Below are 72089 nucleotides of genomic sequence, written 5' to 3' on the forward strand. Positions count from 1 at the left end.
AGGGAAATGCAATCTAGATGGAGCTACTATAAGGTGGGTGCAAAACTGGTAGGAAAACCATTCCCAGAGAGTAGTTATCAATTGTTCACAATCATGCTGGAAGGATATAAGAAGTGGGGTGCTGCAGGGATCAGTTCTGGGTTCTGTTCTGTTCAATGTCTTCATCAATGATTTAGATAATGGCATAAAGAGTACACTTATAAAGTTTGCGGACGATACCAAGCTGGGAGGGATTGCAAATGCTTTGGAAGATAAGATTAAAATTCAAAATGAGCTGGACAAATAGAAGAAATGGTCTGAAGTAAATAAGATGAAATTCAATAAGGACAAATGCAAAGTACTCGATTTAGGAAGGAACAATCAGTTGCACACATACAAAATGGGAAATGACTGCCTATGAAGGAGTACTGCAGAAAGGGATCTGGGGGTCATAGTGTACCAGAAGCTAAATAGGAGTCAACAGTGTACTGCTGCTGCAAAAAAGCAAACATCGTTCTGGGATGTATTAGCAGGAGTGCTGTAAGCAAGCATGAGAACTAATTCTTCTGCTCAGCTCTGCGCTGATTACGCCTCAACTGTAGTGTGTCCAGTTCAGGAAAGATGTGGACAAATTGGAGAAAGTCCAGAGCAAAGCAACAAAAATGATTATATGTCTAGAAAACATGACCTATAAGGGAATATTTTAAAAAATTGGGTTTGTTTAGTCTGGAGAAGAGAAGACTGAGAGGGGACATGATAACAGTTTTCAAGAACATAAAAGGTTGTTACAAGGAGGAGGGAGAAAAATTGTTCTTCTTAACCTCTGAGGATAGGACAAGAAGCAATGGGCTTAAATTGAAGCAAGGGAGGTTTAGGCTGAACATTAGGAAAAACTTCCTGTCAGGGTGGTTAAGCACTGGAATAAATTGCCTAGGAAGGTTGTGGAATCTCCATCACTGGAGATTTTTAAGAGTAGGTTAGACCTGTTAGGAATTGTCTAGATAATACTTAGTCCTTCCATGAGTGCAGGGGACTGGAGTAGATGACCTCTCAAGGTTTTAGAACATACAGAGCATTCAGATAGTTGAAGCCTTCTACCACTTCTAGTGTGGTTAACAGAACTGGAATTTCCCCATAAAATGACTCTTCTACTGTGGCTTCCTGATCTCCTTGAGAGGAGTGCCTCTGTATGCATCTGCATGTACAACCTCAGAGTTAAGGATCTCTCTATCCAATACAGATCTCTTCCAGCCTTTCCAAAGACTAGAGGCCTGGTCTACACTACGCGTTTATACTGAATTTAGCAGCGTTAAACCGAATTAACCCTGCACCCGTCCACACAACGAAGTCCTTTATTTCGATATAAAGGGCTCTTAATATCGATATCTGTACTCCTCCCCGACGAGGGGAGTAGCGCTCAAATCGGTATTGCCATTTCGGATTAGGGTTAGTGTGGCCACAATTCGACGGTATTGGCCTCTGGGAGCTATCCCACAGTGCATCATTGTGACCGTTCTAGACAGCAATCTGGAGTCGGATGCACTGGCCAGGTAGACAGGAAAAGCCCCGCAAAATTTTGAATTTCATTTCCTGTTTGCCCAGCATGGAGAGCTGATCAGCACAGGTGACCACACAGAGCTCATCAGCACAGGTAACTATGCAGTCTGAGAATCGAAAAAGAGCTCCAGCATGGACCACACGGGAGGTACTGGATCTGATCGCTATATGGGGAGAGGATTCCATGCTAACATAACTCCGTTCCAAAAGATGAAATGAAAAAACATTTGAAAAATTTCCAAGGCCATGATGCAGAGAGGCCACAGCAGGGACTCAGTACAGTGCCGTGTGAAAGTTAAGGAGCTCAGACAAGCCTACCAGAAAACCAAAGACGCAAACAGAAGGTCTGGGGCAGGGCCGCAAACATGCTGCTTCTACGCTGAGCTGCATGAAATTCTAGGGGGGTCCGCCACCACTACCCCACCCCTGTCCGTGGATTCCGAGGTGGGGGTAATCTTAACCATGCCTGAGGATTCTGCAGAAGGGGAAGATGAGGAGGAGGGAGAGGAGGACGAGCTTGCAGAGAGCACACAGCACTCCATTCTCCCCAAAAGCCAGGAGCTTTTTCTCACCCTGATGGAATTACCCTCCCAGCCCTCCCAAGCCACTATCACACACAATGAAGCCATGGAAGGGACCTCTGGTGAGTGTACCTTTGTAAATATAAAACATGGTTTAAAAGCAAGCGTTTTTTAATGATTAATTTGCCCTGAGGACTTGGGATGCATTCGCAGCCAGTACAGTTACTGGAAAAGTCTGTTAATATGTCTGGGGATGGAGCAGAAATCCTCCAGGGACATCTCCATGAAGCTGTCCTGGAGGTACTCCAAAAGCCTTTGCAGAAGGTTTCTGGGCAGGGCAGCCTTATTCCGTCCTCCATGGTAGGACACTTGACCATGCCATGCATGTAGCAAGTAATCTGGTATCACTGCATGACAAAGCCTAGCAGCGTATGGTCCCGGTGTTTGCTGGCATTCAAGCAACATCCGTTCTTTATTTCGCTGTGTTATCCTCAGGAGAGTGATATCATTCATTGTAACCTGGTTGAAATACAGGAATTTAATTAAGGGGACAGAGATGGCCATTCCTACTGGGCTGTTTGCCTGTGGCCTAAAAGAAATCCTTCCCTGCAGTTAGCTAAGCAGAAGGATGGGGGGGGGTGATTGGCGCTGAGTTTTTTCGCGTTTGGCTAGCAGTGATCTTCCATGATACTAGCCACGCGATGGGGGGGAGGGGTAAAGTGATCATCCCAGAGAATTGGATGGGGGGGTGGTTTCTGCTGCTGTATGTTAACAGGAAAGCAGCAGCACTCAACGGGCTTTGCTTGCTATTTGGGAAAGGAGGGTGCTGGATATATGAAGGCTGCAGAAGCCAAAAGACAATGGCTTACCATGGCCGCATACAAGCCGAATTCTGCTGCCCAGACCTGCGCCTGTGATCTCTAACACCAAAGCCGCAGGCACTCAATATTAAGAAGCAAAATGCGACCTTGTAGTGAAATCACATGTGCTATATAAGGTGAATAGTGTTGTTCACCGTGAAAGAGTATAACCATTGTTCTGTAAAATGTATCTTTTAAAATACTTCTCTCCCTTTTTTCCCCTCCCTCCTGCAGCTGCAAATTTTTCAAGTCTCCCTCCTCCGTCCTGAAGGCTATCTCAGATAAGGCGGCGGAAAAAAAAGACATGAGACTAAATGTTCTCGGAAATCATGGAAGTGACCCGCAATGAAAGAGCTCATCTGAATGAGTGGAAGGACGTGGTATCAAAGTACAGGAAAGATGCTAGTGACCATAAGGACAGGAGGGACAAATATGAGGACAGGCGGGACGAACGTGAGGAGAGGAGAGACGCTCGAGATGAGAGGTGGTGGCAGGAAGATCTGAGGTGTCAGGATGCAACTCTGGGCATGCTGCGTGATCAAACTGACATGCTCCGGTGTCTGGTGGAGCTTCAGGAACAGCAGCAGGATAACAGGGTGCCGCTGCAGCCCTGTATAACCACTCTCCCCCCTCACCATGTTCCTTAGCCTCCTCACCCACCAGACGAGTAACGCGTGGGGGGAGGCTCCGTGCACCCGCCCATTCCACCCCAGTGGACAGCCCAACCAAAAGGCTGCCATTATTTTGAAATTTTTTTAGTGACCTTTTCCTTCCTTCCTATCCTCTTCCCAAACCCCATCCGGGCTACCTAGTCAGTTCTCTCCCTCTTTTTATAATTAATTAATAAAGAATACATGATTTTTAAACAGGAGTGACTTTATTTCCTTAGAAAGCCAGCGGAAATCGAAAGGGGAGGGTGGGTGGCTTACAGGGAATGAGTCAATCAAGGGGGGCTGGGTTTCATCAAAGAGAAACAAACACAGCAGTCACACCGTACCCTGGCCCGTGATGAAACTCGTTTTCAAAGCTTCTCTGATGCGCACTGCTTCCTGGTGTGCTCTTCTAATCGCCCTGGTGTCTGGCTGCGCGTAATCAGTGGCCAGGTGATTTGCCTCAGCCTCCCACCCCACCATAAACATCTCCCCCTTACTCTCACAGAGATTGTGGAGCACACAGAAAGCAACAATAACAAAGGGGGTATTGGTTTGGCTGAGGTCTGAGCGAGTCAGTAATGTGCAGCGTGCCTTTAAACGGCCAAATACACATTCTACCACCATTCTGCACTTGCTCAGACTGTAGTTAAACAACTCCTGACTACTGTCCAGGCTGCCTGTGTATAGCTTCATGAGCCATGGCATCAAGGGGTAGGCTGGGTCCCCCAGGATAACTACAGGCATTTCAACATCCCCAACTGTTATTTTCTGGTCTGGGAAGTAATTCCCTTGCTGCAGCCATTTAAACAGAATAGTGTTCCTGAAGACGCGAGCGTCATGAACACTTCCCGGCCATCCCACATGGATGTTGGTGAAACATCCCTTGTGATCCACCAGTGCTTGAAGCACCATGGAAAAGTATCCCTTGAGGTTTATGTACTGGGTGCCCTGGTGCTCCGGTGCCAAGATAGGGATATGGGTTCCATCTATCGCCCCACCACAGTTAGGGAATCCCATTGCAGCAAAGCCATCCACTATGACCTGCACATTTCCCAGAGTCACTACCTTTCGTAGCAGCAGCTCAGTGATTGCTTTGGCTACTTGCATCACAGCAGCCCCCACAGTAGATTTTCCAACTCCAAATTGATTCCCGACTGATCGGTAGTTGTCTGGCGTTGCAAGCTTCCAGAGGGCTATCGCCACTCGCTTCTCAACTGTGAGGGCTGCTCTCATCTTGGTATTCTGGTGTTTCAAGGCAGGGGAAAGCAAGTCACAAAGTTCCATGAAAGTGCCCTTACACATGCGAAAGTTTCGCAGCCCCTGGGAATCGTCCAACACCTGCAACACTATGCGGTCCCACCAGTCTGTGCTTGTTTCCCGGGCCCAAAATCGGCGTTCAATGGCTAGAACCTGCCCCATTACCAGCATGATCTCCAAAACTCTGCAAGACTTCATTGCCCGCATGCCAGCACACAGGTATACAGGAAGACTTACAGGTAAAACACATCCATCTGCAGACAATTGTCATGGTTAATGGGAGTCATCAAGATTCCAAACCACCATTAATGGCCCACACTTTGCAAAATTACAATAGGCCCTCAGAGTTATATTTCATATTTCTAGTTTCAGATACAAGAGTGGTACATTTATACAAATAGGATAATCACACTCAGTAGATTATAAGCTTTGTAATAATACCTTACAAGAGACCTTCTGCATGAAGCATATTCCAGTTACATTATATTCACTTATTAGCATATTTTTATAAAACCATATAGACTGCAATGTCACAGGTCACATCTGGGAACAGAAATTGTATGGCCGGTCATGAATGCTCACAAAATTTGGGTTGAGGTTTGGGAGGGGGAGGGCTCTGGTTCGGGGTGTGGACTCCAGGGTGGGACCAGAAATGAGGAGTTCAAGATGCGGGAGGGGGCTCCGGGCTGGGGCGGGGTGTGTGTGTGAGCGCTCTGGCTGGGGGTGCGGGCTCTGGGGTGGGGATGGGAATGAGAGGTTTGGGGTCCAGGAAGGTGGTCCAGGCTGGGAGCAAGGGGTTTGGAGGGTGGGAGAGGGATCAGGGCTGGGGCAGGGGCATGGGGGGAGGCTCAGGGGTAAAGGCTCCGGCTGGCACTTACCATGGTCCTCCCGTTACTCTGAGTCCCAATCCAGGAATCCTATGAACAGCAGCCATGTACTGCTTCCCTTAATAGTTGCTGCTGCACGCTCTGGGACCTGGTACTCGTTATATACCTTGCACTGTTCTAGGTACACTGTCAATTGGCTATTCATGCCTGTTCAGTAGATTCACTCCCTGGCTCATCTCATGCCTATATACTCAGGTGTGAAACATGTATCCATTCATGATATCAGCTCTCAAATTTGCTGTGATTACTGCTCAGTCCCCTTATAACAAATGAAGTGGGGGGCTCCCTTTTATGGACACCCAGCCAGCCAGTTACCTATAAAATTCCTGTTAGTAGCTGTTCTCTACTTGCTTTACCTGTAAAAGGTTAAAAAAGTCCATAGGTAAAAGGAAGGGAGTGGACACCTGACCAAAAGAGCCAATTGGAAGACTAGAACTTTTTAAAATAGGGACAAAACTTCCCCCTTTGTCTGGCTGGTTATTCTCCGAGAGAAGGGGCAGGGTTGGAATGATGCTGTAAAACCTTGTGCCAGGTATGAAAATCATCAGCTCATACCTAAAAACTACTCATTTGAAACCTCAGATATGTAAGTAGATCAAGAAATGTCTAGAAAGATGCAATTAGGTTTATCTCTTTTATTTCTGTATGGCTTGTGGACTTCTCTGTGCTAACCCCAGGTGTTTTTGTTTTGCTTGTAACCTTTAAGATGGACCTCAAGAGAGCTATCTTGATGCTTAATTTTTGTAATTGTTTTTTTTTAATCTAGCAAAAAGCCTAAGTTCCAAATGTATTTCCTTTCTTTTTGTTTTCATAAAATTTAACATTTTTTAAGAACCAGGTTGGATTTTTGTGTCCTAATTGGTTTGTGCATGTTGTTTAATTAGCTGGTGGAAACAGATGATTTCCTTTGTTTTCTTTCTCAGCTCTTCCCTGGGTTCTCAAAAGGGTTTTTGGCACTTGGTTGGTGGCAGCATCTACCCAATCAAGGTCAGAAAAAAAGCTGTAACCTTGGGAGTTTAATACCAGCCTGGAGTGGCCAGTATTAATTTTTAGAATCCTTGTGGGCCTCACCTTCTGCATTCAAAGTGCCAGCATGGGGAATCAGCCTTGACACCCCTTTAAACAAAATTTCATCTTGCATACAGAGCTCATCCCTCATCTGGTAATATATGGTGACCTCCTCTGAGACTTGCTTCCTGGAGTAGGAACTGTTATTACTATTGATAGCACTATGATCTGTCTTATGTTGGATTTCCTGGAGCCTTTCATCTGAAATGTGAAGGTATTGTAGTACATTGGTAAACTATCTCCTGTTCCATAGATCCACTGGTGGTGTGCTCTGGAAGGTATGTCTTACTCAGTGTATCTGCTACCAGTAGTGACTTTCCTGGTCAGTAACTTATGTTCATAATACAGTGCTAGATTCTCAGTAACATGTATTATGGTTGCATGGGTGCACTCAGCAGTGGCTTAATCATGATGCTTTCTAATGGCTTGAGTCCAGACTGCATATCCACTTAATACTCAAAGATGAATTGGTGGAATCATTCCATACCAAAGAGCACTGCCAGTAGATCTTTTTCTACCTATATCCTCTTTTTGTGTCTGTCAGTCACTGGAATTCCTTCACATCCTTTGGTCTGGACATTTTTTAATGACTCTCAGTTTCTCATAGTTCTAGCCAGAGTCCATCAGAAATCAAGAGATGTCTGTAGGGAACCTCAGTTCTTCTCAGCTTCAGCTTGTTGTCATTCAGCCTAACATTCCACTTCTGGCACCTGTTTAAGGAGTTGTCGTCACAGCTTGGTATCCTGATTCTGGATTGCTTCTTTCTTGACCTTCCCTACAGTACTACAGTATGTCATCAGCAATAATGTCCTAAGCTACTGGGAGTCCCTCTAGTGCCTGGCTTACACTGGAACATTTCTGGGGCCGAGCTGCTGTGCCTAGGCATTTGTAGCCATTGGTACCTGTCAAAAGGTGTGGAAGGTTGTCAGGTGGTCGGATGGCTCATCTAGCTCAATATGCCATAACCCATTCTTGACATCACATACAATGAACACTTTTTCCCTGGATAAATCAGGTAATATGTCCACAAACATTGGTGATGGGTTGTGATTTCTTTTCAATGCTCTGTTAAGGCTGCTGTGAATTCTGTGCTATTTTCAACAGGTGCAATGATTATTCATCTTTTCAAGTTGCCCTCTAGGTGTCCATCTCCTTGAAATATGTTCTTACACTCTGTTAGAATCCTGGATAGGGCCCTCTAGCAGGGTGGTTACCTGCTCCTGCCTTTCAGGGCTCGAAACAGCCCAGGAGAGGGCTGTGGCTGGGGCAAGAAGCCTGGGCTGATTGGGGAAAGTAGGCTCAGCTGTGGCCATGCCCCAATCAGGCCCAGCTGGCCCCTATAAAAGGCTGTGAGCCAGAGGCCCAGGGAGTCTCCCTCTGCCTGTAGAGGGAGATGAGCCTGGCTGCAGGGAGCTAGACACAGGGTACCTGAGTGGAGCAGGGCTGGGGAAAGGCTGAGGAGCTCCTGCCTGGAAAGCCCCAGGTTGCAGCCTAGCATAAGGCCAAGAGGTACTGGAGGTTGCAGGGCGCAGCCCAGGGGTAGGCAAAGGCAGCAGGTCCAAACCCCTTTGCCTATGATGAGTGGCTGATACTGCAGTCTGCCCCAGTGAACGGAGGCTAGATGGAGACTGGGCAGTAGCCAAAACTGAGGCAAAGTGGGGATAGTGGGTTGGGGGTTCCCCAAGGAGGGGAGACCCAGATTGGTAGGGTACTGCCAGGGGGCAGCACCCCAGTTAAAAGGGCACTGGGGTCCAGGGAGGGACAAGGGGGGCCAAGAGGCAAGGCAGATCACGGGCCTGCAGAGGGCGCTCCAGAGCTGGGACAAGCTAATTCCCGGAGCAGACCAGCAGGAGGCACCGCAGAGGTGAGTCCACTCTTCTACAGGCCCATGGTGACTGTTCATCTTACTCTCTTGCATTGAGGATAGTCTAGTGTTGCACTGTGAACTCGTGGCTTGCACTGCCTTGTAGACCAGAGTGTGATGTGCTCCTGTGTGTCATCTACAATAAACTCCAAGTCTTTGGTTTCTTATTGACAGCCTGCATTTGCCCAGTAGCCTCAGAATGGTTTTGTTGTGTATCACATTTCTCCAGTCTAATATTGCCGCTTATCAAAATTGTTGGGATTATACTGCAGCTAGCTCCACAATCCAGCTAGAATTGAATTGGTCATTGATCTAAGAGCATAGTGCAAGTGTGGCAGTTGCATGACTGTCAGACTTTTTCCGCAGTGTGTGTATATGGAGAGTGTTTGTATCTGCTAAAGTCAAACTGCAGGTATAATTTTCATTAGAATTTCTGCATCATCCCACCACTCTAGTCCAAATGTTGCAGATTGTGTGGATGGTTTTATCCAGTTGAATAGAAAATTATATTCAGCTAAAACAAATGGTTGACTTTTCAAGCCTTTAACTAAAATTGATATATTTAGTTATAAAACATGGTGTCACTTTTTCCTCATGAAGAATTTTTATTTAGTTCTACAAAATTTGAGTTTCCCATGGACTACAAGTGTGATAAATATACAATGTCCTCATATACAGTACATCTATGAATTGTATCCAGCTATAATTCTAGTAGTCTTAATACCTTTGTTTCACTTTTGAATATGTTTTATACTACCACTTTTGTCTTATAGCTTTGTTGTTTCAAAAATAGAACTAATTTATGTTACATAATGATAACAGACTGATATAACTTGGAAAATTGTTAAGCACCTGCTGTTTTACTTATTTATCAAATAAGGAACTGCTGTTTAATGGCTTGCTGTCCAAAGGATTATAGTTTCCTATCTCTTTACAAGCAAAGACCAGTAGCCATTTGTCTCCAGAAGACAGGGGAATTATAAATTCCTGGCTCTGCGCCTAGTGTTGGTGAATGAATGACTACTAAATATATTACAGCTGAACTCTGAAATCTAGTGTACATTATTTAGCAACAGCTATAGGGCTCTGTGTCACGGTATCTGGCAGTGGCTACACAGAGAAAAACTTCCAAATCATTATTTTTTCTAAAGTGATGACCCCCTTGGGAGTATATTGGAAAGAATTCTGTCTGAGTAATGGGTATTAGGGGTTTTGGTACCATTCCCACCCAGATTTTAAGAAAAATATACGTGAATGACCTTGCATACCTTACTGTTTTGCAAATGGAACTAGACGTTGAGAAGTTCTTCAGAGAATCTTCAAAATGCAATAAATGACTTTGATGACTTTGTAGTTACTATACTTTTAATCTTTGTCTTAATATTTTTATATGTATTAAAAAGATTTGTTTGCAGGTTTGAAAATATTCAAAAAACAAAGGCATTCAGGAAGGTAATATAAAGAATTCAGCATTATCATCAGTTCAAAATTTAGTTTTATTAGTCAAATTATCAGGCTGAGTGTTACATGGAGTTCACAGTTTGTGCCTTCTGTCAAATGGGAGTCTTCACTTTTGTATTTCTGATGGAAATGTTTGTGCCTAAAAGATTGAATACTGTAGGTCTCATTATACTTTGAAGTACTTCCTGTCTGTGTCACTTCTGGACAATCACTAATAAAACACCTCCGTTGCAGTCACATGCAGCTGCCAGCTCTCTGTGCTCTCTGCTGTGGCCTGAACCATAATGTGAAATATGGTCAGAACTGCATCCCAGCTCTAGGAGAAAACAAAGGGTAAGGAAGAAAGAGTACGTGAGTGTTAGTAGTGAGTGTTTGTTCTCAGGGCCGGCTCCAGAGCCCAGCAGGGCAAGCACCTGCCTGGGGCGGCCCTTTCCCGGGGGGGCGGCAGGCTGGGCCGGCGGACCTGCCGCAGTCATGCCTGCGGGAGGTCCACCGGAGCCCCGGGAGCAGCGGACCTGCCGCAGGCATGACTGCGGAGGGGACGCTCGGCCGGCGGCTCCAGTGGACCTCCCGCAGGCATGACTGCGGACGGTTCGCTGGTCCCGCGGCTCGGCTGGACCTCCCGCAGGCATAACTGCGGCAGCTCAACCGGAGCCGCCGGACCTGCGAACCGCCCGCAGCTGCGGGAAGTCCAGCCGAGCCGCGCGACCAGCGGACCCTCTGCAGTCATGCCCGCGGGAGGTCCGCTGCTCCCGCGGCTCGGGGGCGCCTCCCGGGCATGACTGCTTGGGGCGGCCAAAAACCTAGAGCCGCCCCTGTTTGTTCTTATTATACATGTACACTGGAGCAGTCCTCAGAACAGGCTATGACATAGAACAGAATCATAGGATTGTTGTAGGAATGGGAGAAAGGAAAGAGACTGTTTTGGAAATTGTCAAAGAAGCCTAAAAAATCAAGGAAAGTTAGTCACATTGCAACTTATAGGTGTAATTTACCCTCACACATTTCCATGTTGCCACGTGTATACTTTCTTTTCTGCCCAGCAAAAACAGCTGTCTATCCCCATTTCTCAGCAAATATTTATTAGCAGAATCCATAAAAAATCCATAAACAAAGTACATTTTATGCCTTTCTTTTTTAAATTTTTGTTTACTAACTAATACCTGAAATTCAGAAATTCCCAATAAACCTCTAAGTCATTAAGGCAAATTGGTTAGGGTCTTTTGTACAAGATTACTGCTCTAGTAGCCTTAAATAAAAAGCTGCAAAAGTGGCAGGAGAAACTCCCAGAGTGGCTATCACATGAAGAGAAAGACAGATAGGAGAGCCTTCAACAAAGGAAGTCATGGTGATAGTGACTGTGAAATGCTCAGGGACTGGGTACATGTCACCTCAGAACAGGATGCGGAGATAAAGTTTCTTAATACCTTAAATGACTAATTCTTGGAGCAGCTGGTCCTGGAACCCACCAGAGGAGAGGCAATTCTTGATTTAGTCCTAAGTGGAGCACAGGATCTGGTCCAAGAGGTGAATATAGACTCATAGACTCATAGACTTTAAGGTCAGAAGGGACCATTATGATCATCTAGTCTGACCTCCTGCACAATGCAGGCCACAGAATCTCACCCACCCACTCCTGTAACAAACCCCTAACCTATGTCTGAGTTACTGAAGTTCTCATATTGTGGTTTGAAGACCTCAAGCTGCAGAAAATCCTCCAGCAAGTGACCTGTGCCCCATGCTGCAGAGGAAGGCGAAAACCCTCCAGGGCCTCTGCCAATCTGCCCTGGAGAAAAATTCCTTCCCGACTCCAAATATGGCGATCAGTTAAACCCTGAGCATGTGGGCAAGACTCACCAGCCAGCACCCAGGAAAGAATTCTCTATATGAACTCAGATCCCAACCCATCTAACATCCCATCACAGACCACTGGGCATACTTACCTGCTGATAATCAAAGATTAATTGCCAAAATTAGGCTATCCCATCATACCATCCCCTCCATAAACATATCAAGCTTAGTCTTAAAGCTAGATACGTCTTTTCCCCCACTACCCGCCTTGGAAGGCTGTTCCAGAACTTCACTCCTCTAATGGTTGGAAACCTTCATTTAATTTCAAGTCTAAACTTCCTAGTGTCCAGTCTATATCCATTTGTTCTTGTGTCCACATTGGTACTAAGCTTAAATAATTCCTCTCCCTCCCTGATATTAATCCCTCTGAGATATTTATAAAGAGCAATCATATCCCCCCTCAACATTCTTTTGGTTAGGCTAAACAAGCCAAGCTCTTTCAGTCTCCTTTCATAAGACAGGTTTTCCATTCCTCGGATCATCCTAGTAGCCCGTCTCTGAACCTGTTCCAGTTTGAATTCATCTTTCTTAAACATGGGAGACCAGAACTGCACACAGTATTCCAGATGAGGTCTCACCAGTGCCTTATATAATGGTACTAACACCTCCTTATCTTTGCTGGAAATACCTTGCCTGATGCATCCTAAAACTGCATTAGCTTTTTTAAAAGCAGCAAAGAATCCTGTGGCACCTTATAGACTAACAGACGTTTTGCAGCATGAGCTTTCGTGGGTGAATGCCCACTTCGTTGGATGCAAGAGTGGAAATTTCCAGGGGCAGGTAAATATAAGCAAGCAAGAAGCAAGATAGAGATAACGAGGTTAGATCAATCAGGGAGGATGAGGCCCTGTTCTGGCAGTTGAGGTGTGAAAACCAAGGGAGGAGAAACTAGTTCTGTAGTTGGCAAGCCATTCACAGTCTTTGTTTAATCCTAAACTGATGGTATCAAATTTGCAAATGAACTGAAGCTCAGCAGTTTCTCTTAGAAGTCTGGTCCTAAAGTTTTTTTGCTGGAGGATGGCCACCTTAACATCTGCTATTGTGTGGCCAGGGAGGTTGAAGTGTTCTCCTACAGGTTTTTGTATATTGCCATTCCTAATATCTGATTTGTGTCCAGCTGATTATCCTTTTCCTTAGAGACTGTCCAGTTTGGCCGATGTACATAGCAGAAGGGCATTGCTGGCATATGATGGCATATATTACATTGGTGGATGTGCAGGTGAATGAACCGGTGATGGTGTGGCTGATCTGGTTAGGTCCTGTGATGGTGTTGCTGGTGTAGATATGTGGGCAGAGTTGGCATCGAGGTTTGTTGCATGGATTGGTTCCTGAGCTAGAGTTACTATGGTGCGGTGTGCAGTTATTGGTGAGAATATGCTTCAGGTTGGCAGGTTGTCTGTGGGCGAGGACTGGCCTGCCACCCAAGGCCTGTGAAAGTGTGGGATCATTGTCCAGGATGGGTTGTAGATCCCTGATGATGCGTTGGAGGGGCTTTAGCTGGGGACTGTATGTGATGGCCAGTGGAGTCCTGTTGGTTTCTTTCTTGGGTTTGTCTTTCAGTAGGAGGCTTCTGGGTACACGTCTGGCTCTGTTGATCTGTTTCCTTATTTCCTCGTGCGGGTACTGTAGTTTTGAGAATGCTTGGTGGAGATTTTCTAGGTGTTGGTCTCTGTCTGCGGGGTTAGAGCAGATACGGTTGTACCTCAGTGCTTGGCTGTAGACAATGGATCTTGTGGTGTGTCCGGGATGGAAGCTGGAGGCATGAAGGTAGGCATAGTGGTCGGTAGGTTTTCGGTATAGCGTGGCGTTAATGTGACCATCACTTATTAGCACCGTGGTGTCTAGGAAGTGGACCTCCCGTGTAGATTGGTCCAGGCTGAGGTTGATGGAGGGGTGGAAGCTGTTGAAATCGTGGTGGAATTTTTCCAGAGTCTCCTTCCCATGGGTCCAGATGATGAAGATGTCATCAATGTAGCGTAGGTAGAGAAGGGGTGTGAGTGGACGGGAGCTGAGGAAGCGTTGTTCCAGGTCGGCCATAAAAATATTGGCATATTGTGGGGCCATGCGGGTGCCCATAGCGGTGCCACTGATCTGGAGATATATATTGTCATCAAATTTGAAATAGTTGTGTGTGAGGATAAAGGCACAAAGCTCAGCAACCAGTTGTGCTGTGGCATCATCAGGGATACTGTTCCTGACAGCTTGTATTCCATCAGTGTGTGGGATGTTTGTGTAGAGAGCCTCTACATCCATGGTGGCTAGGATGGTGTTTTCTGGAAGGTCACCAATGCATTGTAGTTTCCTCAGCAAATCAGTAGTGTCACGGAGATAGCTGGGAGTGCTGGTGGCGTAGGGTCTGAGCAGAGAGTCCACATATCCAGACAGTCCTTCAGTGAGAGTTCCAATGCCCGAGATGATGGGGCATCCAGGATTTCCGGGTTTGTGGATCTTGGGTAGTATGGCTATTATAACTACACCGGTGTGCCGTTGGAAGTATGCCACGCTAATTACAAACCTAGAACTGGGTGCAGGAGAAGAAGACACTCAAAAGGCAGACTTACTTAGAGTGATTGGTTCTAGGGGCTCATGGCAAAGCTAATAATAGAGCACTGAATTAATAAGTCATCTAAATGCTCATATTCCACTAAGATCTCTGGAGGATGTTAAATTGAAGCTATGAAAGTTAAATATTTTTAAATGAGCAGGTCCAGATAACTTCCTTCCAAGAGTTTCAAAGAGCTGGCTGAGAAGCTTGTTGTACTCTTAATACTGATTTTCAATAAGTCTTGGAGAACTGGGGAAGTTCCTGGAGACTGGAAGATAGCTAATACTGTGCCAATTTTTAAAAAAGGTAAATGGGATGGCCTGGGTAATTATAGGCTTGTCAGCTTGGACATCAATCCCAGGCAAGACAATGGAGCAGCTGAAATGGGACTTGATTAATAAAGAATTAAAGGATGGTAATGTAATTAATGTAAATCAACATGGGTTTATGGAAAATAGATCTTGTCAAACTAAGTGGATTTTTTATGAGATTACAAGTTTGGAAGATAAAGATAATAGTGTTGATGTAATATACTTAGACGTCTGTGAGGAGTATGACTTGGTGCTACATGACATTTTGATTAAAGAACTAGAAAGATATAAAATTAACATGGCATATGTTAAATGGATTAAAGATTGACTAATTGATAGGTCTCAAAATGTAACTGTAAACCAGGAATTATTGTTGAGTGGGTCTGCTTTCAGTGGTGTCATGCAACTATCAGTTCTCAGTTCTCCACTATTTAACATTTTTTATCAATGATGTGGGAAAAAACATAAAATCATCACTAATAAAGTGGGTGGCAGGTTGGAACTCGCTCTCCTGCCAAAGGGATCTGTGGATCAGCGTTCAAGACCCCCATTCCTGACAGTAATGCAATCCTGGTGTGTTTAAACAGGGGAATCTTGAGTATTCCCACTGGGTGCTACTGCTACTGAAATACTGTGTCCAGTTCTGGTGCCCACAATTCAGGAAGGATGTTGATAAATTGGAGAGAGTTCAGAGAAGAGCTATGATAGTGATACTCTCAAAGAGCTCAATTAAGGAGCTCAAAGAGCTAATTAATTGATATGTTTGCATAATTGTGGTAGTATTCATACACCCTATTAGGCATTAGATAGATAGATAGATAGATAGATAGATAGATAGATAACAGTGTCACTGTATAATACAACCAGCATGGGTATGTCATAACGGGTCTACTAGGAGAGGTGTTTGCTGAATCCTCATATGTCAATATCAACGTGAGAATCCATCATCACCATGTGAGGCAACACCATTTTAAAATCAGTTTATGTGGTGCTAAAAGAGATCTCTGACTAGGTGTGATCATGTACAATCTAGTTCTTGTGTATATGCTTGCTGCACAGTACTAGACATGTTCTTTCAAATGATGTAAGTAAGTGATGGAAAGAAGAAAGAATTACAGACATCCAGCTATGAAGTGACAAAGATATTCATTTGATACTCTCTATACACATGAGGCAATTTTGATATCAGTCTGAGAAAAAAAATGATAATAAGAATTGACAAAATGATTGATGTGGTCTTTGAGAGAAAGGTCAGAATCAAAGGCTCCAAGGGCTAGGCACTTGCTATGACGATGCAATGGGATTTTAACTGAGGACTATAGAAAAGAGGACAGCTAAACCAATAATTAGAAGTTCATTTTTTCTCCATTCACCTGAATTTGAAAAAAAAGTATTTTTGCAGAGGAGTTAAAGTAGGTTGATAAGGAATGTGTATGTATTTATGAATGATGTGGATGCACATGATGTCACCTACAAGAAGTCTGGAGCCAGAAAAGATCACTAGGTAATCTGATTCATGCTCTCTCTAGACTGAGTTGTTGCTGCTGGGGCCCTTCATCCTGGTTTATGCCAACTGAAAGCCAGTATAAACCAGGCATCACTCTAATCCAAAGTACAGAGCTCTTCAGTCTCAAATACAATGTTCCTAATATTATAAACTAAGATTATAATTTTTCATTCAAGTACTGTAATTTGTTCAGAAATGTTTCTGATGCTGCGTGGAAACTACTTTCTTAATGACCTTTGACAAGTAGGTTGGCGAGTTATGACAGGAAAAATAACACGTCTTTTCTTGGAGATGATAGGGTTCTTAAAGGTTAAGTGGACTGGTACTGTTTGCTACTGTTTGCCTCTCACCAACAGATGCTGGTTCAATAAAAGATATTACCTCACCCATCTTTTCTTGCTACTATTTGAGTCAGACTAGAAGAGTATCAGCAATGCTATAGCATTCAGACAATCTTTAAGGAGCTGTTTTTTATTTGTTTTGTTTTGTGTTTGTGCAAAATGTCAAGTGTAAAGTTGGTATTCGGTAACTTCTATATAACCTCAATCTCTGCAGGAGTTAGTCAGAAGCCAGGCAGTAGTAGTAGAACTAAATGAGGGGGAGCAAAGAAGGGTGACCAATGGGAGATAATTGAGTATGGATATTGGAGATTTTGTTCATACTATACAATAACTAGGGATTTTTTTCAGATACATTTGAGAAATTATCATAGAAGACAAGTGTCTACTGCTCAGGATATAAGAGAAAATAGTTGTACAAAAACAAATTTGCACAGCTGGTGAAACCAATGAAAATCCTAGTTTTGTGGAAAAGCAAAAACCTCCCACCCCTAGGCTCTTATCTTACCCAATTTGCTGTAAGAGAAAGATATGCAATTATCTGGGTGCTTGTCCACATATCTGTTGTAAAATTCATGACTTCTAGTCTATCTGAGAGTTTTCTACTTTGCGACTGTTATACACAGGGCTAGTAGCACCATCTACTACTAAGGTTTGCCAACAATTCCCACTATAAGACCCTGTTTTCAGTTGCTTATAACTTTGAAAAACTTAAAAAAATTCCCAAGCCAGGTGTCTGCCTCAAGCTAATTTTTTTTTAATTTAAGCCAAAATTGTTCAGCCATTTCTGAGAATGAGACTAGGTGAAAATGTGGTGTTTTTCCCATTTTAAAAAATTCTTGCAAACTTTTCCTCTGAATAACTGTACCACCTGTATGTTTTGGAACAGGGATATGAAATTTGGCAGGGCTGTGGCCTTTGTGTCTGGGATGTGCCTTTTCCTTTCCTTGTGATTTTCTCCCCAAATTTAGCTAAATTATCAGCTCTTGAAAAATCTCTGTTTGCACGTGTTCAGTAAAGATTTCTTTGATTTTAACAGCTAACATCTGAGAAGTTTCTGTCCTCAGTGAGCATGGTTGAGCCTCCCACAGCTTCTGTGTGTAACTGGACTGTGGCTACACCAACCCCACAGAGCATTTGAACATGTTCCATCCCCTGACGGCTCCTAGCACTGGGATGGAGCATGGCCAGTTGCTCGGAGCTACAGGGGTACTCAAAAGAGCTTTCCCTAAAATTGCTGCTTCTTGGTTGAAGTGGGGCCAGGCACTGGATCTGAAGGCAATAGTTAGCTTGAATCAGTACACTCAAGCTAGCCTAGCTTTAGTGAGAGTGACTACACTGTGAAACAATGCTCCAGCTACACAGAGCTATTGGATTAGCAGCTGATGAGTTGTTGTAACTCAAACTGCTGCATCCCCACTGCATTACTAGCTGAAGAGTCAGCAGAATTTGATCTTCAGCCCATGACCCCAAAAGGTCACTGCTCAAGCTTAAAGTAACATTTAACTTGAGCTACAGATTTTTGTGTGTGGAAAGGAGTCAAGTTAGTAGCAACGCTTGATTTATAGCTCAAATTAACAATTTAATGAAGACAAGATCTGAAGCCCACCCATCTCCCTAGGCTTCAGAGCCCAAGCTCTAGCTAAAGCCATAATTTCAAAGAGCTATCTACACTCTTTTTTGAGTGCTAGTGTGAGCCTCATTAGCGTGACTTTGCAACCTGAGGTGGGAAGCCTGTTCCCATGGGCTCCAAAATGCTGTTTAGACATGCCATCAATGAGCTCGCCCTCCCCGCTGGCACCTAGGCAATGTGGAGAAGGATCTGATCTGATTAAATGCCGAGGGGATAAAAGCCAGACCAGGCGGGACATAAAGGAGCACCTTACGGCAAGGATTCTGGTGAAACATGGTTTCTGTAAAGGGAAATCGTGTCTTACTAATCTATTAGAGTTCTCTGAAGGGGTCAACAAACATGTGGACAAGGCGGATCCAGTGGACATAGTGTACTTAGATTGGGTCTATTTCTTGTTTTGATCCACTCCATCTATCTTTAACATCTTTAGGCTGGCAGCAGACGGTGCAGTTTGACTGATAGCCATCATAGAATCATAGAATCTCATGGTTGGAAGGGACCTCAGGAGGTCATCTAGTCCAACCCCCTGCTCAAAGCAGGACCAAACCCAACTAAATCATCCCAGCCAGGGCTTTGTCAAGCCTGACCTTAAAAACCTCTAAGGAAGGAGATTCCACTACCTCCCTAGGTAACTCATTCCAGTTCTTCACCACTCTACTAGTGAAAAAGTTTTTCCTAATGTCCAACCTAAACCTCCCCCTCTGCAACTTGAGACCATTACTCCTTGTTCTGTCATCTTCTACCACTGAGAACAGTCTAGATCCATCCTCTTTGGAACCCCCTTTCAGGTAGTTGAAAGCAGCTATCAAATCCCCCCTCATTCTTCTCTTCTGCAGACTAAACAATCCCAGTTCCCTCAGCCTCTCCTCATAAGTCATGTGCTCCAGCCCCCTAATCATTTTTGTTGCCCTTCGCTGGACTCTCTCCAATTTATCCACATCCTTCTTGTAGTGTGGGGCCCAAAACTGGACACAGTACTCCAAATGAGGCCTCACCAGTGCTGAGTAGAGGGGAATGATCACATCCCTTGATCTGCTGGAAATGCCCCTACTTATACAACCCAAAATGCCATTAGCCTTCTTGGCAACAAGGGCACACTGTTGACTCATATTCAGCTTTTCGTCCACCGTAACCCCTAGGTCTTTTTTTGCAGAACTGCTGCCCAGCCATTCGGTCCCTAGTCTGTAGCAGTGCATGGGATTCTTCCGTCCTAAGTGCAGGACTCTGCACTTGTCCTTGTTGAACCTCATCATATTTCTTTTGGCCCAATCCTCTAATTTGTCTAGGTCCCTCTGTATCCTATCCCTACCCTCCAGCGTATCAACCACTCCTCCCAGTTTAGTGTCAAACTTGCTAAGGGTGCAATCCACACCATCCTCCAGATCGTTAATGAAGATATTGAATAAAACCGGCCCCAGCACCGACCCTTGGGGCACTCCACTTGATACCGGCTGCCAACTAGACATGGAGACATTGATCACTACCCGTTGAGCCCGACCATCTAGCCAGTTTTCTATGCACCTTACCATCCATTCATCCAGCCCATACTTCTTTAACTTGCTGGCAAGAATACTGTGGGAGACTGTATCAAAAGCTTTGCTAATCACCAGAAATAGCACATCCACTGCTTTCCCCTCATCCACAGAGCCGGTTATCTCATCATAGAAGGCAATTAGGTTAGTCAGGCATGACTTGCCCTTGGTGAATCCGTGCTGACTGTTCCTGATCACTTTCCCCTCCTTTAAGTGGTTCAGAATTGATTCCTTGAGGACCTGTTCCATGATTTTTCCAGGGACTGAGGTGAGACTGACTGGCCTGTAGTTCCCTGGATCTTCCTTCTTCCCTTTTTTAAAGATGGGCACTACATTAGCTTTTTTCCAGTCGTCCGGGACCTCCCCCGATCGCCATGATTTTTCAAAGATAATGGCCAATGGCTCTGCAATCTCATCGGCCAACTCCTTTAGCACCCTCGGATGCAACGCATCCGGCCCCATGGACTTGTGCTCGTCCAGCTTTCCTAAATAGTCCCGAACTACTTCTTTCTCCACAGAGAGCTGGTCACCTCCTCCCCATACCATGCTGCAGAGTGCAGCTGTCTGGGAGCTGACCTTGTCTGTGAAGACAGAGGCAAAAAAAGCATTGAGTACACTAGCTTTCTCCACATCTTCTGTCACTAGGTTCCCTCCCTCATTCAGCAAGGGGCCCACACTTTCCTTGACTTTCTTCCTGTTGCTAACATACCTAAAGAAACCCTTCTTGTTACTCCTAACATCTCTGGCTAGCTGCAAATCCAAGTGTGATTTGGCCTTCCTAATTTCACACCTGCATGCCTGAGCAATATTTTTATACTCCTCCCTGGTTATTTGTCCAATCTTCCACTTCTTGTAAGCTGTTTTTTTGTGTTTAAGACGAGCAAGGATTTCACTGTTAAGCCAAGCAGGTCGCCTGCCATATTTACTTTTCTTCCTATACATCGGGATGGTTTGTTCCTGCAACCTCAATAAGGTTTCTTTAAAATACAGCCAGCTTTCCTCGACTCCTTTCCCCGTCATGTTATTCTCCCAGGGGACCTTGCCCATCAGTTCCCTGAGGGAGTCAAAGTCTGCTTTTCTGAAGTCCAGGGTCTCTGTTCTACTGCTTTCCTTTTTTCCTTGTGTCAGGATCCTGAACTCGACCATCTCATGGTCACTGCCTCCCAGGTTCCCATTCACTATTGCTTCCTCTACTATTTCTTCCCTGTTTGTGAGCAGCAGGTCAAGAAGAGCTTTTCCCCTAGTTGGTTCCTCCAGCACTTGCACCAGGAAATTGTCCCCTACACTTTCCAGAAACTTCCTGGATTGTCTGTGCACTGCTGTATTGCTCTCCAAGGAGATATCGGGGTGATTAAAGTCACCCATGAGAACCAGGGCCTGTGATCTAGCAACTTCTGTTAGTTGCATCATCTCCTGCTTGCCAGAAGAAGGTACAGTAGGAATTCTGGCCATCATCATTTCCTGGGTGCTCGGCAGAAGATGGGAATGACCTGGCTGAGTGACTCCCATGTCTGCCCAGGCGCCTCTGACCGACCTCACTGAGGTCAGCTAAAAGAGCACCTAGGAGTACGACAACGACGGCTACCAATCGTAATGCACCTGCTGCCAAAAGGCAATGAACTGCTGCTGTGTAGCAATGCAGTCCCACGTCTGCCAGCACCCAGTGGACTTACGGTGACAGTCAGCTGTGCAGGCTCCATGCTTGCTGTGGTATGGTGTCTGCATAGGTAACCCAGGAAAAAAGACACAAAACGATTGTCTGCCATTGCTTTCATGGAGGGAGGGAGGAAGCGGGAGCCTGACGACATGTACCTAGAATCACCCGCAACACTGTTTTTGCCCCATCAGGCATTGGGATCTCAACCCAGAATTCCACTGGGCGACAGAGACTGCAGGAACTGTATGATAGCTACCCACAGCTACCCACAGTGCAATGCTCCGGAAGTCGACACTAGCCTCGGTATTGTGGATGCAGTCCTCCGACGTAATGCACTTAGAGCACTTTGTGTGGAGACACACACAACTGACTGTATAAAAATGATTTCTGAAAAACCGACTTCTATAAATTCAACCTAATTTTGTAGTGTAGACATACCCTTAGGTATCCCCGCCCTTGTTCCAATACCCAGACACTAGACTTAATGATGAATGGTTATTTAAACCCAATTTAATCAAAGTGTTCTTCTAATCCCAAAGGACCAGACACATACCCAGGTCATTATATAACTCGGATCTTACTCAATTATCACACTATTGCCAATCCTTTAGTATCTAGTATCTAAAGGTTTATTTATAATAAAAAAGAAAGAGGTGTGTTGGCTAGACTGGATGTAAACTACCTTGTGGGTGTTAGCACAGGAGCAAACACATTTGAAATACAGGTACATAGTCAATATTCATAACCTCAGATACTAAAATGATACATGAATACAAACAGGATAATCATATTTAGCAAACCGTAACTTTCCATTGCCACCTTACATGACGTACTTTGTACAAGATTTGTTTCAATGGAATAACAGTGGTAGCAGCAATGATCTACATGGTCATATTTTAATCATATGACATCACAGGGCCTTAATCACCATGTCTTTCTCTGGCCCAATAACTCTTCAAGTATTTCAGTTTCAACAGCAGAGCTTGTGAGAGGCCCACCCCACACAAACCCTTTTGATAATGTATCTAGCTAGAATAATCAACGTTTCATTTTAATAATTTTCATTTTTTGTTCTTTTTTCATTTTGACTGAAACAAACAGAACCAATCTAAATCTACATTTTTTTTTGACAAAAAAAAAAGTTTTGTCCAAAAAATTTCACCCAGCTCTAGTAGCAAATGAGGTAGGGGACTGAAAGAAAAGAGGTCTCATGGTTAAGGCGGTTGACTGCTACCTTGAGGAACTATATTTCAACTCTGCTTCTGCCACAGAATTCCTGTGTGCTTCTGGGCAAGTCATTTAAATCAAACTTTTCACACGTGGTCACTAATTGTGTGTTCCTCATTTTCTGGGTGTCTGAGTTGAGACCTTGGGGACTGATTTTCAGAAGTGCTGAGCACTCACAGCTGTAACTGAAGTCAATGGGAGCTGTGCTTTGAACATATAAATTGCTATATAATGCTAAGTATTCTGAAAAATCTGGTTTTAGAGTCTCTAACTAGGTTTCCAAAATTACTGGATACCTATTTTGAATGTAATTTCTCTGCCTCAGCACCTGTAACCTGGTGATGATAATGTAATCCCACAGGGATTTGTGAAGCACTTGTACATTATAGTGATGAATGCCATGGAAAAACTCACAAAGAAATGAATAGATATGTCTTCAAAGCAGGGTTTAAATAGTGTGCAGTAAATAAGTCTAAAGCCACACAGTCAACAATGAGGATAAAACAAAATATTGAATACCTGCCCCTTAATTGAGCACCATCCATCCTCTGCGCTGAATGAGACAGGGGTTCTGTGGAAAAAAAAGTAGGTGATCATGTAATTAAAGTCTGCATCATAATGAATATGCAGAAGGGGGATAAATTAAGCTGCATGATGAACTTTAATACTGGCATTACCTAAATTTTAAGTTCTTGACTTTTTAAACTTAATAATGTTCTTTAAACATATATTTTTGTTTGAAATAAATAAGAGTGTCAACAATGGTAGAGAAGAATTTTCCTCGTAAGAGAAAATATATTTGATTAACAGTTTTAAATAACCCATTTGAAGTCAATATTCTCAATCATGGAATATAATGGTTGAATTTTTTAAGGTACAGGTAATGTAACTGGATGATTTTGGGAAATATTTAGTTTCTCTCTGAAAAACCTTTGGTCTGATCTTCCTGTCATATGTGTACAAGCAAATCTATTGAAGTCTATCAAAAGAACTGCCCTACCTCTCTATGAATAATCAATCTAAAAATATCTTGGAATGAGATTTGTGGTGATGCTATTGCTTACATTTCTCCTTTGATACATATAACTTTCTCAGGGGATGCAAACAATCTTCCATGATTCATCAAAATCAGAATGAAAGTGACAAGCAAGCAGCTGAGCAGTATTGCCCTCAGACAAAGAAGATACTTGTAGTATCTGCAACCAAAAAGATTGTTAAATGCATAAGAGTATATTTGGTGTTTAAATTTCATGAAAACTAATGGGATGTTACTTGCTTGTTTTCACTTATCTAGTAGCCAATGTAGTAGCAAATATTTATATTGTGTATACCCTGGCAACTAAATAACCCATCAGACAAGAAAGAGGCCTTGTGCAATGCAAATGGAGAACTCTAACAGAAAAGAGATAATTTCAAAGCAAGTGGTCATTATGTGTGATGATCAGAAGTCAAAGACTCAAAATGCATTCCTCACTCTCTGTCATCAAAGGAAAAGCCCACATTGGTAGTGACCCTGTCAGCTTGTTTTCTGTGAGAAGAAGCTATAAGTAGGGATTCAAGGAAGAATCCTGCATCTCTGGACTATTTGTACTCTTAAAGGGAAGGGTACCAGATGCAAAGCAGAGATTCCAAGAGACAATCTGGCTATCCTGAAAGACTTTTGTTTTGTATATTACATCACTGCCACCATTTGGAATTTCAAACTGTGACTCACCTGTACATATATTATACCTGCTTTAACCTCTCTATAACTCTCATTTCCTTTTCTTAGCTAATAAACCTTTAGTTAGTTAGTTTACTATAGAATTGGCTCCCAGCATTGTCTTTGGTGTAAGATTTACAGTATGGATTGATCTGGCTGGGGTAAGTGGCTGGTCTTCTGGGACTGAAAACAACCTAAATGGAATGTGATTTTTGGTGTAAGTGACCTTTATCACAAAGTCAGTTTGTCTGGGTGGCAAGATAGACTGAACAGTCCGAGAGGACTGTTTGCGACTCCATGCTAAGACTGGTATAGTGATCAAGGAAGTCACATTTGTCACTTGGCTGGTGAAATCTAATTATAGAACATACCACCAGGTTGGGGTGTCTGTCCTGTTTTCTCACAGTCTGCCCTAAGGTAGGCACTCATGGTCAGGAGCCATTCCAAACAGTGCGACACCGAGGCCAGAAGGGGACCATTCTGACCAGCTAATCTGACCTGTGTAACATAGGCAAAAGGACTTCCCTGAAATAATTCCTAGAGCTTTGTAGGGAAAAAAATCCAATCTTAATTTTAAAAAATGTTAGTGATGGAGATTATGTATAATTGACCCATCCCATCCCCGTCATTATTTACCACTCCACCAATTTTGTATCATCTTAATTTTACCTGCAAAGATTTTATATTTTCTTCCAGATAACAGATAAAGATATTGAATAGCACTGAGCCAAGAGCAGATCCCTGCAAGTCCCCAGTAAGAAACCTCCATTGAATGACAATTCCCCATTTACAATTTTTTGTGATCTATTACTTAACCAATTTTTAATACATTTAATATGAGCTATATTGGTTTTTGTATAGTGCTATTTAAAAAAAATATCAGACTATCATGTGCCTCACAGAAGTTTAAATATATTATGATAACACAGTTACCCTTCTCAACCAAATTTGTGATCACAATCATATAACAAATTATATCAAGTTATAAAAACACCTATTTTCCAGGAAACCATGTTGGTTGTTATTAATTATTCTACCACCTTTTAATTCTTCACTGATTGCCTCCCTTTTCATACCTTCCATTATTTTGCCTAGGATCGATGTTGCGCTAACTGGCCTATATTTACCAAGGCATCACATTTACCTTTTTTCAGTATTGGTACATTAATTTCTTTCCACTCCTTTGAACTTCCCCAGTATTCCAAGAACTGTTAAAAATCAACATTAACTATTCAGAGAACTCATTGGACAATTCTTTTAATAGTCTTGGATGTAAGTTACTCAGTACTGCAGATTTTAAAGTGTTTAACTGAGATGAATTCTTTTTTCTATCTCCCTTTACAGATCTTCTGGGGCCAACTGTTGACAAGGTTGTCCATATTCCTTGGAGCTCTCATTAAGTGCAGGGTGTTCTTGGAATTGGGGCACAAACCTCTAGAATACTTCTCACTATCCATAACGAATCTCAGTGAACCCGCAAATTCTGGGTTGGAATTCCCTGTTTGTTCTGCAGTGGAGCAAATTCCATTCTCCCCTCATCACAATTTGGGGAACTGTAAGAGAGGGAACCTCATGATGTCTTTCTCGTCACACTGTAAAAAAAATGTTCAAGTTGAATGAAACATTTCGAATGTTGACCTGAAACCAATTTCAAAACAAAAAGTTGGAACAATTCATTTTGAAAATGTCAGAACAAAATACATTGATGTTTCCAAATGAATAAATCAATAAATTTAAAAAAATCAGTTTGTGGTTTCTTTCCCTGAAACTATATGCTGAATTCAGAATTAGCTTCAATGTATTTTTTGGTGAAATCTATTTGCCAAAAAAAGTTTCACCCAGCTTTTATGTCTAGTCTTTAGTAATAATAAAATATAACTATAACAGAATATGTAATCATTTATATACTGTGCTCAACTTGGAGCTAACAAATTCCTCTAAAGTGACTGATACTTTAATACTAGTCCTTCTGTTACATGCATTCATTTTAATCATGGATTATCTACTTCGACAAACAAAAAATGTTTCTGTATTATCATTTGCCCTTTCTTCTGTTTAAATTCTTAAGACTATATTCAGATATGGAGAATTGCTTTTTTTATAAATATAGCTATGAACAGCTTTGGAATAAGGATATAATATTAGACTTTTTGTCACAAATTAACAATGTTGAGTGACACATTTCTTCACAATCTTATCAAAATTAGTTGCCAATACTTCTGATTTTTATAAAGACAATATTTCTTAGGAGATTTTGAAGGCTATTTTGTATTTCTTAAGAACTTTAGGTGGGTGTACAGCATGGATTGGCAATCTTTGGCACTTGGCCTGCCAGGGAAAGCCCCTGGTAGGCCGGGCCGATTTGTTTACCTGCCACGTCCACAGGTTCGGCCGATCGCAGTTCCCACTGGCCACGGTTCACCGTCACAAGCCAATGGGGGCTGCGAGAAGGGCAGACTGCACATCTCTCAGCCTGTGCCACTTCCTGCAGCCCCCATTGGCCTGGGATGGCGAACTGTGGCCAGTGGGAGCTGCGATCTGCCAAACCTGCGGACGTGGCAGGTAAACAATCTGGCCCGGCCCACCAGGGGCTTTCCCTGATGGGCCGTGTGGCAAAGGTTGCCGATCCCAGGTGTACAGTATTTGGGCAGTCACAGTGTAAGTTCTTCTGCCAATGCACAGTGATAATGGATGTTGTCAGACAACAATTTTACCCTTTCTTACCCATACCAACTGTTCTCCTGATGTTTCCTCTCACTTCCACAGCCGCTGTTCTGCTTATCTCCTCTCACTCTGGCCATGTCTATACTACAAACTTATGTCAGGTTACATCAGCATTTAGCTGCCGCAGTTAGTACATTGCTTGTGTATGTACATACGTGGCTCCTTGTGTCAGCAGTGCTTGTACTGATGCAGAGTGCAGGGCACAATGGGTAGGTATCCCATTGTGGAACTTTGCTCCCATCCAGCACAGCTTTGGTAATGCATGCGGGGGTCAAAAAGAGTTGTGCAGGGGCGACTGGGAGCATGGGGCCAATTTCCCAGTTTGCAATTGTCTCCATTCCATACTGTTATTTGTATCCCATAATTTTCAAGTCATTTTTTTTTCAAAATTCCATAAACCCACATGGACTTCTTTGCTGTCAGCCATCTCTGACAGAATGGAGCCTGCACAGCTCTGCACTATTGTCATGAGTGTTGCAAGCACAGGGTGCCTGATGCTGGATTCTTTACAGAGCTGCAAGAAGAACCAAATCAGTGGGGCCCATGGGGAACATGACAGTCTGTCCACAATGTTCATCCTCCAGGTCCTGTGTTCATGGTCCGATGCAACACTGGCTTGCAGGATATCATAGAACAGGGGTGGCCAACCTGTGGCTCTGGAGCCACATGCGGCTCTTCAGACATTAATATGAGGCTCCTTGTATAGGCACCAACTCCGGGGCTGGAGCTACAGGCGCCAACTTTCAATGTGCCGGGGGGTGCTCACTGCTCAACCGCTGGTTCTGCCACAGGCCCTGCCCCCACTCCACCCCTTCCCGCCCCCTCCCCTGAGCCTATTGTACCATTGGTCCTCTCCCCTGCTCCCCCAAGCCTCCTGCACGCCATGAAACAGCTGATTGGGAGGTGCAGGGCGGGAGGGGGAGGCGCTGATTGGCGGGGCTGCCGGTGGGCTGGAGGCGCTGGGAGCGGGACGGAGGCGGGACGTATTACTGTACGCTCTTTGGCAATGTACATTAGTAAATTTTGGCTCCTTCTCAGCACAGGTTGGCCACCTCTGTCCTGGAACATGTCATCCCGTTTCCTCATCTTTCTCCTCCTTATCTGGCTCAGTCATTCTGCAAGTATGGCGGGGGAAACCCTGAAGGCTACAGTTGCAGCAGCTGAAAATAAGCACAGAGAAGTACCATTGTCACCACATTCACTACTGAAAGTGTAACTTAAGTGGCTGAAATAATTTCACAGCACAAGCAAATTAATGAAACGTCAAAAATTTGTGGCCTGGTAGTTTGGCAGTGCCATTCCTGCAATTGAAAATGTATCTATGTGCTTACCTGAGGTTCCAGCTGGCCGGACTGCAGTGGAGTCAAAAACAGGTCCTAGCTCATTGCACAGCTGGATCCCCACACTCCTCCGCCTTCTCTTTCTCACTCACCACCTAATCCTCCTTGCTGTTCATGGAAGGGACTTGTGATGTGCAGGCTCCTCAGAGGTATCCATGGTGTGTGTGTTGGGGGTGGTTGTGAGGTCTCCACCAAGGATGGCATGAAGCTCTTTGTAAAAGCATCAGGTCTGTGGCTCAGCACCAGGTTGCTTGTTAAGGTCCCTGGCCTTTTGGTAGGCCTGTCACATCTCTTTGACTTTCATGCAGAACTACTGCTGGTCTCTGTCATAGCACTTCTCCTGCATTCCATAAGCAATCTGCTCATAGATGTTGATGTTTTATGGCTGGATCAGAACTGTGCCTGCATAGCCTCTTTTCCCCACAGGCACAGCAATTATGCCTGATTCTTGCAGAGAGTGCTCAAGGTTGGGGAAACACTTCTTGCATCCTCTTTGCAGCACACCTATATAAAGGCCACTTGCAATTTACCCCTAATATATCACTAATGTTCTTAAATATATAATATTTCATAGACTCTGCAGCCTTCCCCATGCCCTTGTACATAAGATAAAAATGGATTGTTCTGCTGCATTTAGGGACTTCAGCTTCCTGAGAAATGTATACACTTCCATTTAAAATTACAGTATTCCTATTTCATATTGTTATCCAGTAAATAATTGTTCACAGAATCATTAATTAATTCACAGACACTATAAACAAATTTGTCCTATTTAGTGAGGGATTACCATTAAAGGTGAACTGGCAATTATATCTTTATAATAACAATCACAAATTGCTTCCAGAAATAATGTTGTAATAAAGAGTGATCTGCAAAGAATAGGCATTGATATGTAATCAGTATCAGCTTTGAAACCAAAAACAAATATAGGTATTTCCATCATCAACCAGGGATTGAACAAGTGCTTCATTGATAAGAGGGCTAATTATTTGTGCTACACATGAGAACACCTATAGAAGTTTTACATCTACAGTTATTAATCGTGATTTTTGTAGATCACAAGGGAAAGAGTATATTTTGATTTTGTACAGTTTAATCTAATTATTTTAATTGGATTTTCTGCCTGACATATGATTACGTCTTCCAGTCTTCTGAGTAATTGTTCATATAATTTAAAGAGTAATGAATATTGTCTATTAGAACTTTGAAATCAATGTTATTGAACAGGAACTTTATGTAAATACCTATGAAAAAATTGCAAAAACAATTAATAAAATCTAATCTTGATTGGTATATTTTTTTAAAAAAAACTATTCACTACAAATTCAAACAAGCTTCACAAGTCTCACTTAATAACGGATTAATTCACTGAGTTGAATAATGGCTAAGTGGTTGTCTTTATCTCTGGAAGAACATGGACCTTTCCCTACAATATAATTTCATTGATATTTTATATGTGAAATATTTCTGCGTGGAGGATAGATCCATTGATGGCTATTAGCCAAGATGGTCAGGGATGCTACACCATGCTCGGGGTGTCCCTAAGCCTCTGACTGCCAGAAGCTGGGACTATAGGACAGGGGATAGATTGCTTGATAATTCCCCTGTTCTGTTCATTCCATCTGAAGCATCTGGCACTTGCCACAGCTGGAAGACAGGATACCAGGTTAGATGTGGTCATTCTTATGTTCTTATGCTTTCATAGTGATACAGCTAAAATATGTCATTTTATATTCATGTGAATTCAGTATTTCCAACTCTAAGCACTCAAGTATAATCAGTCAGGCCTCTAAATATCATTAGATTGGCTTAAAAGTCATAAGATTTTTTTAAAAAAATAATGAATTGTGGGATCTTGTCATTTGCCTTCTGGTTTCAGAGGCCTGGTCTACACTACGCGTTTAAACCGAATTTAGCAGCGTTAAACCGATTTAACCCTGCACCCGTCCACACAATGAGGCCCTTTATTTCGATATAAAGGGCTCTTTAAACCGATTTCCATACTCCTCCCCAACGAGAGGAGTAGCGCTGAAATCGGTATTGCCATGTCGGATTAGGGTTAGTGTGGCCGCAAATTGACGGTATTTGCCTCCGGGCGGTATCCCACAGTGCACCATTGTGACCATTCTGGAAAGCCATCTGAACTCGGCTGCACTGGCCAGGTAGACAGGAAAAGCCCCGCGAACTTTGGAATTTCATTTCCTGTTTGCCCAGTGTGGAGCTCTGATCAGCACTGGTGGCAATGCAGTCCCAAATCCAAAAAGAGCTCCAGCATGGACCATACGGGAGATACTGGATCTGATCGCTGTATGGGGAGACAAATCTGTTCTATCAGAGCTCCGTTCCAGAAGATGAAATGCCAAAGCATTTGAAAAAATCTCCAGGTTATGATAGACAGAGGCCGCAGCAGGGACTCAGCACAGTGCTGCGTGAGAAGCGTAACGGAAAGCCAAAGAATCAAATGGAGGGAGGGAGGGGGTACTGAGGACTCCAGCTATCCCACAGTCCTCGCAGTCTCCGAAAAGAATTTGCATTCTTGGCTGAGCTCCAAATGCCTGAAGGGTCAAAAACATTTTCCCAGGTGTTTCAGGGTGTATGTCGTCAATTTACACCCTTCATCCCCCCCCCAAAAAGAAAAGGGAAAAAAATCGTTTCTCGCCTTTTTTTCAATGTCACCCTATGTCTACTGCATGCTGCTGGTAGACGGGGTGCTGCAGCACTGAACACCAGCATCCCCTTCCCGGTGGCAGACGGTACAATATGACTGCTATCCATCATCAGCAGCAGCCCGTGAGTGCTCCTGGCTGGCCTCGGTGAGGTCGGCTGGGGGCGCCTGGATAAAAATAGGAATGATTCCCGGCAGATGGTACAAAAGGATTGGTAACCGTCCTCATCATAGCAAACCCCCCCCCTTCTTCATGTCTAAAGAAAAGATTCTGTACTGACTGGACTATCATAGCAGCGGGAGGCTGTGCTCCTCTCCCCCCCACACCCTTTAATGTCCTGCCTGGACTATCATAGCAGCTGGAGGCTGCCTCCCCCTCATTTTATCTCACTAAAAGTCAGTGTTTCTTATTCCTGCATTCTTTATTACTTCATCACACAAATTGGGGGGACACTGCCACGGTAGCCCGGGAGGGTTGGGGGAGGAGGGAAGCAACGGGTGGGGTTGTTGCAGGGGCACCCTCTAGAATGGCATGCAGCCATCATTTCTGCGGGATCTCTGGGGCTCTGACACGGAGCAGCTGTGTTCTCTGGTTCTCTAGTACACTTGCCCCATATTCTAGGCAGGACTGACTCTATTTTTAGACAAAACATAAAGAAGGGAATGACCCAGGGAGTCATTCTCATTTATGTCCATGCACCCCCGGCTGACCTCAGCAAGGCCAGCCAGGAGCACCCATGACAGCAGCAGACGGTACAAAAGGATTGATAACCCTCATCGCCAATTTCCAAATGCAAACGGTGCAAAATGACTGATAACCATCATCTCATCGCCAATTTCCAAAGCAGCAGATGGTGCAATAGGGCTGGTAACCATCTCTGCTACCTTGCAAAGGCAAATGAATGCTGCTGTGTAGCACTGCAGTACCGCATCTGTCAGCAGCATCCAGTACACATACGGTGACAGTGAAAAAAGGCAAAACAGGCTCCATGGTTACCATGCTATGGCGTCTGCCAGGGCAATCCAGGTGAAAAAGGGCGCGAAATGATTGTCTGCCATTGCTTTCACGGAGGAAGGATTGAGTGACGACATTTACCCAGAATCACCCACGACACTGTTTTTGCCCCATCATGCATTGGGATCTCAATCCAGAATTCCAATGGGCGGGGGAGACTGCAGGAACTATGGGATAGCTAAGGGATAGCTACCCACAGTGCAACACTCCGGAAATCGACGCTAGCCTTGGTACATGGACGCACACCGCCGAATTAATGTGCCTAGTGTGGCCGCGTGCACTCGACTTTATACAATCTGTTTTAAAAAACCGGTTTCTGTAAAATCGGAATAATCCCGTAGTGTAGACATACCCAGAGACTTTAGAATACACTTAGTCACATTTTCAAGCTTTTCTTGAGGGCTAGAAACATACCTTTTAAAATATGACAGTTGAGATTCTTATGTAACCATTTGACTCCAGGCAGTGGGGCTTTAAGAGAAACACCAAATACAATGCAGCTCATGATAAAATTGCAAGAGTTGGCAACATTATGTATTCCAAATTAATTCATAACGCTCCCCCCAAAATGCTCTTGCCACCTCCCAAAAATGTTCTTGCTCCCACTGGTCCATTATTTCACAAAGATATAATTAACTAAAAATAACCTAATTCTTTTACTCACTTTAACATCTTTACTCTTAGATTGAAGGATTTGCTTGTCCCACCCTCAATGACTACTTCCAGCCTTGGCCCCCAGTTGCAGCCCACCCACAGCTCTGCACCCGGCCCCACTCCTGGTTCATGACCCTGAAAAATTTGGGGACCACTGGGTTAGCTGGTCTGCAGAAAGGATTCCTCAAGGGTCCCATGCTCTTTCTTCCTTTTCCTATATCTTTAAGGAGGTCCCTTCTGGGTCTCCCTACCCTCCTTTCTTCCCCTCATGTTCCCCAGACTCTGCAGAAGCAGACATTCAGGGGCAACTACTGCACTCTCCTCTGCATCCACTGGAGTAAAGTTTCCTAGGGCTCTGGGCCCACTATCTCTGATCATCAATCCCTTCGGTAGTGTGGTCCAAGTGCTCCAAGCCTCCTTCGGTTCCTGCTTACAGTACATGGGAGAAGTGGCTGCTTTGTAGATGTGAATGTGGCTGGCTTCTCCTCTCCGTGATGACTAGATGAGAGGGAGTGCCTTTGTGCCCTTGGCCTAGGTGAAGCTGAGAGTGGATTGGTGCAGTTGAAAGACTGAGGACTTGGCTACACTCGAAACTCCAAAGCGCTGCCGCGGGAGCGCTCCTGTGGCAGCGCTTTGAAGTGCGAGTGTGGTCGTGGCGCCAGCACTGGGAGAGAGCTCTCCCAGCACTGCAGGTACTCCACCTCCACGTGGGGATTAGCTTACAGCGCTGGGAGCCACGCTGTGGCTGGGGGCAGGGGGCGGCTGTGGGCAGGGGGCGGCTGCGGGTGGCTGTGGGCAGGGGGTGGGGCAGGGGGCGGCTGTGGGCAGGGGGTGGCTGGGGGCAGGGGGTGGCAGAGGGCGGCTGTGGGCAGGGGGTGGCTGTGGGCAGGGGGTGGCTGGGGGCAGGGGGTGGCAGAGGGCGGCTGGGGGCAGGGGGTGGCTGCGGGTGGCTGTGGGCAGGGGTGGGGCAGAGGCTGGCTGGGGGCTGTGGGTGGCTGGGGGCAGGGAGCGGCTGGGGGCAGGGGCTGGCTGGGGGTGGCTGGGGGCAGGGGGTAGCTGGGGGCAGGGGCTGGCTGGGGGCAGGGGGTGGGGCAGGGGCTGGCTGGGGACAGGGGGTGGTGGGGGGGGCAGGGGCTGGCTGGGGGCTGGTGGCTGGGGGCAGGGGGTGGGGCAGGGGCTGGCTGGGGGCAGGGAAGGCGGGGGAGGGGCGCAGACACTCACACGGGGGGGGGGCTGGGAGCAGCCCCCCGGGGACTCACGGGGCAGCAGCAGGAGCCCCAGGGCCAGAGGTCCAAAGAGCAGGAGCAGCAACAGGGCCAGGAGGCAGCTCACATGGCTCTCGCAGCACAGCACAGCGCCCCCCGGCGGCCGGGAGGAGGAATTACAGGCTTCCCAGGCAGAGCCCATCCAAGCTTCCCTCGCAGGGAAGCCAGTTAACAAGCGGTTCTAAAACCGCTTCTAAATTTAACAACGGGTTCGCGCGAACCGGTGCGAACCGGCTCCAGCTCACCCCTGGTCACACCGTACCCTGGCCCGTGATGAAACTCATTTTCAAAGCTTCTCTGATGCGCACCGCTTCCTGGTGTGCTCTTCTAATCGCCCTGGTGTCTGGCTGCGCGTAATCAGCGGCCAGGTGATTTGCCTCAGCCTCCCACCCCGCCATAAAGGTCTCCCCCTTACTCTCACAGAGACTGTGGAGAACACAGCAAGCAGCAATAACAAAGGGGACATTGGTTTGGCTGAGGTCTGAGCGAGTCTGTAATGTGCAGCGCGCCTTTAAACGGCCAAATGCACATTCTACAGCCTGTAGTTGAACAACTCCTGACTACTGTCCAGGCTGCCTGTGTATGGCTTCATGAGCCATGGCATCAAGGGGTAGGCTGGTTCCCCCAGGATAACTACAGGCATTTCAACATCCCCAACTGTCATTTTCTGGTCTGCGAAATAATTCCCTTGCTGCAGCCGTTTAAACAGAGTAGTGTTCCTGAAGACACGAGCGTCATGAACCCTTTCTGGCCATCCCACGTGGATATTGGTGAAACGTCCCTTGTGATCCACCAGTGCTTGCAGCACCATTGAAAAGTACTCCTTGAGGTTTATGTACTGGGTGCCCAGGTGCTCCAGTGCCAAGATAGGGATATGGGTTCCATCTATCACCCCACCACAGTTAGGGAATCCCATTGCAGCAAAGTCATCCACTATGACCTGCACATTTCCCAGAGTCACTACCTTTCGTAGCAGCAGCTTAGTGGCTACTTGCATCACAGCAGCCCCCACAGTAGATTTTCCCACTCCAAATTGATTCCTGACTGACTGGTAGCTGTCTGGCATTGCAAGCTTCCAGAGGGCTATTGCCACTCGCTTCTCAACTGTGAGGGCTGCTCTCATCTTGGTATTCTGGCGTTTCAGGGCAGGGGAAAGCAAGTCACAAAGTTCCATGAAAGTGCCCTTACGCATGCGAAAGTTTCGCAGCCACTGGGAATCGTCCCAAACCTGCAAAAGTATGCGGTCCCACCAGTCTGTGCTTGTTTCCCAGGCCCAAAATCGGCGTTCAATGGCTAGAACCTGCCCCATTACCAGCAACATCTCCAAAGCGCAGGGGCCCGCAGTTTGAGAGAATTCTGTGTCCATGTCCTCATCACTCTCGTCGCCGCACTGCCGTAGCTGCCTCCGCCTCGCCTGGTTTTGCAGGTCCTGATTCAGCATAGACGGCACGATAATGCGCGAGGTTTTTACAAAGTCCATGATTGCTGTCTTGAGCTCAGCAGGGTCCATGCTTGCTGTGCTATGGCATTTGCACAGTTCACCCCGGAAAAAAGGCCCAAAACGGTTGTCTGCTGCTTTCACGGAGGGAGGGGTGAGGCTATACCCAGAACCATCCACAACAATGTTTTTTGCCCCATTAGGCACTGGGATCTCAACCCAGAATTCCAAGGTGCGGGGGAGACTGCGGGAACTATGGGATAGCTATGGGATAACTACCCACAGTGCAACGCTCTGCAAATCGACACCAGCCTCGGTACATGGACGCACACTGCCGAATTAATGTGCTTAGTGTGGCCGCGTGCACTCGATTTTATACACTGTTTTAAAAAACCAGTTTCTGTAAAATCGGTATAATCCCGTAGTGTAGACATACCCTCAGCTAACAGCACTACTGCTCTCAGGAGCCAATCAGAAATCCTGAAAATGAAACATGTGACCTCAAGCAGGTGGTAAAGCCCAATAAATTCACCTTGGAATTCAAAAGTGCACCAGATATATCTGCATTGAAATTTTGGTTGATATCCAGAGAATGGGGAGAAAAAATAAAATGGAGTTCAACTTTTGCATTGTGTATGCAAAAAAACATGCACGGAAAACTACATTTCTGAAAAGCTTCACAAATAGCTCAAAACAGAATAAATGTGTTTTGTTTTTTTAAAATTTGCATCAAAAATTTGCATACTAAAGGAGAAACTGTTGAGAGAAATTATTTAAAAACAACAAAGATTAGTTTAATAATTAAATAGCACATTACAATAATCAATTTAAAATGTTGTAAGATGAATAGTTCTTAGATACTATGGCGCAGGACCCTACACAAAACCCTAAAATAGAAATTTAGTGAAAATATACTGCATAAAATAAATTATGTTCCGAGGACTTTTTTTCCCAAAGTCACTATTCTATTTATTTTTACAAACACCTATTTATATTTGTATTTATATGTAATATGCCTGCCCTAGAGCTGTAATCAAATACAAATGGGAAAATATAATTAATATAGGATTATAAATGCAACTGTAAAATGTATTTCTTTATTTCCACATGATAATTGGTGAGAAAGAAAAGCAAAGGGTATGTATGACAATCCTTGTTTAATTCTGCTTACTTAGTGACTGGCATAATGATAAGTGATGGTAATTTACCTTAAAAACCATAATGAGTAGATCATTACTATAGAGAAATGGGAAGAAAACTTTAATCCCACAGAGGCAGAGCTCCATGGTTGGCTGTGCAATAACCAGACAGAACTCTCAATGAGATTCCCAAGCTTCTGTTCCCTAGATAAAATTTCCTCTCACTCCACTTTTGCAAAGGTAATGAGGAGGTAATGAGGCTTGACTTGAATTTTTTCAGCACTTGATTCCCTTCATTCCCCAGCAGGTTCCCATAGGATAGAGTGAGATGTTGGATTTATATAAAAGCTGTGCTGATAGATAGGTGGAGGAGGTGAGCCATGCTGTTTGGTTTTGGATTCTGCCTGTATGAGAAGGGGTTCAGATAAATGCGAGGTTCTTTCAGCACTGTCAATTTACTCTGATAGTTTCCACAGAATAAGACAATTTGACGACGTGCAGACCATGTCAGGCCTGTTGACTGTTTATTTTGTCACTTTACTGATACTAAACACTGACCTTTCGATGCCACCTTTTCTTCCTCTTTTTTCCATTTTTCACTGGAGTGATACATTCATCTGAGTAAATAATAAAACCCAGAAAGGGAGACAGAAGTGTTGTATTAGATCATTAGCTTAATTTGAGCTGAAAGGTCTTTGTTGTAAGTTGGGGGTGGGAAGGGACCTGGGGACCTTTGCAAAGTATTTTGCTGGCAAGCTTGTTGAGATTTGATTGCCTTTGTTGTGATAATCTGAAATTAATTTGCACTTGAACCCTTCCTTCTTCTGGGCTCAATTTAAACATGGTTATAATTATGCACCCTGCATGAAATTGAGAACAGACACTGATATGACAAGTCTGAATTTTTTAATTCCCCAGGTACTAAAGGCTTTTTTCCCCACTTATCTCACAAGGTAATAAAACAAAATGTTCCAGTGAAGCACATGCTTAAGAGAGAGGTATTTGCCTGAGGGGAAACAGTAATAATCAGTGTATTGCTACACATTTACTCATGTACCTTCTCAGTAGGTCAATCTCTTTCTTTTAAAGTGATGTTAAACTTCTGCTAATATTGGTTGATTTGTACCTGGTACAATATAAAAAAGTAAAAATGGTATGTTTTATTCCATTTTAGCAGCTCCTCATCTAAGAGGCTTTGTCTCAAACATCCATTTTGATAGATATTATTAAAAATGATTAAAGACTACCGCCTAATATCCACAATTGATCTTAGCAGTGCACCTTTCTTGTTCTCAATCTGAGCTGTAATATCCTTATCAGCATTCTTTTAGTTTTAACCCAGATTAGTGTTTTTGGTGAGGAATCTCATTAACTACAGTAAGCCCATCTTCTTTTGTGATTTCCTTTGGAATTGTAATGTACAAAGAGGCCACCAAGGTCATTGCTCAGGGCACAAATTCTTCTTCAAATCATCATTCATCTTAGAGTAACAATCAGAAAGAGACATTTTTAAAGATCTGGAAGAAGCTGTATAGTTTCCCTTAAGTAAAAATAATCTATAAAGAAAAGTATAAATTAGGAGCATAGGAAATTCAGGATGGGAATTCAAGCAGTCAATATTTGATATATATTTCAGGTCTGCATTAGCACTTGTAATTCCTGCCCTCCGACTTCCCAAGCTCACATACTGGGTATGTCTTGATGAACAAAAAGGGGGCATATTTCATTCATGTTAGCTCAGTCGAGTTATTTTAACACAGTTAAAAAGCCCTGTTAAGATGCAGGCTAACATATTGGAAGCTGCCATGTTGTATCTTACAGCCTTCATTTTAACAGGGTTTCTCAAACATGTTAAGCTAACTTGACGGAAACACCCACCTACCCACCCCACCCCACACACATCAAGACAGGGCCACTATTACAGCCATTGCTACCCTACTGTATAATAGTAATATTAAAAACAAGCATTGAACATGTTAGAATAATTCATAGTTCTTTCTCAAACCTCCAATACTGAGGCAAATCAGAGTAAAATTAGGTAATATAAAAGCAACTCATTATGGTTAAATATTGGGGAATTTGACACTTACTTCATGGGATTCAAATAAGCAATTCCTGTTTTAATGAAATATTTTATATTAAATGTTTCTTTTAATGATTATTTATTTAAATATTTGGTAGTTTTTATGTTGGACTTAAGAAAAAAACAATATATTAATTTTAGATCCGGTGATATTAAAAATAACTGGATATGTCTAGTTCCAGCCTACCAACCACAATGTGGTGCCCAGACTAAGTATGACTTTAGGGACAGGGTTGAAGGAGGGCATTACAATTCTACATTCAAACTGATGGTGCTAACATTAAGATTTATTAAAAATATACCCATTGTTGTAACAAATGTGGGTTTCTAACAAATTCAGGTATCATTTTGTTGAAATTAAGGAAAAGGTTCTATGGGAAAACGAGGTTATCACATTGGCAGGCCCTTTCCATTTTTTCAATAAAGCTGTACTGTCAAATGCTATAATATGTTATGAAAATAGACATTGTGCATGTGCCATAACTATTTTTTGGACTAGAAAAGTAAAAATGGTATGTTTCTTGGGACTAGAAAGACCAGTACCAAAAGGCAGTATTTCACACCATTTAGCAATGAGGTATCTGAAATATTGAGTGTAAAAAATCAGTTCAGTAGGTTCCCTGTTGGGTCCATAGACACAGAAACAAAAAGTCATTTCCAGAGAAGTTTTAAATCACTCTGCTAATGCTTTCACTGCTCTTTTGCCACTTCCTTTAGAAATAGTTTTCAAATAGAAGAATGAGTAGGCTCACAGGTCAATAATCTTACTAATACACATAAAACAATGCAATAACTCATGACTAGTAACAAAGAAAGTGCTAATCTGGAGAAATATTTTTAATATATATTTTGGAGCCTAGTAATTGTGTGACACAAGGCAATAATATGATAAGGTAATAATGCAGTTGAATGTAAGAAAGCAATTTGGGATCTAAAAGTTAAAGAATTGTACTGAATTATACATTGGGTAGGGTATGTTGAGAATGGTGTGGCCACACATGGTGTAGCACATTTTCACCCTTTGGTTTATATGTTTTGCTTTCCAGTGTCACATTTTCTTGTGACTTTATCTTCACTCATTCAATCATGCTGTGCACATCACAGTCACTTACTGACAAGCAGCCAGGGCTGAAGCATTCAGAGAAACAACCTTCCACAAACAGAGCAGACAAGTCCTGTTTCTCTTAAGATAAAATCTGCTGATCTCATTATTGATTGTCTGCTTTTGGGGTTTTGTTTCCTGAAAGTTTGATATGGGGCAACAGAGGTGACAAAAGATTGGCACTGGGACCTGAAAATTAAATGGCCAACTATTAGATCAACGTCAAATAGGGTGAGGCTGAAGTGTTTGGCAAAAGCATTAGATACTGTCTTGACTTAATCTTTCTCTCTCCTTTATCTTGAATCTGTTTTGAACCCTCCCAGGCAATTTACAATCCTTGTCATTGATTTTTATCACCTTAATGTGTCCCTATGAAGAATGACTTTTTGAATGATAAATCAGTTTCTCCATTTACATAATTGTGTGCTTCACCTTAATGTGAAAATAGCTATAGAAAGAAAAAAAATACAGTAATTATTTAAATTAATTATTGACCAGAAGGAACCCTTGTGACTTTGAAAGTTAGATTGGATATCCACTTGTGGGGGAGCTCTAATCAAAATACATTCTAAACTTGCTCTTCTATTAAACTGTAAGAAACAAGTTACAGTTACTACGTGTAATTGTAACAGCTGGCAAGTTGGAGAAAATTATCCAGTAAAGCAAGCTTGCTTTTTATTTTAAAGCACTTGGCATGTAATGTGTTTTGCAGATTGCAATTACTCAGATGTTCACATCTGCTGCAGAGGTGTTGGCTATGGAAAGAAATGTGGGGAGGAGAGCAAGAGGGGAATGAAAAAAAACCAGTCGATTTGCAATAATCTTTTTTTCAAAATTGACTCCATACCTAAGGTAGATCCATTACCCTCCACCTTGCTCAATGCCCCAGCTCACTATAGGCACACTTCTGAATCTGTCCAAAATCCTACTCTCTTTTCCTCAACTGGAGACTGGGGAGGACATTCTTCTATCTGGAATTAACAAAATGCATGTGGTAGTATGTGCTACAAACTCTTTAGATTATGCTTGCCCTACAAAAGTTCTAGGTCTTTAAAAATTACAAGAGATAGTAACTATAACAATTGTAAAAGCAGCAAAGAGTCCTGTGGCACCTTATACCTATAGTCTATGCCACAGGACTCTTTGCTGCTTTTACAGATCCAGACTAACACGGCTACCCCTCTTATACTATAACAATTGTGACAGTAACAATTTTTTCCATCTAAGCATCCATAAGTATATTCTAGTAAATTCATTGTTTTAGATGGAATTCTTCTATGAATGTCAGCATGAATTGACAAAATGACCCAAGTGTATCCTAAAGGCTCAAAGCCAGAAGACAAATAACAAGAACCCCAAACGTATAGCTATTTTGAAATCTCTTGATTTCTAAGCCAATTTTAGAACAGGTGATAAAAAATTTTGGGAGGCCTGACTCATGATATTTGTCCATTCGGGGTTAGTAATACAAGTAACCTTGCCTACTACAAGCTTCTCTGTTCCCACTCAGATAAGGCCCTGCCTTGCACTACTCCACGTAAGTCAAATCACCAGTTTCTTCCAGGCCCCTCCGGGTATCTTTGTAGAGAGAAATCCAGCAATTTTCATCCCCTTTCCTGATATTCAAAGTTGGACGGGGGCAGATAACCTTGCTGCATCTTCCACTGAACCTTCAAAGAACCAAGCTGCCAGGTCTGAGCTACCCTCTTTTTATCCATAAAGTATTCTGTGGGAATAGATGCTATCTGTCCTCCTTCACAGGCAGCTAAAAATAACAGTCTTCTCCCTCTTCTAGCCACCTCCAGAGGCCACAAGCCCTTGAATAATTGCAAGGATGGTATGTAGTTCACCTACCAGCTTCAGCAGGTAAACTGAGCTTCCTGCTTTTGTGTGGGGGTGAAGTACTTTGTAATAGAGGTATGAAACCACAAAAGTGATGCAAACAGTTTGAACTTTGCTCCAGTCACCTGAAATGGGTTGGTGTTACAAAATTTTAATACCTTGTCACATGCCTGAGGTAAATATTTACTGATTCTAGCAGCTAATGCTAAAGCTTTTCTCTGGGATCACCCTCCTCTAAAAAGACCAATGTGGAGAAAGTGGCCATTTGTTACCCCACCCTATCTAGCCTTGGAATAAGAGAAATGGATGAAGGTCCCTGGACCCCTTTGCCAAAGACATCAAAAGTGAGTGTGATGAGGCCCTGGAAAGAAATAAGTTTGACAGAGGATGCAGGATCTGAGTAAGAGGAGGGTGGTTTGAGTTCTGTCATTAGGAAGATAAAAAAAACTATGCATGAAGTTTTGCGATTCCAAAGATTCCCACCAAAGCCCATCTCTAGAAAATACATCAGCTGTCCTTATACATAGCAGTTGTGACAAAGTTTTAAAAAATTACATTGTTCAAAGTTGAATTTCAGGGTATTTTGCCACTAGATGTTTCAGATCCACTCTTGTTCCAACAGCAGAAGAAATTGCATGGTACATTAAAATAATACTGGGGATGTTGTATTGGTAACATCTTCAGAGTCTCCTCCTGTGAGATCAGACTTATGGTATACCTCTACCCCGCTATAACACAGTTGTGGGGAGCCAAAAATCCTTACCATGTTATAGTTGAAACCCTGTAGGGGTGGCAGGGCTCCGGTGGTGATTTAAAGAGCTCTGGCCTCCAGCCACTGTGGGGAGCCCCAGGCCCTTTAAATCGCTGGTGGAGCCCCACTGCTGCAGCCCTGGAGTAGGGGTGGCAGGGCTCCAGCAATGATTTAAAGGGCCCGGGGCTCCCCACAGCAGCTGGAGCCCCGGACCCTTTAAAGCACTGCCGGAGCCCTGCTGCTACCTCACTATATGCAAATCCATGTTATATCGGGTCGTGTTATAGTGGGGTAGAGGTGTAATTGTTAATAGTGATGATCAGTGCCCTTTTCTTCAGTATGTCTGAGTATTGTTTGACTGAATCAATCAAATACAAAGGTATCCTTCTTCTATCCTCTCCCAAACTGGTCTCAGATATATAATGAATCAATATAGATATAATTTGTGGACAGAGGGTAAAGGTGGTTGGGATGGAAATACACATAACAACATTTCCCTTTAGTTTTAGCACACATCATCTCTTCCTTTTTCTCTCATTTCTCTTAACAGCTATTGTTTTCCTCTTCTCAAATTTTTTTAGAATTTGTCTTCTCTCCTTAACTGGTCTCTATCACATCATGTAATAACATATATTTCCAAAATCAACATTAGAGCCATGCTTTAATCTTCAGCAGCAGCGCATATGGATTTCTGGCATGGTTACCTATGTGCTCCTCATCTCTATGGGTATTTATAGTTTAGCTGGCATTGTGATGCTTACAGCTTTATATTGTACTGTTGTGTATCACACTGCAGGAGTGGTTTCAAGCCATATATGGTTTACTACAGAATTCAGACAAAATGTAGTGTTATCCAGCACCTTTTACCACCACCACCCCTTCTAGAATACAATTTCCAATCAAAAATTTTAAGACAGCTTTAAGGTCATAATCAGGCAATTAATTTACAATAATTGTATTAGAATGTTGTTATTCAACAAATTAAAAATTTGCCAATCAGCAATTTGCATCAATGGTTTGTTTGTTTGTTCTTTAATTCCTAAATTGCTGAAAGTTTGGAAATGATATGTTAAGGTAACAATATCTACCTGAACTCTGCCCTTTACCTACCCTCCTTTTGCTGGCAAGGAAACTCTACTAGTTGCTACATAAAAGAAATTTAACCCAACTCTGATGTGTATATCAGTTACCATAGTAGGGTTCTTGTTGAATGATATAGCCACCCTCTGTCCATGTTAAATGCAGTGGGATCTTAGACTCAGCTTGTGAGGATGTTGAGCAGGATGTTGAGCAGGGCTGCCCTGCCACTCGCTCCTATCTGCTCCCTTTCCCCCTCGCTTCCCTAGGAAAGGAGCAGGTGGAAGGCGCTCAGGTGGTCTCAGGGGAGAGGGCAGAGTGGGGGAAAGGCCTCAGGGAAGGGGGCAGGGCTAGTGTGGGGCACCCCCACAGCAAAATAAAAAGTCAGCACCTATAACACAGGGTTTCTGGGTTAATAGTAATCAGAAACTTATAGCTAAAGGCTGTGTAAGGTTTGTGCTGTTACTTTAAAAGAGCATTTCAAGAGTTTGACTATTTAAATTTTATGGATGATGATGCAAAGTCATGCATCCCTGATTTCGACATCAATGGTTTCCATCCCTAACTCTGAATTTCCTGACATTTGTTTTTGTAATAACTAAAATATTCGGTTGGCCATTGCAGTGGCACCAAACAGTCACTCCTTCTCATGCTCTTTACCTACTCTAGAATGCCCCCTATGCTGAGAGTCCTCTGCTGAAGGCTCACACACCCAGAAAGGACCTTTTCCACTGGGAACATTCCTGGTTAGGAAGCAGGGCATTTTGCAGACCTTTGCACTGGAATCAATGAATCTCCTTCTAAGACTGAATCTAATTACTTAGGCCTTAATATAGCCATATTATTTCGAGGCAAAAGAAGAATTACAATTGTAAAGTCCGAACATTTATCTTTTTCAGCTCACATCAAGCAAAACACATTTCAAAAGAAAGAAATGGGTAGGATTGAAGGAGAATCTACAGAACACTCAACAAGTTTAGACCTAGTTCACTGGGAAATTCTGCCTTCCAGCACCTTTATTAATGTTTTTATTCTTCCTTCCTTCCTCCCATGTTTACTTTCTAAGAGCTAAATTCTGCCTTTTACTTGCAGCTCATGCTGAAGCCTATGGGAACCCACATATTCACCCAAGGGCAGGTTTTAACTGTTGAAAAATGGGATAGTTCTAAATGAATACATTGTTTGCTTTATTGTCTTTGTGCTAAATGGATTTTTAATATAAATGTTGGATCAGATTTTTTTGAGTATTAAAAATATTTTCTGCTACTTGTTAACTACAATTACAGGATTCAATCCTGCAAACACTTACATATGTGCTTAAGTTTACATATATGAATAGACCCATTGAGTTAATAAGCTAAGCATGTATGTGAGTCACTGCAGGATCAGGATGTTACACATAGGAGTAACTATGCATTTGAAATGTCCCTGAGTTGACTGGGATTATACAAGTAAGTAAAATTACATGTGTAAGTGTTTGTAGGATTTGGCTTAATTTATAGGCATGTTGTAAATGCCAAAAGTATAAGTGGGTTAAAATATATCTTATAAGTTGATAGAAGGAAGGTCAAGGGCTGGATATTAGTAGCCTTAGTCACTCTGAGAGCTATCTGACACCACAAGCAGCCCCACTGATTTATATAGGAATCCTCATAGTGTAAGACTATTCAATGCAATACGAGTATCACAGTTTGACCCCATGTCATGAATAAATTCAAAATAGACAGTATATTGAAATAAATTCAGATTAGTTTGTTTTGAAAAATAGTCCACTGTGATGGAATTATATCTATCTATCTATCTATCTATCTATCTATCTATCTATCTATCTATCTATCTAAAGGCTTTATCTACCTCCCCCCACCAACTCTGAGGCCTATTACTATTGTCCCCCTTCAGAGAGATTTTCTACTGTCCCCATTCTTCAGCATGGATTCTGCTTAAGGGGCCCATACAGTCATTTGTGTCAGAATCTGAAAGTTATGATATAACATGAGAGCTGAGATATTCTTTTCTATTTGTCATTATACTTCATACAATATTTATTCCACTGTTTTGTTTTATTATACTCAGAATATATTTTATATGAAATATACTCTGCATATTTCATTGAACAGAAATCTATTTTTTTCCTATATTATATTAACTAGACACTCAGTTCTGCTGCCGTTGCTCAGGATGTGTAGTACCTTGCCACTCAAGGAGTAAAGTGCTACTTAACATGAGGAGGGGAGTCTGAATCATGTGTTGGGTTTATTACATACAGAGTGTTTGGTGATGCATAGTGATGAAAGTGACCTAAGTTTGGAGATGAGATTAGAACTTCTGTTAACTGAGTCTAAAAAAGAGTCTACACTCTCCAACTTCCGACAAACAAGCTGCACTTTGAAGAATTTGCTTGTAATAGCAAATCATACTGATTTCAGTGTAATCTTGCTTCTTTGGCCATTGCATATTATTCTAACATAATCTGATATGAGTGCAAATATATCCTGATGGCAAAATATAGACTTAGGTGATTATTATAAATAAGACAAAGCAGCATATCATGATTTGCAATGGAATATAGGAAAGTACTTTTTAGGAAAAGTGTTCTTTCCATTAGCTTTAGCAAGGATAAAACAGCAAATATACCATCTTGGGTCAGTAGATGAAGCATCAGGGATGGGTCAACTGACATGCAGTAGCATATCATGTAGTATAGCACTTTTTGATAGCTGAAGAAATTATTCATTGTCACTGAAGAAATTGCTGGCACTCTTTTTTTCCTAAATGCTGTTTCTCACATTATTTCAGTATTTACCCTTCTGGTCCTGACTAAAACCAGGCAGTGCAGACATATGAAAAGATGAAAAGATAATGAAAAAACCCCCCACCTTTTTCAGAAATAGATTAGAGTTTTGTGCAAATGATTAGGTTGTTTCCTATTTTATCTGAACTGGTGCAAACTTCCTTATTTTGAACGTTACCTTCCATTTCTGCAGCTCCACTGGCTCTTGAGCTTTCATAAACTTGAATTACATATAGCTTCAATATCATTACTAATGTTTTGTTAGATTTTCTGTTCATTTATATGAAACTTACTGTATTCTAATCCTTGATTAATTGCTGGTGCATCTTGTATTTGACATGTTAAAAAACAAACAAACAAACAGCAAGTAAGTTTTGCAAGAGAAGAGCATTGTGGAACCAAAACTCCTTGTAGAGGCACAGAAGTCAGGGCCTTTGAAGGTCCTCAGGAAATGTGGCAGTGAAAGTGAATAGGGCAATAGGGCAGTAGAAGTCTATCTATTGAATTCAATAGGTCTTTGCGTAGGATCTAGATGGGTAAGTAAAGGGGATGTAAGGAAGCAGAGGAAGTGTAGTCTGGGGAAGAGGTGAAATCATCAAATGAGAACAAAAAAGCCTGATTTGATCTGCCTGTAAAGCAGAGCAAACACAGACAAATCCAGCTTCGAAAGCTACAAATGACCCCAACAGCACTAAAATAAGACAAACCTAGTACACAATAAGGAGATGAGGCAAATAGTGGTAATAGTGTGAAAAGGAAATTCCACAGTGCAAGGCATAGCAATACATTACCATCTGCCAATGTGCAAGTTTGTTTTGCACTGGCTCCTGTTGTGCTGCTTCACACACAGCATATGTGGTCAGGAGGCAGAAAAGAATAGAGCAGATTAACCATTCCTGATTTCTGCTGTGCTTCTGCTGACTGCTACTGAAAGCTACTTACTGGAAGTTGTGATGGTTTCTTTATCTCTCAGCCTCACCACGATAGCTTTACTGCAAATTTGTTCAAGATTTTTCCTAATGGCATCAGTGAATAATACCTAATACACATCTCCTACTTGTATTGCCTGTCTATGGATTTTTGACACTTAACTGTACATTGTGATTTCATCGAAGAGGGAAAATAATACCCATTAGATGTAATGTTTCACTGGTAAAGAGTCAGTTTTCTTTATCCATCTGCAAACTATTTTGGATTGTAGATCCAGCAGCTTGTGCAATAAAGGCATATAATAATTATGTCACATGTCCCTGGAAATTAGACCTGTTTCATAGGGATATAAGTCAGTTTGAATGTGGTCCTTGGTATTCTTCACTGGTCTGTACCAGTTCATTAGTATTTAAATTTATGTTAATTTCATCAAGGTGTGAAAAGATCTTTTTCTTGCATATACATGAACTAACCATATTGCTATTCAAGCAGCTATTTTTTCTTTTTTCTTTTCTTTTCTTTTCGACCCAAGAGAAGCTTGTTGTATGTTAACAAAAGGAGGAAAAATAAAATTATAAAAGCTTATATATGAAAAGTTAGGAATGTATTCAATAAGTTTGTTATTTAGGGCCCCTTTACCCTTCATTCCTGGGCATGAGCAAGGAATGTTGAATAGGGCGCTCTTATTTGTGTTTTTTCCTACAGCATTTCAATGTTAACCAATAACCGTTACAGTTCTGTAGACAGGCCACTGAGTCAATGAAATATAATGCTCAGATTTTTAAAAAAACCCTGACTCTCAAATTTCAATGTTTTGTGTCTGTATGGGGGGTGTGTGTCAGAAAGTTGGAATATAAATGAATATTTTAGAAGAAAGAAGCTTATAAATTTGAACAGGAGACAATTACAATTTTCTGTTACAGTGGCTGTCAACTTAAAATAACATTAAAACACAGATGATATTCGTAAAGGGCTGGATTCGGCCACCTTTACTCCCCTTTACTACACTTACAAAATCAGCTACTATGCAAGTTGAATAAGGGTGATAGAATCTGGGCCAAAATAATTAATCAGCCATATGTATGGAATTAGCATTTATAAACTGGATTCTTTTGTTAACTGTCTAAACCAAAAGAAAATGTATACAAAGAATATTTCCAAAGACCTTTTAAGTAGCTTAACAAAGCACATAATACAGGCCTTGTCTTACATGTCTGTCATGATACAGTTTAATAGTGTTATAAGGCTACGTGGTGTGTAGTTGTCATGATGGTAGATTGTGCAGGTCTGTATAGATTTACTGTCATTCTTTAGGCTTTTCATACATGACAGAGGTTGTCTGAAGCACAGCAGGAACATGAAGCTTGCAGGGGTTAAGTGTTACTTGCCTCCTGGCTTGCTACATAGTCCTCTCTGCACACATACAGAGATGAGGTGCGGGATACATCCGTCACTGGGCTGATGACATGATGGATTACTCATGTCATTGTCAGTACAGTCAAAATCATCCTGCTACTGATAAGGCGGTCCTGTTTCTTTACTCCCAAGTAAATGAAGCTAGTTTTTCATCTAATTTTAAAAGTATAGGTCTTACAAGTGTCCCTTAAATTCAGAACTTGAAAAGATTATTATTATTTTTACAGAATGCCCATAGTGCCGTAGAGTGCAATGACAGATGTGCTTTCTAAAATGAATTTTGGTGGTGCAAAATGGAAATGTACATATTACAGACTTCACATCACTTGTTTTCTCTTTGCTTTAGGGGGGAGGGTCTGACAATGAACAACTTTTATTTTATTAATCTCCATATTCCTGGGCTATTTTAGAACCTTTACTACAAAAATAATTTCAATTTTTAACCCAAATCTTTAGTTTTTAATTCTTTCTTGGGTACACAAGAAGACAGACAGCTTGATAATGACATTAGAAGTCATGAACTCTGTAAGTCTTCAGGTGAATTGTAGAGGGTATGGAGGGAGTTGCACAATAGCTGAGCTGTGCCCATGCACGTGCTCACCAGAGGCCTGATCCTGCTCATTTTTTAGTTCCTTATTTTGCCATGTACTTCAGTGCAAGTAGTATTGGGCTTCAGGAGCTCAGCCAGCAAATGTGAGATGCTGAGAAACACAAACTATTTTCAACTCTGCAAGCCAGCATGTGTCGGCCCTCTCTGCCACATGAGTGCACAGGACCCAACAGATATGAGATGCGGAAATGGAGACTAAACATGGGTGGGGCAGTGGTGCTGCTGAACTCTCATCGATGCTATGGAAATAATGAACACAGTGGCCATTTTCCTGAGAAGCTGCTGCTGCAGTGCTGAGAACTGCAGACCAGCTATTGCCACATATCTGTACTTTCAACCTCACAAGACGATATAAAGCGACAAAGAGTCCTGTGGCACCTTATAGACTAACAGACTTATTGGATCATGAGCTTTCATGGGTGAATACCCACTTTGTCAGATGCATGTAGTGGAAATTTCCAGAGGCAGGTATAAATATGCAGGCTTTGTAGAGATCCAGACTAACACGGCTACCCCTCTGATACTTGACAAGATGGTGAGTCTTTCTACCCTGTGCTGAGTGACCCTTTTGTCCCCTAGTGCCTTTACTACCACACCTCCTTCAGCCTCCATGCAGGATTGAAATCTTAGTTTGCTTTCCACTAATATTATGTAAAAGAGACTTACAGATAAATCCATTAATAAGCAAACACACATTGTGAACAATCATAACAGAAACATTCTAGGCCTAGACTAGCAAAACATAAATACAGCTTGCATACCAGTTCATAAAAGTTATTACTCTAAGGAAATCCATACCCATGCACAGAAATTGGCACTTCCCTTAATTTGGCCTTTATACTACAGGCTTGTTAGAAAATGAGCCTAATTGTTTGTTACATTCTGATCCTGAAGTCAGAAGTCTCACTGACATTAATAAAAGTTGTGTCTGAAAAAGGAGTGTAGGATCAGGTTTCAGGTATTAGACATATTATCAATTGTTATGTTAGATCTCTCTCTCTCTCTCTGGCTCTCTTTCTTTTATTACACAGGGCCAAACAGCCATTAAGCTTTATTTACATAATATAAAATAATTTTCTTCACACAGCAGATCCCATATTTACTTACACATTACCATTGGGTGGAGGGAGGGGAAATTCTTTCTGCAAACAGCCATATAGAAGACTTACCAGTAACTTTTTTCTAAAATGTTTCAATCTTAAAATAAATAAATAAATAAATAGCCTTTTAAAATGTACTAAAATGATGAAATCTTCCTAAAAACACCAACTGTTATTTTTTTATTAAACTCATGATAGGCTATCAGTTAAAGAAAAATATATACATAAACACACTTACTATGATACATCTAATTAGCCTTGTTTTAAAGTTTTAATCAGGTTTAAATGGAAAGTTTTGAGGAGAATTGTGTGGTCTGAATTTTAATCCCTGAACTCACCAGCTTCTTCTTTATTGCAAGTAGTGTGGCCTTGAATTGCAGAATGTTTTAAACATACATAATGAGCTCAATGTCAAACAGTTGGGCCTTTTGTCTTTAACAATAAGCACTTAGCTCAACTAAATGAATAGAAATTGCTTTAGTGAATTACAAAAGACCAGGTCTTTTCAGTGCACTAATACTGACACTAATTAATTTAGATATTATCTTATTTTTGCAAATATATGGAACTTTAAAATTCAACTTTTAAAACCACAAAGTATTGTTAGTAAACAAATCTTTCAGTCATCACAGAAACTGAATAAAAATACTCCATTTATCAAATAAGAATTTTTCCCTATCTTTGATTTGTTCACTTTTACATGATACATTTTAAGTGTATATGGTACTGATTTGATGAGTGGACTATGAAAGAAATAACATGAACAGTATGTATAATCTCTCTAATTTGGAAAGAGATTAGATCTGCAATTCCTCTCCTTTCATGTTTCCTGAAAGGTGTTTGTAATAGGATAACTGTTATAATGTTACAAAATAACAACTTATTTCCTTTCCCAAAACCGAGAACAGTATTCATAAATGTACAGTGAATGGCAATTCATCCTTTAGAAATCCCTTCAACCTAGTACTAGAGTTGCTGCCAGAGATCTGAATGCTTTTTTCCTAAATCTCTGTAATCCAATAAGCTTTTGTGTTTAGCAGCTTGTTTTGAAACTTGTATAGCACCCCAGCCTGTGTCTCCGTATGTTCCTTTGCAGGCAGGTGAGTGCCCGAGGGCCTGATTATTATTCAAGCCAGGAGGCCTTCACAGCCCCAACCAGAATGTAATTTGTAATTAACTGTCATTTACTTCTGTCTGCATTGACTTGTTGTTCAAAAGACAATGTATCTGAGCTGGTCACCAGCTTCTCTTTGTTGTGGATATAATGTCTCTCAGATCTAGTTGTAATCAAAATGTTTAGAAAACCAAGTACTTGCTCTTTTGAAACCAAAGGTAGAAGGGGAATTCATTGACTTTTTTCCTAAATAAATCCAGAACAAATAATTTTACACACCTAGATACATACAACATTTGATTTGATGTACGATTTAAGCTTCCGCACAAGGAACAAGGTAAATTGTGACCCAGATATTTAATTGAATTCTATTATTATAAATAGTGAATTTATTATTTCAACTTCTTAAAGCTGAGCTCTGTAAGAGAATAGCACAGATTTTAATTGGGTTTCTTAATTTTAAACTTGGTCATCATGCCTTCTGATTGAGGAAGTGCTAATAATATATTCCAAGGATGTACCCATATCATGAATTTGTAATTCTCCCAGTGGTAAACTCGTTAGTTGAAATAAACAATATAAAATAATTTAATAGTGTGAAATTATTATTGTAAGAAAAACATTTATTATTATGATTTATTTATTTATCATAGTATATGTGCATGGGTCCTTTCACAGCAGAATTTAACCTTGTATGGTTAAATTCTTAAATTCTGTATATGTGATAGATTGAGAGTGCACATGTGGCACTCTCTAGAATATAATGTTATTTTGTCAATTTTAGCCTGTTTTAATCTCTTTGTTGTTGTTTCCTATTTCCACCTTCACAGGTGCCATTGTAGCACCTTGCCTCTGGCAGTGTGGGTGAATGTTTCCCTTGGTATGAAAGGCAGTACAATCCCATGGATCATCTGACATCTCTGTGTGTGTAAAAGGAACCCACTTCCCAACAAACCCCGTCTCCCATGCAATCAAGCTCTTGACTTGTCCTGAATCTCCCATTACTATCATGCCAGAACGGACCCATATATTTACCTATTTTCTCTAGGAAGCACGTTCTGGCCAAGAAGCAGTTCTCACAGCCTCAATAGCATTCTTTTGTAATACTTAAAAAAAAAATCTTCAGAAATGGCTTTCCCCTATGGTGATTTACATAAAGTTGGATTAACACTGCTTTAAACCCCAAAAGATTGATTACTTATGCCGGGTCTTATTAATTATTTCTTTCTTTATTTGAAACAATTAACAAGAGAAAACAAACACTATGTAGCTATCTCTTTAAGACTTTAAATAATAAAAGCATAAGACGCAAAAGAAAGCTCTCTTTTTGTTGAGTGCTTTCTCTTCTTGCCAGTAGTATAAGCGATAGCAATTCCCATGTGTTATCAAAAGAGACAAGAAGCAGCAGGCTTTAGCACCTAGCTGAGCAGGATTGCTACATGCCACTCTAAGTGCGATTAAGCTTCCTTTAGTGCACCAGTGACATCACTGATGGCTCAAAGCTGAAGCTACTCAAGAGTATTAGAATGCATTTCATGCTTGGCTTACTCAAAACTGCAGAGCTAAAATTTACACCTTATTTGATGTTCTTCTCCCTGCTGTTAATTGGTAAATGGATCTCTGACCCTTTTGATCTCTGCTACAATCCTCTAAATGCCCAGGTCTGCTAAACTGTTCAGCAGGAGATGCTCAGCAGTTGCCCAGTAATGTGAAGTCTTTTTTTTTTTTTTTGGCTTTCTTGCCTTTGGTTTACATCCAAGTTGCACAGAAATAAGAGATGACAGTTGTTATAGATATGCTAGTTTAATTACTTGTCAGCTTATAGCTGATATCTCGGCTAGCCAACGTGGAAGCTTAACTTTCTTCTAGTAGCTTAAAGCATGACCAACTGCTAGTGCTTTAGTATTTAGCCATAAAACTCTGGATACATTTAAGATAAAAATAAAATAGAAGAACAGACTTTTTCATTTACCAGCAAAAATAATCAGCTTTTGGTGTTCTTGATTTTATGTAGATCTTAGGTAATGTGAAATGATTTGGTCATACTGACATCTGACTGGATATCAGACTTGTTTTAATTGCAATTTATAATTTCACTGGGAATAGTTAATACATTTTTATTCTAGTACCTTAAAGTGAGAGAATTAATAAATTTATGAGAGTAAAACAGATAAATATTGTGTTAAATACACATATTATTTTAAAATGTTTCACCCACCTTCCTTCTACATCCCCCTTCAAAAGAAGCTCAGCATATATAATCTTATTGCATATGTGAAATAATGTCATTAGCATGCATGAACCTCTATGTATTGCTGGATTAATTGCACACAATACTGAGATTTTTAAAGGAAAGGAAGATAACCATTCAACACTTCTGAAGAGTTTGCTCACTGAAGGAGCTGAATGCCTGTCGGAAGGCTCCTTGATGGAAGCAGTCTAAATGTTGGGCACATGTGTTTAGATACCACATTCTCCCCCTCCAAACCCTGTCAAAGGTTTTTAGTGTTTAGCCCAGGCTTTGTTATCCACCAAGATACATAGTTTCCATTGAAGTGAAACAGATTATTGGTTACTATAGTTTCCCTATTGCTCAATTCAGTGCTGTGAAAAGCTAGGCACAATAGATTTAAAAGTCCAGTTAGGACAAATAAATCCATGTTGTGAAGAATGAGAGAGAAGATACCTGTTCTTATGTCTTTGATGTATTCTTTATTTTGTATGATAGAGGGGGAATTAGTGGAGGGTTAATTGTTCAGTACTTAAAACACTATCTCTCCAATTTACTGCAAAGCCATAAGTATAGTGTTATGAAGACACAGTACATATTATTTGATATTTTTCCCTTTCTTTCAAGATCTGGGAGATACTGTAGCTACATTATAGGGACAATAATGTAGTTTTGTATGTTTATTCCTCTAGAATTGTGTTTTCCATGTTCTGTTTTATGCACATACAGATTTTGTCTACTTAATAGGGCAAAATCATATATGCCAGTTTCTTATTCTCTGAGAAAATTGCTCCACCCAGAATTTTGAGGTTGAGATAAAGAAAATGTACATTAAGAAAAATGAAAATGTCAGCTTTCACGAGGCTACATCAAGAACCAACCTTCTGAACATGTTGGTAAAACTAATGTATTCTAGAAGGCCAACGTACAAATGTTAAGAGGGACGGAATGATACAGTGCAGATTAATGCAGTGGCTTTTGTGCCTCTGGAAGCTATGTTTGCATTCAACCCAGTATGACTAGGGAAAAAAAAAGTTAATTTGATTTGATAGCCGAAAAGGTCACACATTTTGTTCAGTGTCTTGCATGCTTTTTTCTTAACTAAATTTCTTCAGTTCAGCCATAGCTCACTTCTAAGGATTTCTAGTTTGCTATAGCCCTTGTTGCATCATGTCAAGAAACAAGTTATGGACAGCATTCAACACCTATAATACAATAGCAAAATGGAAAGCCACTGAAATCAAACTGTTTTCCAAGTTCATTAACCAAATATTTCTTATTCCTGTACTGAAACTCATTAGGATGAGTTAACCAGTATAGTTAACCAGTTTCATCTTGCAGAATACAACCTAGATAACAAATATACTAAAGGTTAAATGTTGTCTACCCCTACAAAAGTACAACCTTGTGCTCTGAAAATAATATTTGACATTGCTGAAGGTTTCATCTTGATTACTTTCAATAAAATCCGAAGTAAGGATAACTGTCTTGGCTCACTAAGCAACAAGGTTTTATCACTAATTATAGTCCTTTATTACCAGTAGTTTAATAGGTTTATGATAGGTCATAAAACAATTCAGCATGGGAGTACATAAAAGGAATGGGTTATACAGTTGTGACATCTTAATATCTATTAATTGTAATGATTTTATGATATTTAATGATAGGGTGTTATTGTTATTATTTATTTTATTATTTTATTAAAATATATTTGTATGCCTTTACATGGGATATACTGCCATCAAAAATGGGAGGTGAAGGAAAACCATATAAATATACAGTACAACACTTAATGAGGCATTTTGAAAACTTCTAATGTCAAAAGCATGTAGACTGTATCACACATGTGGAATCTCATTATGGGTAATTATAATAAAATTATAAGTGCTATAATAATTCTAACCTTGAAGGCACAATAAAGGATAGTTATATTTGCCTTCCTAGCCCACACATCTGAGACGTTTTCCTCATTAATTATATTTCATGTAAGTATAATTATGTTGTGTAAAACTGAATTTCCAAAGCATTTGCTAGATCACTGTTAACTGCAGCTTTATTCTTCTCAGCTTTGTTATAGTGAATTATATCTGCAGTTACAGGATGAAATAAATGGATACAAACCAAAATTTACATTGTGTGGGATTCCTCCCTCTTTCCCCCCCCCCAGTCATTTTATTCTGTAATCTAATTAATGAAGAAAGTAAGATGGGGAGGAGGAAACTGTTTATTCGGTTTTGTCATTCAGTGGAATATCAGTGGAAGCAGGATCAGGTTCTAAGACTACCTTTTTATAACACAGAAACTTATATCTTTGTTACTTTGCTTAACTATTTATGTATTGAAGCTTACCTTACTGGAGACAACACACACACACACACACACACACACACACAAAATCTTTGTCCCTTAATTTCATACCATAGATATATATCCATGTGGTATGAAATGAAGGAACAAAGGTTATGATGGCACTAAGCACATCATTTGAAGTACATAATACTTTTCTATATAATTCCTCAATAAGTTTTTAAAATATCAAGCAACATCATAAACACCATAGCCAGGAAGACAGTGTTGAAGTGCTTTAACAGTTCATTTATTGGATGTTTGAATTATCATATTTGTTCACAGGTCTGGATCTTTATCCATTTGCTAATGGTAACATGAGTAGTTTTATGGCAATATAATTATTTAAGACTTATCCTGACAGGTTGAATAAAAAAAGAAAATAGTTCAATAAAGGTATAACCAACAGAATTTTACTTCATAACTGTTATCTAAATGACAACACTAAATTACACTCTACTTCAGGACAGAGAATCCAAACAGAAATAACATAGAAGAAGGAACATGTCCCAGTATGTAACAAGAATCCTAAAAGAAATTAAGGCAGTTCCTGCAAAAGCAACAACAATAATAACAATGGTCCTTAAAACACTTTTAAAAAGTCAACTGTAAAAGTTTTTTAGCAAAAATATCTGTAATTTGATAAGGGAAGATAATTTAAAAACTATTATTGATTATGTTGGAATTAGAACAAATATGTGAAGATACAATATATCCCCAGTAATGTGAAGCTATATATCATTTTTTTATTTCTTTAATTTCCCCCCATTTTTCAGTAGTCACCACTAAAAAACTGGGGGTATAACTATATAATTATCTCTCTCCCTGCTCCCTCAATCCTCCAACCTCCTTCTCTTGCCAATTTGAGCTTGGATTGAAAGGAATTTAACCACAATTTTAAATTTATTAGATTTTCTATTTTTTGTAGAACAGTGAAGTTACTGATTGGTGATTCCTGATCAAGCTGAGGTATCCCAGCAAGCACTGGACTATTGAAATCAATAACACCACTACTCAGAGCCAGAGTGAGGAGATTGTCTATGGGAATAAAGTAACTCAGACTTTAATTTGGCAGCTGGGTGTTTCACCAAGCAACAAATCTATCCCAGCCAGACTGCTCTTTTAGGTGTATGTAACAGTTTTATTTGCATTGCACTCACTAGGGAGTTCGCGGTCTTTCAAAGGACAATGTACTATAGTACCCAATGTGCGATGGTTTTATAAATTTACTTATTCCATCTGCTGGGGAGGGGTCAGGAGGTGGAGAAATTAGCAAAATACAGGTATTTGGCTGTTTTTTCAGGTATCTCAGTGGCAGATCTCCTCCTGGAAAAGGATGAAGATTGGTATCCAGGCTGCTGTTAGATGTATCAGCTGTCTTCAGTACAGTTTCCCTGTGGATTGCTATACGAGTTTACAGAGCTGCTCTTAGATTACTCTCTTCTTTCTTTATTGAGTGTTCCCAGAGGATGGTGTGGGCCAGCTGCTCTTTCTCCCTAAAAACATCATTGTGTGGAGTTCTGCAGGGTTCCATCTTGTATCTCTTCCCAGTCAGTGTGTACATGGGGCCATCAGAAAGGATAGTAAGGAGACATGGACTGGCATGCTTTCCATATGTTAAGACCAGCCAGCTGTATCTCACAAAACACAGTCAATGCTGTTGAATTCCAGGCTCAGTGTTGTGTGAGGTAGGGCATGGATGAGAGCAAGATGGTTGAGTTGCAATCCAAATAAGATTAAACTGATTTTGATAAATTACATTAAGTAATAAGAAGATGTAACAAGGATATCTGTCTCTAAAACTGAGGGTGTATGTCCATCATTTATAACTCATACTGGTAATATGGGAATTGTGCTGGATCCACCTAGCCCCACCCCCTTCTGTATAGATTATCACATAGGAGCAGAAGCCAGGAATGCTTTTTTTCCCCATATATGTCTGGCTACAAGACTGTGACTGTTTCTTTCAGATGCAGACCTTGATACTTTCATCTATGTCTTTGTTACATTAAGATATGATCACAGCACTGAGCGCTACACAGGGCTACATCTTTAAAGCATCTGTAAACTGAAGCTAATATAGAATATGATAGTGGAGGTTCTGAGCTGGATCACATCACATCTCTGCTCCATGATCTCCACTGGCTTCCTATTGGCGTCAGGGTGGAGATTAAGATGTTGGTTCTGATGTATAAATCCTTAAATGGATTAGGATCTTCCTCCTTCAGAAATCCCTCTCTACCCAGGCTTCACTAACACAGATGTGATCAGTGGAAACACTGCAACTGGAGTCCTCTGGATTTTAAAGAGAAGAGACAGGTGGCAAAGCATTTGTCAGTTCTGGAACCTGCTTCTTGCCTGCTTCAAGATAATTTCAGTATCTTGACCTTTTGGACATGCTGCAAGTCAGGTCCACTTAAGTGCATTTTGTGAAAGAAAGAAGCTTGAAGGGTTGTGTTGGGGTGTGAAACTTTGTGGGAATTCTGTTATGGTTTGAGTTGCTAGGGGATGTTGGTGGGATTAGCTGTTAATTTAATCAGATTTGTTTTGTTAAAGTTTTTGTCAAAGGCATTTAGAGTGCTTACATACCTGTTGCAGGGTTCCTTCCCCACTCTGAACTTTGGGATACAGATGTGGAGACCCGCACGAAAGACCCCCTAAGCTTATTTTTACCAGCTTAGGTTAAAAACTTTTCCAAGGCACAAGTTCCATCTTGTCCTTGAATAGTATGCTACCACCACCAAGTGGTTTAGACAAAGAATCAGGGAAAGGACCACCTGGAGTCCTATTCCCCCAAAATATTCCCCCAAACCCTACACCTCCTTTCCTGGGGAAGGCTTGAGAATAATATCCTCACCAATTGGTACAGGTGAACACAGACCCAAACCCTTGGATCTTAAGAACAATGAAAAATCAATCATGTTCTTAAAAGAAGAATTTATTTAAAGATAAAAGAATCACCTCTGTAAAATCAGGATGGAAGATAATTTTACAGGATAACAAAAGATTCAAAACACAGAGGATTTCCCCTCTAGGCAAAACTTTAAAGTTACAAACAAAACCAGGAATAAACCTTTCTCTTAGCACAGGGAAAATTCACAAGGTAAAACAAAAGATACTCTAATGCATTTCCTTGCTATTACTTACTATTTCTGTAATATTAGACGTATCATTTCAGTGGGAGCTGGATTACTTGCTTGGTCTCTCTCTTTGTCTCCTGAGTGAACATCCACACAGAACAAGACAAAGCCTCCCCACACCCCAATTTGAAAGTATCTTCTTTCCCCATTGGTCCTTCTGGTCAGGTGCCAACCAGGTTATCTGAGCTTCTTAACCCTTTACAGGTAAGGAGGGATTTTATGCTACCCTTAGCTGTATGTTTATGACACCTGTTTTTGAATAATTTTATAAATCCAAGAACATAATCCAATAATGATATCAATTATACTCCTAAATCCCCTCTCCTCCACTTCAAAAAGATAAGACCCCTTAGTCTCCATCTGTCTATGTCCAGAGGTACAGACTACAGTTATGAAATGGTGATAATTTCTTTTCTGATACACTCAGTAGTTTTCCTAAGCAAATAGTCAGTTACTGAGTGAGATGGTTTTAGTCATCTTGATAACAAGTTGACAATTCCTTCTGTTTATTGGAAATAGTAATTACGGAGAGTTTGTCTCCACAGTACTTCTTAACAAGGACTTTGGCTGCAGAAGCACTTACACTGGATCAATGAAAACACATACTTGTCAAATTGTGGGATTCAATTTATACTTGTGAAAATAGATAGTAGCTGGTTTGTAGCTGAAGTCCTTTCAGACCTTTTCTCTGACTCTGCACCTAGGTTTTGATTATCTGTAGAACTTCCATTATGATCTTGTGGGGTAGCAAGACTGATATACTGTCTGGCTTTCTGAACCCCATTTTCATTTGATTTTGACCATTTTATACATTATATGTTACATAAAAATACTTTAAATAATCTGTCAAGCGATCCACGTATTATTCATTTCACTAAAGCTAAAACCAAGGTATGTTCTCTCATCACTCTTATCCCTATATGTTTTGTGCATAAATATATATTGTACCAAGAGTCACAAAAGTAATTTTCCATTTTGCACTATGCATGCATTTGTATGTCTCCAAGGTGTAAAATGAACAATCTCTTTGTCACACAAGTAATCCTTGACTATATTTTTTCAATGATCTCTAAACTGAAAAAGTTATAGTTGTAAAAGTCCATCGTAGAGCACTTTATTCAATTATAACCCAGTTTATTGAGAAAAAAAATCTTTTTTTCACTCCAGCTTTGTTAGTGAAAATCATTTGCAAGAATTATCAGTCATTTATAGTGAGCAATTTGGCTCCATACAGAGTGGGATTAAGGAGTCAAGAGCATAGCTGGATAGATGTAGCTAGACATAGCCCTTGTTTTCTCTGTCCCGGGCAGCAGTTCAAAATTCCACCCTCCTTGCAAGGAGGAAATAAATTGGAGGTGGCCTTGTAAAAGGGGTAATAAGAGGTGCACCTGGTTTTCTAAAAAGCAGTGAAACTAGCTGTAGTTTTCCTTGACACTTCTATCTTCTCCACCTCTGGTGACTGGAAATTCTTGGTAGAGTGGATGGGGATGGAGGCTGATGTTTGTTCCCACTGTTACCTTTCTCCCTATTATGGCTGTCTGTGTTAGGATCCAACTTTTTCTGATTGGTACTTTTTACTCATTGGTCTGTTTATTCATCCTGACTGAGACTGAAGAGCACTCACACACTTTTTGATTCTGAACAACCAAAGTGTGCTGACCCCCTCTATTTCCAACAAAATGAGACTCCAACCAAACCCTCCCATGAAAAGTTTTTTTTTTGCATAAAAATTCCCAAATGAAGCCTCTTCCCAGAAAGATTTACCTCCTACCCTCTATCTGTTTCACCACGATCACTATCCCATCTTCATGTGGCTGCCCTCATTTTCTTCTTAAATCGCCCTGATTGTGCACTGCCTGCTGAGCCATCTCCACAGTGCTGGTATCGAGGTATACAATAATGTCAAGAACAAATAGTAGGGAGGCAGGTCAAGTTCCATCAGTGGACACACTTAATGTTCTATCTTTTCAAACTATTCCAACATTTTCAATACTTTTTTTCTGATTCCCACATTATGGGAAACCTTTGCCCTAGCACTCCGAAATTCTTCCTTAAAACCCAAGAAATAGTCATTTTCCAGGAGTTGTCCACCCAATTTCCAGTTGTTAAAGTGACTGTAGTTTTGCATTTTCAGGAATGATACAAAGGTCGCTAAATATGAAACTATATCAAATTTCAGGGTTAACAAAATGGTTGATTTCACATTTGTGTACGTTGTGTAGGTTGCAACTAAGACATGGGAATCAGTGTGATTTATTGGTTAGAGCAGGGGACAGGACTCTTGCATTCTTTTTCCAAATCTGTTACCAGGTTAATCTGACCTGGATCTACTTTGAGCATTGGAACACAACTTTCAGGCATCTAGAAAATCATTGCAATTCACAAATCATGGGTTAGGTGCCTAGGTTCCCTATGTAACTCTTATGGAGAGATAGGTGCCTAAGAATGGGATCCATGAAAGCCAGCTCACTGCCTATGCCAGCCAATGTGAGATGACAAGCCTCACCACTCTTACTGAGTTAGGCATGCAATCCACAACTGGGAACCCCCTCTCCTGGAGTCAGGCAGCTTACGTGCCAAAGCTGTTTATACAAATGCCACTGCAGTAGGTGATGGTCCCCTCCTCATAACTTTTAGCTCAGTAGTTAGGGTACTTGTCCAGGATATGGGAGGCCCAGCTTCAGAAAGGAGTTGGATGGTGAATTTCCTGCAGCTAAGGAGAAGGCCCAAATGACTGAACTATGGAATGTTCTGTGTGGGCCTCCCTCAGTTTCTCCTGCTGAAGCTGGTCTACTTGAATAAATACTTAAATAGCCATTGAGCCAGAAAGAGACAGTGAGAATGACTTTGTAGCCTGGTGGTTAGGGCAACCACCTGGGAGGTGAAGGATCCAGGGTCCAGTCTCCCTGCTAAAGTGAGCTAACTTCTCTGTATCATTCATTATTTTGTATATCTTTATTGTATTCTTTCTTAATCTCTAAACTACACAGTACCAATCTTTTCACTCTCCCTGCGTTTAGAAAATTTTCCAGGCTTCTAAAAATTTTCATCACCCATCTCTGAACCTCCTCTCTTTCTGCTACATCAATGTTGAGATAAAGTAACCAGAACAGAAAAGAATTCCAGGTTGATTTACACAGTGACGTGTATGAATAGTTCAAATGATTCCATTTAATATTCCATTGCATTTATCAGTACAGAATTTCACCTTCTATTATGCTACCCATTCACTTTTTTTAGATGACTCTAAAATTCTTCACAGTCTTCTCAACTCTTGACTAAGGCCTGGTCTACACTAGGGGGGCGGGTTCAAACTAAGGTACGCAAGCTGAACTCGAACTACCTTAGTTCGAACTACTTACCCGTCCAGACGCCGCGGGATCGAAGTCCTCGGCTCCCCCGTCGACTTCACCACCGCCGTTCGCGGTGGTGGAGTTCCGGAGTCGACGGGAGCGCGTTCGGAGTTCGATATATCGCGTCTAGATGAGACGCGATATATCGAACTCCGAGAAGTCGATCGCTACCCGCTGACCCGGGCGGGTAGTATGGATGTACCCTAAGTGAACATTAAGCCTGATTCTGATACCTTTCCTCATACTGAGTAATAACTAACTCCCTAAATTGTTCCATTTGTTTACTCTCCCAGATTAGGGTATTGTTTAATGTGAGTAAGGGTATCAGAATCTGGCTTTTATATTACCTGCAGGGGAGTCCACTGAGAACTCGACTCCTGACAGCACTGACTCATGCATTGTGTGGATAAGAGAGAGGGGAGCCTCCGTGGCCAAGGGAAACCTGGAGCCCCTGGGGTGGAGAGGTTTGAGTGAGGACCAGAACAGGGTCTCTGCTGGGGTGGGGGACGGACAAGGTTTCTGCTGGATGGGAGGCAGGGACCAGAATTTGCCCCCTCCCTCTAGAAATATCTGAATTCATCCCACTGCCATGATCACTTGATATTTTATAATTCTATCTGTAATTATCACATTTATCAATCTTCCTGGTAATAAGTAAGGCTCTCTTGTCTGGAATTCTAGGATCACAGTATTTGTTAACCTCCAGTTCAGTAACTGATTTCGCTGAGAGATTGAATATTTTTGCTAGCAGTTAGTCACTTCATTTTAAAATTCCTTCAGAATTGTTCTGCATATCAACAGGCCTTATTACTATTGATCCTTAGTTTGTCAATTTCTTTCCCCCTCCATGCCTCTATCTGTGACAGTACCTTATCTTTATTACATGAAAAGAGTAGTTCAAGCGTAGGTATCTTCCCTATAGCCTCTGTTATAAAGACTAATGCAAATACACCTCTACCCCTATATAACGCTTTCCTCGGGAGCCAAAAAATCACCGCGTTATATAAAACTTGCTTTGATCGGCTGGAGTGCGCAGCGCCCCCCCACCCCCGGAGCACTGCTTTACTGCGTTATATCCGAATTCATGTTATATCAGGTCGCATTATATCAGGGTAGAGGTGTAAATCATTTTGCTTCGCTGCAAAGTCTTTCCTTCTTAATTGTCCCATTTATTCTAGCAGACATACTCATTCTCTAAGATTTTTTGCTTCTCATTAATTTAAAGTGTTTGTTATATGATTTTATATCTTTCACTCTTTGGTGCCTAGCTTGCTTTCAGCACATGTATGCATCACTTACTAGAGGCTAAGAATGTACAACAACCAGCATTTAACATTTTAACTAAATTGATCATATAGGGCCAAATTATCATTTCATGAAATGCTCTCTTACATGTGTGAGATGCTCACTGATTTTTTAAAATGTATTATATTAGATTTGTACAAAAGTGAAAAAGAGGCACCTTTACAAAGCTATAGTTGTCCCTACCATAAATTAAAAATATAAACTAAAATTAAAAAAATAAATATAAACAGTTGACAATACATAAATCTCCTCTCCCACAGTATATCATAGAATCATAGAATCATAGAATCTCAGGGTTGGAAGGGACCTCAGGAGGTCATCTAGTCCAACCCCCTGCTCAAAGCAGGACCAAACCCAACTAAATCATCCCAGCCAGGGCTTTGTCAAGCCTGAGCTTAAAAACCTCTAAGGAAGGAGATTCCACCACCTCCCTAGGTAACCCATTCCAGTTCTTCACCACCCTACTAGTGAAAAAGTTTTTCCTAATGTCCAACCTCCCTCAAGCCTCCCTCAAGACCCCCATGAATGGGGTGAGATGTCAATTGACCTTGCAACCATCTAGTTTGGAGTACAATTTGGGATCATATTGGTTTTCTGTATTCTTATACTGATCTTGTCTGTCTCCAGTATTGCAGAGTTTGAAGGGAATTGATCGTTAGAAGAAAAGGAAAAGTTGTAGCCATCAAACTTGCTTGGGTATGACTTTACCAAAAGAAAAGCTCAAGTCTTATTTAGGATATTAGTTGTTCTAATTAGTGCTACCATAATTGGTATTCAGCATCTTAAATTTCTAAATCTCTATTTAATTGATTTTTGAGACTTATCTGGATCATGTTTTGTATTCCTGTCAACCATTTTTTATTTCATTGCAATCACCACGATGAAACTACTATGAAAAGTTCATTACCTTATTTTGTACTACTAATAATCCAATATTATGGTTACTATAATAAGTGTAAGTGGCCTTTATTTACTACTTATTTTATCTTAGAGCTTTGTCAGTTAATTACTTTGAACAATAATTCCATCCAGAGCTTTGCAATAGCTTTCATTTGATTAAGTGAGATTTTTCTCACATATCTGAATGGTCACCACATACAGAATTAGAAGATTTTTGTATAAAAAATCTAAAACTACAATATGCAAACTAGACTGCATCTGTCTGAGACTGTACACAAAGGTCATTCTCTTCTCTTCAGTCATGTGGCAGAAAGTGCTGCAGAGTTGGAATTTTCATAATTTCAGCAAAAAGCTCTAATTGGTCTCTTTCATTTAAATTACTCTATGCAAAAATCAGTCCATCAGATAATTCATATAGAACCAGTAACATATGAGTGGGAGTACTGTCATTCAAGAGAGAAGAGAGGACAGAAATAGTTAAAAGTGGCAAAAGCAATCGTTAAAAGCAGCAAAATTACTCCTATCCTCTTCCTCAATTTTTTTTTATTCCAAACTTGAATGAAAGTCAAATGATAAGATTTATCCACTCAAGACCCTGTTTCTAGTAATGTCCAGCTATTTTCATCAGTCCTGCAACCACAAACTTTGTCATAACTCAGACACACTCATTACTTTAACCATCTTGCATAGTAAATACAAGAGGCCGATTTTAATGTATTCTGAAGGCAGAGTATTTAAACTCTCAAAAGTCAGGAAATGGGAAAATATAAGGTTGAATGTTCAACTATAATTCTACCCCCTTGTGTATCCTGGTGCACCTCAAGATTGGTCCCCATGATTCACAGCACATGAAATTGAATAATGTATATCTGTTTGTGTCATGATACTGTAAACACTGTTCTGTCTATCACATCCTACCCTCTCCCACTCACAGGTTCAGAAATATCTGACGTCCCAAGGATATAGAAGGGATGAGTCAAGTGCATTTTGTGTTATGTGTTTAAAGAAATGACTGCTAGGTCTCAGTGAAGCAAAACTTCCCACACAGAAAAGTGTTAGATCAGCATCTCTATGGTATAGTTCGCAAGCAGAAAATTGAAACACAAGTCCAGTAACAACACAGGAAATGACAGGTTCTGCCACTACCCTGGGCATAAACAGCTCCTTCTCCACCAAAACCTTGACGAATGAAACTGTGGTAGGAATTAGTGCATTGTAACAGCCACTAAATGCAGTTAGCACCGCTGACAATGAAAGGTTAAAAAAAGAATGGCTACATACACCTCCCTCCTAAGCAAATCTTCATAGGTGATTGAGTGTTCCAAACAGAGGCTTGTAAACAAGTGTCAATAGTGAAGATAAAAATATTACATAATTACCCCATTACAATGAAGCCACCACCCTCTACAGCACAAACCCAACCCCAAGGTGATAACCCAGGTGGATGTGCCCTGTTATAAGAGTCTTTAATGTGTGCAACCTTACAGGAACAAAAAATGAATTACCTTCAGCTCCAGAGGAACAAAACCCTCACAAAGCTATGTAGCCTCACACATACCTACCAATGTTCCCTCAGGTGCTTTTCCAGTAGTTGTACAGGGTGTGAAGGTGTCCCGTGGCACAGACAGATGTCATCCTCCGCCTCTCTGCTGTACTAAGCTATGTGCACATGGTGTCCCTGATTTCCCTTGCCCACTGGGAACCAGAACCTGTGTGCATATGAATGGGAACCAGCTGCCTGTACAGAGCTTGTAAATCAGACTTGTCCTGAGCCCTCTCAAGATGGAAACACTCCCCTCTAGTGTGCAACGGAAGACAATTATATGTATAATGTTGGCCATTGCTGGTCATCCCAGGTTCCCAAAATGATGTGATACCACCCCACTGTGCACCAGAAGTGATGGTCCACCCATGGGCATATTGTGGCATATTGACCCTCAGAATCAGCCATTTTCAACAAAAATTCTGCCCAAATTCCATCCAGTATCTCACTGGTCTTCTACTCCACTGCATAACCACGAGGAACAGGAGCAGGAGCAGAAACAGATCATCATCCCATCACTCCATGTCTGCCACCCATTTGCCAGGGATTAACAGCGAGGGGGTGATGTGATGAGGACCTGCCACTGGCAAATGTAAGAAGGTGGGGAATAGTACCAACAAAATATAGCAACATGGTTCCTATAGTGTCTCCCTGTGACTCACAGAACCCTGGCTACCACCTCTGAAATGGTAATACCAAAGTTGTCTAACAACAGCAGCAGCATGGACAGCATTATCTCATGTCCAGCACAGCATAATGTGCACAATCAGCATGGGTATGGAGAGATGTGCAAGCATGTACATGATCCAGTAATCGAGTATGTGTGCCAGTTCAAACATAGCCTTAGACTCTATATGCTCTCACCATTCCCTTCTTTAATGACATCATGAAACTCATACACAAGGTGGACAATATGCTTTACTGGATCTGGGAGACATTTTGTATTAGATATCAGATGTAACCAGCACAATCTCCCCAACACTCTCCCAGTTCATGTCCAAATGAGTACCTCCTGGGCAAGATCTAAGATGAAAGCACCCACATGTCATCCAACCAGGTCACCAGGATTTAATCCATGGTGTAATCCTGTATAGTATTAATGTTATTGCCCACCGAGCTTGCATTAAACAGCATAATTGGACAATGTCTCTGTCAGCTGACACCTTGAAAACCTGAGACAGGGGGAGGGGAAGCAAATGAATCATAGAATCATAGATTTTAAGGTCAGAAGGGACCATTATGATCATCTAGTCTGACCTCCTGCACAATGCAGGCCACAGAATCTCACCCACCCACTCCTGTATCAAACCTGTGTCTGAGCCACTGAAGTCCTCAAATCATGGTTTAAATATTTCAAGGTGCAGAGAACCTTCCAGCAAGTGACCCGTGTCCTATGCTGCAGAGGAGGGTGAAAAATGCCCAGGGCTTCTGCCAATCTGCCCTGGAGGAAAATTCCTTCCTGACCCTAAATATGGTGATCGGCTAAACCCTGAGCATGTGGGCAAGACTCACCAGCCAGACACCCAGGAAAGAATTCTCTGTAGCAACTCAGATCCCACCCCACCTAACATCCCATCACAAACCATTGGGCATATTTACCGCTAGTAGTCAAAGACGAATTAATTGCCAAATTAAGCTATTCCATTATACCATCCTCTCCATAAACTTATCAAGCTTAGTCTTGAAGCCAGATATGCCTTTTGCCCCCACTACTCCCCTTCGAAGGCTGTTCCAGAACTTCACTCCTCTAACAGTTAGAAACCTTCATCTAATTTCAAGTCTAAACTTCCCAATAGCCAATTTATATCCATAATTAGACCAACCGAACTAGCATTTTGTACTTGGCTTCTACCCAATAACCAAATTTCTTCCTGCCCACTCTTTCCCTGTCCACCATGACAAGAATCGCAAAAGACTTAAACCCTACAAATTATCTTCTCCAGGCTTCCATATCCAAAAATCACAACAGCATTGCTCAAACTTTTCAGAAACATTTAAGTATCCAATGAGGGGATAATAATGTCATAATCTTAATTGTCTCACAATTATCTGTGGATCACCCTGTTGGTTGTTAATGCACCTGTTGTCTCTCACCACACATTCTAACCGGATTCTTGCTTGCCTGTATATACCTGCCTCTGGAAATTTCCACTACATCCGACAAAGTGGGTATTCACCCACAAAAGCTCACGCTCCAATACGTCTGTTAGTCTATAAGGTGCCACAGGACTCTTTGCTGCATTTAAGAATTGTAAACTCTTGAGAACAAGGACCATCATTTTGTTATGGGAGCTGAGGGTGGATAGCACAATGGGGCCCTGACTGGGGTTTCTAAGTGCTTTTGCAGTACAAATAATAACAGCCACATGCATGAGTATAGATCTTAATCTTGGGTTGCAAGGACCCTCTTTACAGTGACATGCCTACCTCACTCCCAGTGACATATATCTCACCTGTTCACAACCATCCTACTCTCATAAATCTCAACCCCATGGCTCTCTACATGCAATCCTCACCCTGGGCTACCAATTCTCCATTATTCCCACAGGTTCACCACACTCCCAGATCCACAGAGTTCTCTCCTACAGACTGAGGTAGTTACTATTCCCCTCGTCAACTCACTCTGAAACCCCAGAGATGGCCTGCAACACCAGGAGATTCATCAATTTGCCACCAAAACATCACTACCACTAACGCATACTCATGGGTGGCAGGTTTGTAGAAATTTTGGTGGTGCCCAGAACCTGCCCCCCCCAACTCTGCCCCCCACCTGCCTAAGGCTCTGGGAGAGAGTTTGGGTTGGGGGAGGAGGTCTGGGGTGCAGGTCCTGGGCTGGGGATTAGGATGCAGGAGTGGTCCAGGGTGCAGGCTCTGGGATGGAGTTTGGGTTCTGGGTGCAGGCTCCGGGCTGGGGCAGGGGGTGGGAGTGCAGGAGGGGGTAAGGAGTGCAGGCTCTGGGAGGGAGTTTGGAGGCAGGAGGGAGTGTGTTGGAAGGGGAAGGGGGTGCACACTCTGGGAGAGAGTTTGGGGATAGGAGGGGGTGCAGGAGTAGGGGCTGAGGATGAGGGGTTTGGGGTGTTGGAGAAGCTCAGGGCTAGGGTGGAAGGTCAGAGTAAGGGCAGCCTGCCCTGCTATTAGCAGTTGTGGGGAGGGCACTAGGACCCTGGGGCAGCAGAAGGCAATTGATCCCAGGAGTTCGTGTAGTGTAGGATACCGCTCCGCGTAGGAATGTGCTACACCAGCAGCAGAAGCAGGCATGGGAGAGGTGCACGCCACTTTCTTTCAGGCAGGGATGCTCTGGGGCAGGGGCCGGGGGAGAGACCCAGATCCAAATATTGATGGAGTAGAACCCCCAGCCCAGAATATTCCTGGAGCCCGGGCACCACAAAAGAATATAACTTGTCGCCTATGCGCATACTAATTCTTTTCATACCCCCAACAAATAAACTTCCCTGCTATTAATAATCCTCCCAAACTCACAAATTGTGCCCCTGGGCTCCTATTAGAATCTCCACTCAACCAAACCAGCTCCTTTCCAAAAGGAAACAAAAAGATCCTAAAGCCAATTTGGCAAAAGGGCCTGTTCTCTGTGGCTTTACTGGTTTAATTTGCCCCATGCAACTCTGACTTCATAATTTAAATTATACTGATCTTTTCTCATTTCAGTCATACTTTCCCTTCTTCTTGGACATCTCCAGCATCTCTTGGGGATACTTCTTGTTGGATAGTCCTGAGAAAACAGGTCAAATTGGTTTCTCCTCACATCCCTGAACACATGAGGAAGGATCAGTCAGTCAAAGACCCTGAAGTAATATCAGATGACTTCAACCACATGGTGAAAAACAACTAATCTAGATAGAAACTCGAAAAAGCTGTCATTAAAATTTGCATTGCCATTTTTGCTGACATGCAGATAATGGGGGAAAAAAGTGAACAACTGTTGAATGAATTCTTGCTGAGAATCTACATTTTTGAGGTATGTTTGCAAACTCAAGGAGAGAAAACAGTGTTTAATTGTGAGATGAATATTTTGCACAACTCACTTTGTAATCTTATATCTTGATAATGATCTATGATGTGACATTCATTTGTTGCAGTTTGGCTGACACAACAAGATTTTCTTATTAAGGGAGGGAGTAGTGTCACTGGTACCTCTACCACTCACTCAGCAAGACATTTGTTCTTTTTATATTTCAATTTCCTTATGTGAACATCTGGTATAATAATAGTTACCAAACTCAGAGGAGTGTTCTGAGGCTTAAATAATTTCTCTTTTCATAGCACTTTGAGATCTTGGATAAAAGATACTGTATCAGTATTATCACTATTATCTATAAAAATAATAATTAATAATAATTAACAATAAATGCTAGTGCTATGTTAAAACCTTTCAGATAGTGGTCTCTAATTTTACATGTTCTTTCAGATTTCTCAAGCTGACTTATCTAAACAGCTGGGAATAAAATATTTGTGTGGAAGGGGCAGGAGTAAGGGTAGCTACTTTTTTAAGACAGAAGTTTTTTTAAAGAAATGTGTAAAATTCAGCAAAGGTAGGGAGTAGACAGGAGTCTCTGTCAGAATAGTATGATAAATGAAAGGGCTCTAGTGGCCCTTCTGTTTGTTTAGACCTCTTGTTTCTGCTACAATTCTCCACAAAACTAGCATTGAAGTGTCTACTGTTAAAACATAACATAACCTGACAATGATCAGCCCACAGGGCTTTTCCAAGAGAAGGCCATATTGTTCTGCTTGGGGAAATGCTCCAGCTCTAGATGTCCTGAGACATGAAGAAAAGCACAGAGTGCGGAAGACTTTCCAGTACATTAGTAGTATATGAAAGGAGCTGACCACTCATACATTAATATTGCCTTGTCCTAGAGAGTGACATATGGGAAAACACTACATAAGATTCTCTATAGACAGCTTGTTTCTTCCTTCCTTGTTTTAAACCAACAGACACAATGTGAAAAATACACTAGCTTTCATAGTGCAGGGTCTGTTTATACTTTTGTAGATATTTAACTTTTATTCTGTGCAGATGACTGAGCAATTACAGCTTTCATTATATTTTTACTGTGCACTATTTGTAAAACCACTACAGAGTATTTACCTTGTGAACTGCTGTAACATTTAGCATTTTGTATACCATCCAGGCCATTTGTAGTTAAGCATTTTTCTGCTAATGGCTTTAAAGTGCTCTTACTTTTGTTACTGTTGAGGATTTTCAAATGTCACAGCAAAGACCGATATTTATTATCAATTGAAGATCTTTATTCACATTTTACATTTTAAACAAAGTTAAACAGTGAAATATTGAGTTAGTAATGAAAATAATGGAAAATGAAAAAAATCACATGCAAGTATTGTGGAAATGGAATCTACATAAATATTTATATACATTTAAGTGGTGATACTCTATTGTCTTTTATTTGTTTTATAGGAATATCAATACACCAAAATAATCCATCATGTTCTTACTTATGCCCTTGTTATGCTATGGGATACAGTGTTACAGGGAAAGCTGTGCAAAGGGAGTTTAAACTTTTTATATTGTTCAACATTATGATATTTGGTAGGGCTGTAGAAAACGTTAACATTGAAATGTCACTTGTTTGTGGGTTTCATGTAAACCAGAAAGATGCCAAAATTTCCTCACCTCAAAGAAGACTTAAGCCAAAGCCACGATGTTTCTCAGTTTGATTATTTGGGATCTGATTCTCACTGGTGCATCATAGCTTTTTTATGCCAACTCCTCTTATGAAAAAGCTGTGTCGGGCCATATTGGAAATGTTTGGCAGGCATAGAG

General features: G+C 41.6%; 1 long non-coding RNA gene across 2 annotated transcripts; it reads right to left on the reverse strand.

Annotated features, from left to right (window-relative positions):
• Positions 1 to 10129: 10129 nt before the first annotated feature.
• On the reverse strand, positions 10130 to 32710 carry LOC123365204. Of its 2 annotated transcripts, XR_006577474.1 has the most exons (5): positions 32569 to 32613; positions 25843 to 26002; positions 23773 to 23904; positions 23228 to 23279; positions 10130 to 10423 (listed from the first exon to the last, which is right to left on the reverse strand). It is a non-coding gene; the product is annotated as an uncharacterized LOC123365204 (long non-coding RNA). The 2 variants fall into 2 exon arrangements; XR_006577475.1 differs by lacking the exon at positions 25843 to 26002 and having other exon boundaries at positions 32569 to 32710.
• Between the last annotated feature and the right edge of the window lie 39379 nt (positions 32711 to 72089).

The sequence above is a fragment of the Mauremys mutica genome, chromosome 2 (assembly GCF_020497125.1).
Source record: "Mauremys mutica isolate MM-2020 ecotype Southern chromosome 2, ASM2049712v1, whole genome shotgun sequence".
NCBI lineage: Eukaryota > Metazoa > Chordata > Testudines > Geoemydidae > Mauremys > Mauremys mutica.